The 72,089-nt window shown below is 37.8% G+C and overlaps 1 protein-coding gene across 4 annotated transcripts; it reads right to left on the reverse strand.

Annotated features, from left to right (window-relative positions):
* Positions 1-2,639: 2,639 nt before the first annotated feature.
* On the reverse strand, positions 2,640-45,072 carry GYPE (glycophorin E (MNS blood group)). Of its 4 annotated transcripts, none has more exons than XM_009448348.5 (4): positions 44,289-45,072; positions 13,087-13,185; positions 9,420-9,529; positions 2,640-6,148 (listed from the first exon to the last, which is right to left on the reverse strand). In XM_009448348.5, exons 1-3 carry the CDS (start codon positions 44,824-44,826, stop codon positions 9,429-9,431), a joined length of 738 nt encoding a protein of 245 aa, XP_009446623.2. In that variant the 5' UTR covers positions 44,827-45,072; the 3' UTR covers positions 2,640-6,148; positions 9,420-9,428. The 4 variants fall into 4 exon arrangements, with proteins under 4 accessions (XP_009446623.2, XP_063665119.1, XP_054539841.1 ...); XM_063809049.1 differs by lacking the exon at positions 44,289-45,072 and adding an exon at positions 38,247-38,335; XM_054683866.2 differs by lacking the exon at positions 2,640-6,148 and adding an exon at positions 7,985-8,179.
* Between the last annotated feature and the right edge of the window lie 27,017 nt (positions 45,073-72,089).

Genomic DNA, 72,089 nt, shown 5'->3' on the forward strand with positions numbered 1-72,089 from the left:
ATGTAAGGCACTGATCTTAAGAATAGAGTTTGATAATTTTTTTCTAATGTATACAGCCATGTACCCACCACCCAGATCAAGATAGAGAATATTGCCAGCATCAAAGGAAGTCACTAGCTTTATTTCAGTTGGTATTTTCCTCAGACATCTTTTTTTTCCATCCCTTACTTTTAACTTATCTATTTATGTTTTAAAGATTTTACTTTCAAACAGTACGTGACTTTTAGTAAAGTTACAGTACATTGATTGATTGATTGTTACCTTAAAACCCAAGCCACTAAGTATCAACAACATCCTCTGTTCCTATTCTCCCCTCAAATAAAAGTAGACTTACCATATTTGTTTAGAATTTCTGTGTCTGCCAAGGGAGTCTTTAATTGCTAAAACTAAAATACTCTATCCATATTTTCTTTTAGTGCTTTCCTGTTTTTATTTTAGTAACTTAACCTTAATTATGTGAAATATTTTATGTTGTAAAGAATGAGTAGTAGAGATTCATTTTTTTCTTCTTGAGTATCTGACAAGTTTTCTGAATACAGTGAAAATCTATCTTTTTATATTGATTTGAAAGCTGCTTTCTTCATGACACTAAATTATTACACATATTTGAATTTACAAATGAATTGTTACATTTCACTTATCTGAATATATATTTCTTTACCCAGAATGTTCTTTTAATTAATGCTTAATATAACTCTATATTATAATTCCTGGCTGAAGAAATTCCCACTCGTTGTTCTTCATTTTCATACTTTTTCTGACTATTAACACACATTTATTCTTCTATATGGAGGCTGTTTAACCTTGGCACTATTGATATTTTGGACTGGATAAATAAAAATCAGTAGTGGGATCCTTCTAATTTCCTCTACTTTCTTTTTGTAGCTCTCTTTGGTGCCCTCAGGTGGGAATGCTATGTCAACTCTCCAGTACCTTCTTTCTTTTTGGCCCAAAGCAGATATTCTGCAGAGTCTCTTGTATGACGTTGGGTTGTTTCTTAAATTTCAGAGTAGATTATTGTTTATTCTATACTTTTCTTCATTTAAGCAGATTTCTTTTTTTTTTATTATTATTATACTTTAAGTTTTAGGGTACATGTGCACATTGTGCAGGTTAGTTACATATGTATACATGTGCCATGCTGGTGTGCTGCACCCACTAACTCATCATCTAGCATTAGGTATATCTCCCAATGCTATCCCTCCCCCCTCCCCGGAATTTGTAAATATTTTCTCAAGCCTCCATCTTCTCATTTTAAATTTCTTTAAGAAATATTTAAATTACCATTTTCACTTATCTGTTTTTAATTGCTCAGCTATTGTTTGGTATTTACAAGTGATTTATTATTTTATCCTTTTTATTAGGTAAGAGATGTTAATGGTGAGTTTGAGATTGATAGGAGCTATTTTGTTAGAAATAAATGAGGAACTGTTGCAAGAATGGACTGTGATTTTTACCTTTTATTCAATTGTTTTGGCTTCTTACAGGCTCATGGCACTTTCCTTAGTGTTTAACACAAACAACTAAAGTAAAATAACTGCCATTTCTCTCCTTGCAGTTAAACTGCAAACAGCTCTTTTTATAAGAACTGTGATTGCCTCTAGCAAGCAGTCTCAAGTACTTGATATATCAACACACTATTGCCCCTTTTTTTCACACCTGAAGTTTGTAGAATAAACCACTAAAAATGTCATAGTATCTGAGGAGAATGGATCTCTCCAGATGATGTTGTCTTGCCTGGGGCCAATATGTGCACCATGGAGTCCCCTCTATCTGCCATGAAATTTTGTTTATGAAGCATTGCTTAATCAATCTTCACATGGTAGGACGATACAGGCAAAAGCTGAGGTCTTGCTATATATCTCTTTCAAAGTTTTCCTTCAAGGCCATTTTGCTTTTAGTCGCTTTTTTTTAATATTTTCGGCAGCAGTTATTTATTTCATTTCATTCTATTTGACCCATCCAAATGTTTAACATGGTTTTATAAAAGTAACTTTATTTTCAGCTTGTCTGTAGATTCAATTTTCTTGTAGTAGCTGGTATAAGTAATAGGGAAAAATGTATCAGTCTTATACAATAAAGAAGTTCACATGAGTGTGTGTGGGAGTGTGTGATATAGGAAGAAGCAATCAGTATATAACAACATATGTCTGCCTGCTACGCTTTTAATACTTGTTAGAGTTTTAGTTCCTATGAGTATCTTGGAGGTGCTGGAATATATATGCAAATTTCCTTCTAAAAGATTGCACCAAGTTACATTACCATAACAACAATAAGAATTTACTGCAGCCTTAGCACATTGGATATTATCTTAGAAATACCACTTAGTAGGTTTCATAGATAATGGATAAATTTTCTGTTGTTTTAATTTACATTTTAAAAGTAGTGAGGTTGAAAATGATGCAATTTGAAATGCATGTGCATAAGAAGTTGAATAGAAGTTTATTGGTCAGAAGGTGGAATGAGTTTTGAACAAGTTAAATGTTTTGAAAAACAGTATGAATGTACTGAATACTTTTGAGGTGTGATCTTCTAATTGCTCTCGCAATTTTCATAAGAAAACGTTTGAATTTTTCCAGTCAGTCAGTCATTGTATTAGTTCATTCCCATGCTGCTATAAAGAAGTGCCTGAGACTGGGTAATTTATAAAGGAAAGAAGTTTAATTGACTCACAATTCTGCGTGGCTGAGAAGGTTTCAGGAAACTTACAATCGTGGCAGAAGGGGAAGCAAACACATCCTTTTTCACATGATGGCAGAAGTAAATGGGGAAGCCCCTTATAAAACCATCAGATCTCATGAGAATTTGCTCACTATCATGAAAATAGCATGGGGGAAACCGCCACAATGATTCAATTACCTCCCACTACATTCCTCCCACAACACGTGGGGATTGTGGGAACTACAATTCAAGATGAGATTTGGGTGGGGACACAGCCAAACCACATCACTATGCCCCTGACCCCTCCCAAATCTCATGTCCTCACATTTCAAAACACAATCATGCCTTCCAAACAGTCCCCCAAAGTCTTAACTCATTCCAGCATTAACTCAAAAGTCCAAGTCCAAAGTCTCATCTGAGACAAGGCAAGTCCCTTCCACCTATGAGCCTGTAAAATCAAAAGCAAGTTAGTTACTTCCTAGATACAATGAGGGTATAGGCAATGGGTAAACACACCCATTCTAAATAGGAGAAATTGGCCAAAAACAGGGGCTACAGGCCCATGCAAGTCTGAAATCCAGTGGGGCAGTAATTAAATCTTAAAGCATCTTAATAATCTCTTTTGACTCCATGTCTCACATCCAGGTAATGCTGTTGCAAGAGGTGGGCTCCCACAGTCTTGGGAAGCTCCGCTCCTGTGGCTTTGCATGGTGCAACCCCCCTCTCGGCTGCTTTCACAGGCTTTCTGTTATCCAGTTCCAAAGTCACTTCTGCAATTTTAGGTAACCTTATAGCAGCACCCCACCTCTAGTCGTAACTTACTGTATTAGTCTGTTCTTATGCTGCTATAAAAAACTGCCCAAGACTGTGTAATTTATAAAGGAAAGAGGTTTTATTTATCTACAGTTTTGCATGGCTGGGAAGGTCTCAGGATACTTACAATCATGACCAAAGGGGAAACAAACACATCTTTCTTACATAGTGGCAGGAAGGAGAAGAATGAGAGCTGAGTGAAGGGGGAAGCTCCATTATAAAACTATCAGATTATGTGAGAATTTACTCACTATCATGAGAATAGCACAGGGGAAACCACCGCAATGATTCAAGTACTTCCCACTGGGTTCCTCCCATGACATGTGGGGATTATTGGAACTACAATTCAAGATGAGATTTGAGTGGAAACACAGCCAAACCATATTAGTCATTCCACATATTGAGTGATTTCTCTCTTCTATTCAGTATTCTTCCACAGAGAGGGACCCATAGTCATGACCTTCAAGGAACCTAAATCCTGGTGTCTTTATGGTTATGGGTGGCATACAATATACAGGTAAGCCAATGTTACAGGATGTTGTGAAACTATTCCTATTCTTCCATAATTAGCCACTAGGACCATGGCTGAAACCAAGAGGCACTGATTACCACCTCACTCTAAAAAGAATTACTGAGCTTGTGCTCACTGCGGGGGCCAGATCTCTTTGCAGGGCTATGTTAGGCTTTACACAATGTGACCCTCTAGTCTGTACAAGGAGAGGAATGCAGAGGGAAAGAGATTCACTGGAGTCTCTTGTCAGTGACCTGGTGGTGAATATATGGTAATGGGTAAATCCCATTCACCTGATGAAGAAAAGGAGAAGGATGCACTTCATTCTTAGAATCTAAGCAGGAACAGGAAAGGGAAAATCTAGGAGAAAAGCTTACAAAGACTGTAAATGCCTTCAAGAAGATGAGAGAAACTAACATTTGGTTTACTGTCAGCAGTCTGTTCGGGCGGCATTTTGCCAATATAGCCCTATCCCTATTTGAGTAAGGGAAAGGGAATTGTGGTTGGACAACCGAGTTCTGAGAAAGGCAGTGATTGAGCAGCTGAATTCCATCCATTTGGTGGGTAAGGACCCCAGAGTATTCAAAGGATCAAATGGAATGTGACTGAAGAGTTATCTTGCTGATTTTACCCAGGAGGACTCTCCACTAGGCAAGGGGATACCAAACACAATGAGGCATGGGATAAGGATTTCGTGATGAGAATTGGGCAGAACTGGAGTTTAATCCCCGTGTCATGGTAAGGCCCTCTGAAATTCTCTCTACGTCTTTGAGAGACTCAGCATTTGTATTCTGACTCCTAGAGTCCCTTAGTGGCCAGTCAACGTAAGCCAAGTTAGTAGCTACAGCCGTCAGGCACACAATTGCACCATGAACAGTGAAGTAAAAAAATGTCCTTTCTTTGCTTTTTTCCTCTAATCCCAATCCCAGAGGCAAGAAAACCTAGAGAAAAGAAAGTAGCTGTATAGCTTTCATTTACATATAAGATTGATGTTTTGAAATTTTAAAAACAAAAACGACCAGAAAGTTGCCTATCTCCCCAAGATGTTTCTAGGGAATAGGAATAAGAAATAGGAAAAGTATATTCCATGCAATATAAGCAAATTTAAAGAATTAATTTTTTTTACCCTACTGAATTGAGACTTGCCAATAACCAGTTATACAAATAAAGAGGCTACTCCTGGGAGCTGAGTGCTATGAAAAAAACACAGGAAGAAAATGAAAGAGAAATTAATGGGAAGGAGGGAAGAAGACTACAAGCTGCTTTGCCTTGCGTAGGCAGGGAAGACCTATTTCATTCAATGAAATTTTACTGAGTTTTCTTGTGTTCTAGCCATTATTCTGGGCTCTGAGGATACATCGTAAACAAAGCAGATAAAAAATACAGTCATCAGAATTTTCCTTGAAGGTGTGAGACAGGAATAATATGGAGGCAGTCAAGCAAAGATATGAAGCAAAAAAAGGAGAAAAAATTAGAACAAAGTTCCTAAGAAAGGAGCAAGCTTAGTATGTTGGAGTTTTGGGGAAAAGTTCAGTGGTTGCAACCTAATGACAGGAGAGAGTGGGAGAGGGTTGAGGGGGGCAGGCCAGGTGAGCTGAGCATGTGGACAGGTCAGAACTTCAGAGAGCATGCTAACAAGTGGTGATTTTATTCTGGTGCAGTGAAAAACCTACTGGAGATTTTAAGTAGGAGAAATACATGATCTAATTGATAGTTTGAAAAAATTGCTCTGTGAAGGAGGGAATACAAAAAACAAGAGTAGAGACAGGGAGACAAGCTGTGGGGCTGTTACTATATTCCATGCAATCTCATCCATTCTTTTTAGTAAGAATAAATTCTGCTGGTCACCTTTTAGTGATTTCTTTTTAAAATTTCAAAATATTCAGAGATGGGGGTACTTTAATCTGAGGACATTAAAATATACAGCATTTTTATGCTTTGTTAGGCCTAGAAAAAGTTTAATAGACTTAGGTAAGACTTACATTAAACTGATTACTTCTGATTTAAAGGTAATAGCGTTCAGCTGAGAATGGAAATAATTTTCACCTGGTTGGCAATATTTGAAATCACTTCTGCACCTTCAGTTTTATCCAGTTGAATAATACAGGTCTAAAATTTCCTTTATTTGCTATTGTCAGAGCAAATTGTTACCAATAACACCACCTACAAGAGAGAAGAGCCATGAGAAGGGTAAAGGACAATCTATGAGTAACTTAAGTGGAGGCTGATATAACATATTCTCTAATATATGATGCTCTGATAGCATTTGACAAGACCATTTGGAAGAGACCCAGATGGAGACAACAATTCTAGTTAATATGCTCCATTGAGTGATGTTCATCAGCTGATTATGTGAACTCAGGCTGAACTCTAGTCATAAAATTTGGAAAGAAGGCAGTTTGAGAAATTGTGTATTCTTCACTGTGAAATGATTGACCTGAGCATGAAATCAATTCTAAAAATAACTAAGGGGCAGATAAGTTCAGGACCAAGCTTATACAAATGAGAACCACTCAAAAGATCTCCAGTTTTATTCCTAAACCTATCTGTGCTAAAGAACTTTTTGGATGCTTCCCACAGGACTGAAATTCCTGCCTCTAATTTGGACAATGACAGTTCTCTGTAATCCACAATTGAATGGTCACTGGAACATGTTAGACATGCAACATAGTCAAAGAATGCATAGATTAGGGTAACTATGTCAATTATAAGTAAAACCCCATGTAGATTAATGTAACTCTGTTAGGGAGATGTGTACTAGCAACTGCCTTGTTGCTATATGTATATATGTATACATATGTATATATATATTTAGTTTTGAAAAAGTTAATGGCTTCTGTTATTGCCTCTTTAAAAATGTAATATAGTTTTGTTACAGAAAATTAAGAAGCTAGAAAAAAAGTATAAAGAAAAAGACAAAAATTAGCTATAATCCCACCAAGTGAAATTAAGCTCTATACATATCCTGGCATGTCCCCCATCCACAGCCCCCTCACCCACAGAAAGAACCTTTAATGTAGAACTGTCTGCAATCTTTTAAATATGCAACAAACACCATTCCTTGTCATCAGACCTACCAGATTTTATCATGGTGTGACTGTAATGTCTGAGGTTTCTGAAATACTTTAGAATTTATACATTCAAAGGAGTCACCTTGAGAGGTAATAACATTCATTTATTCAAATGCAGATGTTGAACATAGCAGATTTGTGACAATCTCTTACTGCTCACTTAGGGGAGGCATACAGCATATGGCCATGGCCTGCTCTATGTCCTGTTTTTAGGATGGGAGAAAAAGGACCTCAGACACTCCTCCTTCTGACTCCAAGGATAAGGCAGTCAGAATGTATGTGGTGTGTACTCGAAGACGAAACGTGCTGCACATTGGGACCCCAGGTCCCTTGTTTACCTGTCCTTTCTGAGGTGTGGGCATCCTGGAGTCCCTCAGAGATTTCTGACCCAGCCATCTCAGTAAGATCTGCTGTGTCCTGGAGGTGATGAGTGCTCTCCAGAGTTCATTTGAAAGTCAGGCCCTTCTCTATGTGCTCCTACCCCTGTGCCTGTCATTCTCTTTACTGTTGAGGAGGGACCTTAACTCCTGGCAGGTGAACTATAATTAAGATCAATGGATACTAAAGTAGGCCTATCAAGAATCTGGTTTTTGACAAAGATTTGAATAGAACTTGGTCCTTGCCCTCAAGGATCTCACAGTATGATAAACTTGTCTTTGCTTTTTAAATTACAGTGCCGTTTCAGCAGTCAGGCACCTTGGGTACTTGACTGAATCTTGTTCTTTTCCAATATATTTCACATGAGACTTCATGTTATCCTGGACAGCCACCTAATGAGAGTCCAGGCTGGAGTCTTCATTCCCCTTCTGCATGTTCTCTGCTGTTGGCTTTGTTCAGACCCTTCTTTCTTCTCATCTATCCTACTGTAATGGGCTTTACATTTTAAACATAGCTTGAAATAACAAATCATGACTATACTACATGCAAATAGTTTGTATTTTGTTTTATTTTTATTTAGAAGTAGAGAATACAGTAATAGGCAGGAGAACAGGGAGTTAGGATAGCCAAAGGTTGGGGCATAAGCAAAGGAATAGCAGGTGCAGCCAGTTTGCATAAGCAAGAGAACAGCAGGTGAAGCTGGTTCTAGGCAAGATCAGGCAGCATGCAGGCCACATCCTCATGCCTGTGATAAAAAGACAGAAGTTTCCACTTCAGCCTCTGCTTGACCATGAGCTACGCCTCCACTTCAGCCTCTGATTGGTCACAGGCCAATCCTTCATAGGGTGTAGCCAATTGGAGGCTTCTAAAGGGTACCTAGGGGTGTTGCCAAGTTCTTTCGGCTTTATAAAAACCCTAATTGGGGCCGGGCGCAGTGGCTCACACCTGTAATCCCAGCACTTTGGAGGTCAAGGCAGGTGGATCACTTGAGGTCAGGAGTTTGAAACCAGCCTGGCCAACACAGTGAAACCCCATCTCTGCTATTAAAAAAATACAAAAATTAGTCAGGCATGGTGGTCCGCACCTGTAGTCCCAACTACTGTGGAGGCTGAAGCACGAGAATCACTTGAACCAGGGAAGCAGAGGCTGCAGTGAGCAGAGATTGCGCCACTTTGCACTCAAGCCTGGGTGACAGAGGGAAACTCTGTCTAAAAAAAAAAAATTAAAAAAAGCATTAATGATTCAAAAAAAATCACTGATGTTAAGAATTCATGGGTGGAAATTTGAAAAATCTGTTTCAGAATATGTGAGAATTAAGAAAGGCAAAAGGTTTATTTTGTTTATTGTTATTTATTTATTTATATATTTATTAAGACAGGGTCTCACTCTGTTGCCCAGGCTGGAGTGCAGTAGCATGATCACAGTTCACTGCAGCCTTGATTTCCCAGGTTCAAGCAATCCTCCCACTTCAGCCCCCTGAGTGGCTGATACTACACGTGTGCACCACCACACCTTTCTAATTTTCATATTTTTTGTATAGACTAGGTTTCACCTTTTTGCTCAGGCTGGTCTCAAACTCCTGAGCTCAAACAATCCTCCTGCCTTGGCCTCCCCCAAAGTTTTAAACATATGTAAATATATTATTTTAAATATTTTATTCACTAATAGGGTAAATACTATAAGTAGCATCTTAATATTTCCTCAATATCCATCAAAATATGTGAAAGCAAGTTAGACAAAACTTAGGGAGAGCTTTCATTGGGCAAATGGGGGACAGATTTATATTTAGAGGTTCCCTTTAATTGGGCACATGCAAAAAAAAAATTCTGCTAGAGAAACACAGTGACTTCTATGTGTCCAGTTGAAAAAGATGTAATTTTATGCAGTTCTGTTTCTCTTTTGAGTTCAACTGAACTCAGAGGAATAAACCCTCCTAGAGCTGTTCACACTGGTATTTAGAGCAAAATTAAAAACTGAATTCTCACCTTTATCAGTCATCGAATACAGTAAGAAATTAAGATGATCATTCCAACAACAACAAGCATCACCTCAAAAATAACACGAGCCATCGCCCACCAATTAATGAGTGTTATCCCTACAGGAGATAAAGAGAGCGGCAAAATTATGAAAGTCTGAAATAAATGACCACATACAATTGAAAAATAAGATAACATCAGCGTAACATCACCTTGCCTTTTAATAGAAAGTACAATTAACATACTATTATGTGTATTTTGTCTTTTTTAAAACTGTGTGCTTTACAGTAACCTTGTGGGAAACTGGGACTGTGGGTGATCAAGTCTTTTGTCCAAGGTCGCACAAATAGTTGATGACAGAACTAAGACCTGAGGCTTCTGATTCCAGACCCAGCGTTCTTCACTAGTGTAACTGTAGATAAGAACTCAGTGGACGTTCTCCTCAGATATGGGGAAAAAACCACAAATTCTCCCATAGTTTGGAAATTATGAGAGAAAACAATGTCTTAACATATAAAAGAGCATTGAACAGATCATAGAATCATAATTTTGGAAAGAAACTGGTATAAACAGTTTACAAATGAAGAAAAGAAGCTGAATAAGGTTAACTTAGCCTTGGTCAGACAACTAGTTAAAAGTAGAATTATAACTATAATGCAGGTCATCTATATTCTAAGCTTTATTCCTTCCACAGTATTCTTATGCATAGTCTCCAATATAGTCACTAAAAATGCTTGTTAAGTCATTTATATGTTGGGAATGAAACAATTGAAATCAAGTAAGAGATATTTCCATATTTATAGCATATTTGTAGTGCTTCCAGATGAAGTAAATAGAATGGAAGGCTAGACATAAAGGTAAAATGGCTCATTTATTTGCCTAATTAATATTTAAAAGTCCTATTATTGATAAAAAGTAAAAGTAGCATTTCCTCTTGCTGGTGTTGCCCAGCCTTCTTGACCACTTAGCTTGAATGTATGCGATAGTGATGAAGTTCTATGCTGTGCTTTTTACCCTGTGAGCCATGGACACGGCCACGTGTGAAGGGAGGGTTAGAATGCAGAATAGCAAATGAGCACACACAGTGATACTCAAGTGAGGGGAAGGGATGTCCCTTCAGCAGAGGTTGTCAAGATGGTCCCTAAGTGGTTGCATTGGGCCAAAAATGAATCAAGGCTGAGATTTACCCTTGAAATACAGTACCAGTTAATTAGATGATTTTAAATGCCTTGCTTTTTACATGAGGGAAGAGGGAAGTTCACTTGTTTTATAAGCTCTTATGAGGCTTCTTTCAAGTACTCAGGGTTGGTTAGAAAGGTAAAACATCTAACTTAAGAGAAAAACTATTACCAAATTATGTATTTCTATTTCCAAAATGTTTTTATTTATTTTTATTTACTTATGTATTTGTTTTTGAGACATGGTCTTACCAAGGCTCGAGTACAGTGGCACAGTCATAGCTCACTGCAGCCTCAAACTCACAGGCTCAGGCAATCGATCCGATCCTCCCACCTCAGCCAGCCTCCCAAGTAGCTGAGACTACAGGTGCATGCCCCATCCCAGCTAATTTTTGTATTTTTTGTAGAGATAGATTTTGCCATATTGCCCAGGCTGTTCTCATATTCCTGGGCTCAAGCGATTAGCCAGGCTCGGCCTCTGAAAATTCTGGGATTATAGGCATGAGCCACTGCCCCTGGCCCCCAAAATGTTTTTAAAAATAAGAAATGCCTATTTTAATTTTAAAAAGAGAATATTTTCTTTGCCTTTACAATTTTGTGTGAATAAAGTTAACAACATATGCTCTTCTGTTTTAAGATTGACACATTTTCTTAGGCATTTGAAACAAGCAATGGGATAGTTTAAAATGGAATGACTTTTATTCTTTGTCAAATATTAACATATCTGCTTCAGGGAAACGATGGACAAGTTGTCCCCTTTCTCCTATAAAGCAAAATTTCAATGTAAGTCCAAGTAAGTAAGACATGTGCAAAGAAAAAAATCATTTTGGAATCAAACTGTTCTGTGGGTTTCCTTTTCTTAATCATATTTTGAGAGTTGTTGGTCAACTTTCAACATCTAGCTAGTAAAATTTATGAGGTAATGTGTCAGTCCTACCATTAGTAATTTCAGTATCTACTTTTAATGACCCAACAAGTATTCATGGATGAGAAATAAGCAAATTGTCTCATAACTGAGGGGAAAGGAATGAGAAAGTATTGGAAGAATCACTTATTGACTTCCACAAGAAGCAATGCATTTTTAAAAAATGTAAAAATAATGAGAAGAAAGGAGGCATATGGAGCCATTACTCCACACAGATGCCAGTCCCATGCAAAGAGGGATCATGCAGCTATCAATTTTCCACATTTATGCCACAGCCACTGTCTGAATCTAAACTGTTACTGTGTCTCATTTGAGCTTTTGCCAATAGTTTCTCTGGATTCTATGTCAGTAGCAATTGATAGTATGGTTGCCTTACTGTTCCACCTGTGCTAACCTTCCCTCTCAGTCCACATCTTACTTTTGTCTCTGTCTCCACTTGCCATTTTACATCATGAAGCTCTCTTACTACCAAAGCCACACAATTTTCTAGAGTTTAATTATTACAAATTACTTAGTATATACTACGTTGTTTGATGATTGAGGATTCAGGTATATTTTTTCATTCTTTAGGCTTTACGTACAAAGGTTAATTGGGGCTTGCCTTCTCTTTCTTGGTTACAGTTAATGGTTGTGGGTGGTATATGGGCTTTGGAGTAAAACAGATGGGTTTTCTGTCACGAAAGCTTGAGAACTGTCATGAGTTACAGCTCATGTAAATAGAGTTCAATCACAACAATGACTCCAGAGCAACTATTTAAAACTAAGAACATATCATTTTCCTCTTCTGGAGGGTAAACAGTTGTAACAGAATTTTCTGAAACTTCATTAACACTATGAGCTGGATATGTGTCCCGTTTGTGCTTATCTGAATATAAGAGAAGTTGAGAAAGGGAACAAGAATGAGGTGACTGCATGGACATAAAGCGTATCATGAAAGACAAATCTCCCACATCCCTCCCAGCTGCAGCTCCAGAATTTCTTCTTCTCCCCTGAAAACTAACAAGAGAGACTGCCACCAGATTCCTCTTATCTCAGCACCCAGCTTTGCTTATTGTTTATCAGTCACTGAGAATGTGTGAGGCTCTGAGCTAATAACTTTTAGATACATCTTCTTCTTTAGCCTTTAGAGAAATGCTGTGAGATAAGTACTGTGTTATTGGCCCCATTTTAAAATTAATGGGATAGAAACCCTGCAGGGCAACTCACCCTGGGTCAGCAGCGGGGATAGAGCTGAGCCCGGGTCTGAGCTGAACTCAGTTTGCCCACAGACCCTCCGCACCACTGCAATATTAGGTCCCCTTCATCTGGCCCACTATTTCATGGTCACGTGCATCATTTCTGTGCTTTGCCACATTGTTTTAATTTCTTTAACTCACAGTATGATTTCTGTGAGATATTTCAGAGGCAAGAATTCCTCTGTAGTAGGAATTGTGTCTACTTATTAGGCTGTGTCTACTTAGCTCGCATTTCTCAGTGTTTGTCAGTTTCTCTGCAGTGACAGGTCCCCTAAAATAGGGTTGCATCACAAAAGCGATTTCAGAGCCACAATTTAAAAATAAAAATGAAAACAAACCATTTGTCTGTGATGAGATGTAACTCTTTGTGACTGAAGAAGAGGTTGAAGTGTGCATTGCCACACCAGTGGTACTTGATGCTGATATGCTCACAATTTCTGTATAAAATAGAAGTTGAGAAAGGGATTAAGAACGAGGTGACTGAGCGGACCATAAAGCATATCGCAAAAGACAAATTCCCTCACATCCCTCCAGTCCCTGAGCTAAGCGCTTTGGTATATATCTTACATAATCTTTAGAGAATTGCTGTGTGGTAAGTATTGTATTATTGGCCTTATTTTAAAATTAAGGGGCCAGAAGCCCCTCCAGAATTTCTGCATGGCAGAGGTTTACAGATAAAGTGTGCCTTGGTTTTCTCATCTGTACAATAATAATACTTGCCTCAAAATGTCATTGTGAGAACGAAATTAGTTTAAATATGTGTATGTGGTGTGTGTGTATGTGATGTGCATGTGTTAGTATAGTACTTGGCACATAAAGAGCATTACATGTATGTTGGGTATTATTGTTATTATGCTTATAAAGGGGTAACTTGAAGTTGCATTTTGGAAACTGTCTATGCTAAGAAAGGTGGAAGCGCATAATAATTATATAGAACAAAACTTCTGTCCCATATCTCAGTGTCTCCATCTTCTAGGGACAATCTTACTTCTTCAATAAAAATGGAAACAATAATAAAACACTATTACATTGCATGAACCCAGGAGGCAGAGCTTGCAGTGAGCTGAGATCACACCACTGCACACTCCAGCCTGGGTGACAGAACGAGACTCCGTCTGAAAAAAACAAAAAACCACGCACGGAAACATGAAATCAGAATGTAGACTCACATATATCCTTTTAAAATCTCATTAAATAAATTGTGAATTATTTCTGTAATTAAACACTTTTTATTCTTAAATGCAATACATTTCAAATTTATAAGTTATTTTATAAAATTTTATAAATTAAATTCTTTAAATTGCAAAAGTAATATAGATTCAATAAAGAAAATTTGGGAACTCCAAGAAAGCACAAAGAATAATATAAAATTCATCTACAGTCAGCCGACGCAATGTTGAACATTTGACACATTTTGATATATAGCCATCTGAACTTTTAGTTGTTATATCTAAATATAGGATCATGTTGTTTAAATATATGTGAATATGTATATAATGTTTACAAGTCTGACTTTCTACTTAATATGCCACAGATATCCCTATGCTGTCAAATATTCTTCTATGAGAAGATTTTTCTGACTGCAAAGTATTCCATTATATGAATGTTCTGTGGTTTATATTTCAATCTCCTATTCTGTGCATTCATGTGTTTTTCACTCTTCTGAGAGTTATAAATCATTATAATAAACGTCAGTACCCTGAACTCTGTAGATGTACCTTTGCTCATCTCTTTGAGACATTCAAATGAGGGGAATGGCACCCAAGTGCAATGGAGTGGAGGTGGAAGGGCTTCTTCTCAGAGGTAGCCAACTTGGCCCCCCAGCTGAATGCTCAAAGTTTCCTGGAGAGCACACGAACAACAGAAAACATCTTCTCTGACACCTCTCATTAGTCTACTCAAGGGAAGAGTTCTAAAACCTTTCTCTATTTATCAGCTGATAGGTAATCAGTTTACCTCCAAATCATGGAGAAGGCATGATCTATTGTTCCTAAACTGTCTACGTTTTCTCTTCTCTTTTAAGTTCTTTTCTGGCCTTGCTCTTTAACTTGGCCTGCCACCTGATTCCATCATGTGTGTATAAACGATTGCCATATGAATTCACTAAATAGCATGCAAAACAATTACTGAATGTTTCTAAGTTGTTCAGCACTCAGGTATAATGGCTTTTAAGATAATATAAAAACCAATGCTTTTAAACAATAACGTGGTGATAGGGATTTTGAAGTTCAACAAATATTAAGATTAAAATTACAGAAAGAAACATCTTTATGAGTCAATTAAAGTATGTAAAAATTATTTACAAAGATAACTAATGAACAAAAATAATCCATCTCTCTTAATAAATGTTAGATATGAGCTTCGGCTTATTTGTAGATAATGGAATATGGACCATGTATTGTATTTTTGAAAAGGCATACAACCTGAGTAAAGTAGGTTTAGCTATGAAAGTGTTATGAAAATAGCTAGTAAAATAACAAGCCAAAAAAAATCAAAAGTGTTAATGGCCAGAAGCCTTAAATGGGCATGTAACAATAAACTTGAGATCAGCCTTTGGCTCAGCTACATGGGAATACAAATGGAAAAGGCAGCTGGAGCTCTCATCCTTCACTCAGGTGTGCTTGTCACTTCCATTTCTAACTTTCATCCTCTCCATGCTTCTCCTTTTAATCCTCCACTCCTTCTTTACACCTTTCAGTTCAGTGTAATCCACTTACATTTAGGGTGCACATTTCTTATCCCTGTGGATACAAAATGGGCTCTTCTGAAACATAAAACTTGTTCCTAAGACTTCCATATCCCATTATTTTGAATTTTCTCAGCATGAGAATAGTGCTTTATTCATAAAAGGTGTTAAATGAAATGTTAATTATTATAAATGCTTGGACAAATTCTTATGGAGAAAGAATTAGGTGAGTGGTATGGTTTGGATCTGTGTCATCATCCAAATCTCATGTGGAAATGTAATCCCCAAAGTTGGAGGTGGGGCCTGGCGGGAGGTAATTGAATCATGGGGCTGGTTTCTCATTGCTTAACATCATCCCCCTTGATGCTGACGTGGACATAGTAATTTCTCATAAGATCTGGTTGTTTAAAAGTGTGTGGCACCTCCCCACTCTCTCTTGCTCCTGCTCCAACACTCTCTCTCCCCACTCTCTCTCTTGCTCTTGTTCCAGCCATGTAAGACATGCCTACTTTCCCTTCGTCTTTTGCCATGATTGTTTCCTGAGGCCTCCCCAGAAGCAGAAGCACTATGCTTCTTGTATAGCCTGCAGAACCATGAGGCAATTAAACCTCTTTTCTTTATAAATTACCCAGTCTCAGTTATTTCTATATAGCAGTGTGAGAAGAAATGGGTTTTCAGATTGCATCTGAATGTAAACATAATAATTTAAATAATAAATTTAATTTATAATTAATACTAACATATAATTAATTATAAATTAATTTATAATTAATAATAACATGTAATTAATTATAAATTAATTTATAATTATAAATTAATTTATAATTAATAATAACATGTAATTAATTATAAATTAATTTATAATTAATAATAACATGTAATTAATTATAAATTAATTTATAATTATAAATTAATTTATAATTATTAATAACATGTAATTAATTATAAATTAATTCATAATTAATCATAACATGTAATTAATTATAAATTATTTTATAAGTATAAATTAATTTATAATTAATAATAACATGTAATTAATTATAAATTATTTTATAATTAATAAATTTAATTCAATTAATAAAATTGTTTAATAAATTAAACCAAATGACAAAATAGCACATGCAGAATGAATGCAAGCATCTGTAAAAATAAGCATCATTTTAAGACCAATGAAATATTTTCAACATTTCAATAGCAAGCATACTTTTGCTAACATAAGAAAAAAAAACAAAAAGTAAAAAATAAAAATACGCAAAACATAGTCTGTAAATGCCATCTAGTAGTTTTGACTATCAGTACAAATATACATATTCCTCCAAGTTTCCTGACTGTTCAGCAGGATGTTAGGGACTACCTGAGTCAGAATTCCAGGGGTTCCGGTAGAGAGGTGTTTTCAGTCTATGGGAGGGTGCTGCAATTTTCTTTGTGAACACCTGCAAGACTCTGAATGGTCCAGTCCTGCTTGCCTCGCATCTTCATTGCTTCACCCTTCCCTTCCCTTCTGGGGCACCAGCCATTCTGCACATCTGTTCCCTCTATGACTGCACCATACCCTTTTCCGTGTCCTAAATCTTGTGCCATCTCCTCCCTTTGTCTGAAATATTTCCCTCCCTATCTTTGCCTAACTACTGGCTTTTCAAGTCTCAGTTCAATGCCACTTCCTTTGGGAGGTCTTCGCTGGCCTCTCTAATAAGATTTAGACTAAAAGCTCTCTGAAGTCCCTGGTGCTTAACATGGTGTTGTAAAACCTTATGATTATTTAGAATCCAGATATGCATTCCTTAGGCCTTGATGTTTACTGGGGGCCTTGGGTGTTTCTTAATTTGTTCAATTATTTACAAAAGGTTTTTTTTGGGGTGGGAGGTATATGCTGTGGGCTACGTAGTAGGAATATAATGATAAATAATACATGGCCTTTCCTTTCAGGGTAATTCCAGTGCAGTAAGAGCGACAATTATTAACCTAAGTATAATAAGTATTTTAGGATGGTGGTGGAAGTGGGGACACAAAGGAGACAGTGGTCAATTCTACTTGGAGAGGTAGAAAGACCTCATGGAGGTGTTTTTGAATTTATCTTGAAAGAAGTCTAGGATTTTACCAGGCAGGCTGTGTGGTACCAGCAATGCCTTGGAATTTGAGACATCATTGCACGTTAGAAAAACTGCAGGTTATCTATGTGGCTGCAGCACAAGGTGTGAGAAGGAGAGGAATAGAGAAATGGGTGAACAGCAAATGAGAGGCTGAAGAGGTGGTGAGGCACCAAATGCTGTGGGCCATGTTCTAGAATTTGGACTTTATCTTTAAGGCAGTGGAAAGACAATGAATGGTTTGAAGCAGTTTTTTATTTAGGGAAAATCACTGTCAGTAGTATGGAGGATAACTTAGGGGAAAAAAAACATGCCAGAGCTTTGCAGTAGAGGGTCCCATCTTGTGTTCAAGAGTGGCCAAGATAAGCAGTCCCTTTGCAAACAAGCCACTTCTGCTCACAGAAGGTCCTTATCACTTCTTAACATTCCTTTGGTGGAGAAGGCCTATAGCCTGAGGCTTTAAAGGGGGCAGAAAATTACAGCAGGTTGTCAAAAGAATATGGCAAAGAACCAACAATGGGCGCTAACATCTCTTAAAATTGGCACTTTAATTATTTTAATTTTAAATGAAGTCAGAGGAGGTGAAAAGTATTTTAAATTTATAAGCAAAGTATATGTAACTGTTTTATAAAAATGAAAAGATGCTTAGGGAGAGAGAGCTTATTTAGATAAGTTTTGAGCTTTATCAAAACAATTGTAACACTCTAGCAAATAAGTAGACTTCTTTCTTCTTCAACAGTTTCTTTCTTCTTCAACAGCTACTGCTCACTGTAAAAGAGCACTTGGTGGAAATTTTGTTCTGAAGTGAAGGCTGAAACCCCAGAGATCAAACACTGTACTCAAGTATACAAAGCTGGACTCAGACCCTAACACTGGCTTTAAAATTTGTCCTAACTTAGACCATAATGCCTCTCTTTCCAGCTGGATCTACATGCCTCTACTCTGGCTTTTAACAAGCCTCTGAACTATTGTCAGAACTTGGGAATTTCTAACATTGAAGGTAACACATTGACACAATTTCCTCGATGTAAAATTGTATACACTTTATCCAAGTCCCAACTGAGCATGTTATGTCCTATTTGTATCCTTACAAAAACTGATTGGTGGCCAAATTGATTTGAGATTGAAAGTTGCCACTTATGTTCTTAGAAATACTTGCTTTAATTCTCCAGAATCAGTTGCTCTGATACAACTTCTTATAGTCACCTAAGTCAACACAGTAAGAAAATAAACATATAAATGCCCTAAAGATAATTTGATAAAAATTGTTTTTATATCATTTCCTCAACAATCTCATAATGGTAGCTGACCTATAAAATGACCTTTTTCATAGTTTATTTTCCTTCCATTTCTGGAAAAAAGATAGCATAAGCCTTTCAGTAGGAATTAATACCCATGCTTGCTTAGTGGTAAGAGGAAGGCACAGAGGCTTGTTATTGGAAGCCTATAGTTTACAAAACAGTGTCATCTTGAAGGAACAATAGTTCCCATAAAAATGAGTTTTCATATTTTCTAGTATTAATTAACTTTAAAATAATTTGTTATTCCAGAGTAGAATCACACGGGGGCAATTTAAAGAATTTCATCAATAGCTTCAAATTAAATAAACCAGCATCTGGTTGAAAAACAAAATCACTTACCTGGAAGGAGAAACCAAAGAAACATCCTCAAATGCTAAAGCTTCATTCAAAATTCAAGGTAAGGAAACCAAATTTCCACAATATGATCCCTTAAAATCACCAAGAATGTTCAAAACTACATTTGATAACAACAGCTCACACAACTACTTGGCTCCCCTAGATTCCTAAGACCCTAACCAGCTAATAGACATCTGTGGACATATTCAATTCTGCAAAGCTGCAAAATATCTGTGAGAAGATGGTTTTTGAATAGGACTTTTTACTATAGCTATATACTATTTAGTTCAGTAAACTGGGTAGAAAGCATTGAAGCAAACTCGTAACCATTAAACAACAAACTTTAGTTTGCCAAAACTGCTTAGGGACTGGATTAAGGGAAGGCTCTCCTGTTATTTTTATCTCTTTGCCTTTGGAGCTCTCAGCTTTCTGTAGCTAAATTAGCTTTCAAAAATCTACTTGTGTCATTCGTAGATTAAAGGTCAGTTTAAGTATTGCCCTGTTGAATTCAGAAGGTACATTTAAGCTAGAAAACCACTTGCAGCACATCTAATCCAAATTGCCGACTTTACAGATAGACATTTGGTCTCATAAAAATTAAATGACTAGCTCAGATTAGCATATCTGGTAAGCAGCAGAACTGAGACTTAATTCTGCTGACCCCCAATATTAGTCTCACCTTCCAGATCTCGCTGCTTGGTTGAGATGTTGTCAGCAAGATTTCTCTAATGTTTTAGTACATTAGTCAGCAAGCATTGGGGCATATTGTACATACAAAAAAGGACAACTAAATTCCTGAGCTCCCTGGACATCCTAAAAGCTAGAATTTTAATAAAAACCATGTAGTCTTCATTTTGATGATTTTTTCCACACTGATTTATTGTATTACTTAGATTATATCTCTTACCCCTCAGTGTGCTTATACTGTAGTGACTACGAGAAATTATGTTTTGCTCTAGCATTACTGAGATGAGAGTCAGTTTCTTAATCCCTTCACGTCTTCTGGCAGGAACACATCCAGTCTATACCTGCAAAATTTCACCTCTCTCTCCAAGTGAAGTATATTTACCTTGTGGTGTTATGAAAGATGTGTCCAGCATCTGGCTACCCAGGAATAGACAGACCTTGTGCCAACACTGCACATTTTCTTAGCTGCATAGGCCTCTGAGAAACATACTCTCAAGACCTTACCCCATGCCTACTTGCAAATGAATCACTGGATGAACCCTGAAGGATGGGCAGAGTTTTAAGTGAAGATGCAGAGGAGGGAGGGATAAAGAAATAGCATGGGCTAACATATGGAGAAAGGGGAGTATAACATGCATTGATGTGGAGGCTTAGGGCACCTAGCAGGCAAGTGTTGGCAAATCTCTCAGATGGATAAAAGTTTCATGTTTAAGTGGCAAATTAGTGCAAAATAAAATATAAAGGTATGTTTTGTCATTAGTGAGGCCTCAAACTCCTAGTTTAAATTTATGTTTTTCAGTTTTCAGGCACTGAAATGGCATTTGCTATGGTACTTAGTACATAGTCAATCTGTGTGACCTGAATTGAATTCTGTAATTTAGGTTTGAGAAGGGTGGAATGAATTGGTATACTTTCTAGAAAATGAAATATTCAAAATTTGTGTTTGGATCATCTCACAGCTTATACTTGTATAACATTGGATATGTTCCAGAACATTTCACCTCTCTTGTCTCTTATCCCCATGTGTTGGGGGAGAGAGCATGGACTTCTGCCACTGTTCCCATTGTACCAAGGAGGTGGGGTGACTTGGGGGCCCAAGACATGTTAGGATAACAACTGGAAATAGCCAGCCTCCTAGCTCTCTGCTATATGCTTTATCTACCAGACCACTCAGCTTTCCCAAATAATTGACATTTCTAACCTGGAATGCTATTAGAAACAATAAAAATAAAATGTGATATTGTATAAGTACCCTTCAGTTTTGCTGTATGCCAAAACTTCCAGTGGCTGAGCTCTCGTCAAGATGTGATAAGCTGCTGGTTTGAGTTTTGGTTCGCTCCTGACTTGCAGCTGAAAGAAGCCTTATCTTGCATAAGCAAACTCTTACAAGGACACACCCTTCATATGAAATGCCTTAAATAGTTTCCAAGTCTGAAAACTAAATTTTCTAAATGCTACAGTTTTTTGTCATTGCAATGACCATGAAAACTACTTGATAAATGCATCTGTGGAAGTTATGCTCAGCTAATTTGTGGTAAAACTGGGACAAAAACTCATATCCATTGACTTCCAACTCAATGCCTTTTCTGCCCAATCTCATTGTCTTGGACAGAATTAACGTATAAATGGGAATCTTGTCTGTGCTAAAAGATGTTTGAAGAAGACTGTTCCCATGAAGCAATATTTTAAGGGAACGATTTTGTTTGGCTCTTGAACCAAAGGATTGGCACGTTCAATCTTGGTCAAGTTGTGATAATATAGTTAGATACCCATACTGTCTGTGGCCATTCATTTTTCTTTTGGAAGGTTTTTATTAAGCCAAAGCAGCCAACTACAATTTAGAAAAATGGAACTTAAGGATAAAGTGCTTTGTGTGATAGCATCTGAGCCTACTGTTTTGGATAGCCTATTCTCAATACTTTTTATTTGAACTCTTCAGCCAATGGCTCTGGAGAAAACCGTGGCCTATTAACTGGTGCAGTTAGTGTGCTAGGTGCCAAATGGAATGAGCCAGTTTCTGCTCATCTTCAGACTGGCGTGCTTTGGCAGTCCCCATACAACTAATTGGTCACACTTCTTCCTTTCCTAACTTGGTAGAGAAGGGTGCTGTATTTATTGTATCTCGAAGGTGTTGTGGCCTAGGACGACTGCAGCTTCCCTTCAGGAAGCCTGAACTTTTTAGCCTGGCTCTGTACTATCCAGCTTCTGGTCATCCACACTGTCCCAAACCATTGCTGAGACAGCAGAGGTGGAGAAAAAAATCAGTCACTCTGTCATTCCAGCCAGTGCACATTCTTCAGCCTGGACAGATGGAAATCAAGATGAATTTCTGTCCACTGTCCCAGTGGGAAAGGAGAGCAGAGTTCTATTCCTGGCTTTGCCACCAAATGGTTGGGGGATCTGTGCAAGTCTCTGAAATTATCTGAGCCTCAGTTTTCTGGCCTCTAAGATGACAGTAGTGGAACAGATGTCTCTCTTTTTAAACTTTAAAAAAAGTTTTGCTTTTTTCTTGAGATAGGGTCTCACCATATTGCCCATACTAGCCTCAAACTCCTAGGCTCAAGCAATTCTCCTGCCTCATTCTACTGAGCAACTGGGACTATAGGTGCGCACCGCCATGCCTGGCCTGGAATGGATGTCTTCTAAGATGCTTCACCATTCATGAATCATGGAAATCTGTATGTCTAAGATAATAATATTTGTAGTTGACACTTACTGCACACTTACTTCATTCCACACATCTTTCTAACCATTTTTAAAACAACTAGCTGAGACCCTATTGTTATATATTAATTATTCTTTGTGGAGGAGGAAAAAAAAAACATCAGAAACGTTGCCTGACTTGCTTAAGTTCACACAGCAGCCAAGTGGCAGAGCTGGATTTTGAATTCAGACCTGTGTAACTACAGAACTGTCTGCCAAGGTCTACTGTGATCTATGTAGCAGAAAGAGAATGAGAGAATCAAGTAAGTTGTCATTGAGAGATTAAATTCTCACCAAATTATAATGCAACCAACTCTCAAGCAAGCCTTCACTTCAGCAAATCAGGGCTAAATGAAGAGATATAAAGATGATAATTCACCTTGTTTATAGCCTGAGGGTAGGAGTGTTGTACCTCTAACATAGCATTGTAGGGTGACCTGCAGTGGCAAATCCACATTACGGAAGAGCAGATGGTTCTGGTTATTAACAGTTTGTTAACTTGAATCTTAATTTTTCCAGCCAAGCATATTCCAATCTGGTCACTCCTGCCTACTAAAGAATCCTCAGAACAAAAGGGGATTTCACATATTTTACCTGTGTCCGCTTTAGTCTAAGGTTTGGTATTTCTGTAGCTGAACTTCACACACATTAAATTTGGGCTTGAGGAAGTTGGGCTGGATGAAAATAATTTCAATTGAAAACAAAAACTTTATCCCAAAGTTCTCACACCACTGGTACTTCCTTTCACTGGTTGAACAATACAAAATTGCAGAAATGAAACTAGTTTGTTCTCATCCTTGACTGCATGGTAGAATCATCTGTGATATCCAGGCATTGGATTCTGATGTGCGGCCAGCAGTGAGAACAACTGCTCCAGTTGGTAATATAGATTAATATATGTAAACTTCATCTTCCTGAGTTTCAAGGTCCATTCTTACATTGTCTATGGTTCTAGTGTCACCTTTATCTATAAAGTGAACAGCTACAGTATGGGATATTAGCCTGAACGACTTTAGAAATAACATCATTTGCCATCTTAAATGTTGGTGTTTCTTAGGGTTTTGTTTTAGGGCCACAGTCTCCCTCACTTCCTCCCTCAATTCGCATTTAATTTTACTTTAATCACTTTCCAAGGATAAGCTCATCAGTGTGTGAAACAGACAGAGTTGAACTTCTTGGTGGAAGCCGGCCTAAGTGTTTGGCCTGCAGCCTCACAACCTGTTCCCATCTCTACCTGGCAGCTTCAGAAAGCTCCACAGGAATTTAGATTGGAAATCTTTAGTCTAAAACTTAAGTTTTTCAAATTGTCTGTTGAGAGCCCTTAGTACAAGTATTAGCAAACTTCTTATGTAAAGGGAGAGAGAGTAACTACTTTAGGATTTGTGGACCGTAACTACTTTAGGCTTTGTGGACCATCTACTACAAATATTCAACTCTGTCACTGTGCAAAAGCAGCTACAGACAATATGTAAACCAAAGCATAAATAAATGAGTATGACTATGTTCCAGTAATTATTTGTGGGCAGTAGAATTTGAATTTCGTATAATATCCACATGTTATTATTATTATTTTGAATTTTTTTGTTTCTTTTTTTTTTTTTTTTGAGACAGAGGCTTGCTCTGTCGCCCAAGCTGGAGTGCAGTGGCCCGATCTCGGCTCACTGCAAGCTCCACCTCCCGGGTTCACTCCATTCTCCTGCCTCAGCCTCCCAATTAGCTGGGACTACAGGTGCCCGCCACCAAGCCTGACTAATTTTTTTGTATTTTTAGTAGAGATGGGGTTTCACTGTGTTAGCCAGGACGATCTTGATCTCCTGACCGCATGATCCACCCGCCTCAGCTTCCCAAAGTGATGGGATTACAAGCTTGAACCACTGCACCTGGCCTATTTTGATTTTTTTAAGCACTTAAAAAAGTAAAAATCATTTGTAACTTGTAAGGTATACAAAACTAGGGTGCCGGCCGTTCACAGGCTATAGTTTGCTTGGCCCCTGTATTAGCATAACTAGAATCTTTGGATGTGAAACCCAATCAACAGTGCTACAGAGATTCTCTGAGAAAATTCGAACCTGCAGTCAAGATGGTGCATTCCTCTAGTAATGGGCTATGAAATCAGTCCAGTGGGTTGTCACTGGCGCTAAAAAATTAAGTTCCTCCTTGTACCTCTGGTAGAATTCGGCTGTGAATCCATCTGGTCCTGGACTCTTTTTGGTTGGTAAGCTATTGATTATTGCCACAATTTCAGAGCCTGTTATTGGTCCATTCAGAGATTCAACTTCTTCCTGGTTTAGTCTTGGGAGAGTGTATGTGTCAAGGAATCTATCCATTTCTTCTAGATTTTCTAGTTTATTTGCGTAGAGGTGTTTGTAGTATTGTCTGAAGGTAGTTTGTATTTCTGTGGGATCGGTGGTGATATCCCCTTTATCATTTTTATTGCATCTATTTGATTCTTCTCTATTTTTTTCTTTATTAGTCTTGCTAGCGGTCTATCAATTTTGTTGATCCTTTCAAAAAACCAGCTCCTGGGTCATTAATTTTTTGAAGGGTTTTTTGTGTCTCTATTTCCTTCAGTTCTGCTCTGATTTTAGTTATTTCTTGCCTTCTGCTAGCTTTTGAATGTGTTCGCTCTTGCTTTTCTAGTTCTTTTAATTGTGATGTTAGGGTGTCAATTTTGGATCTTTCCTGCTTTCTCTTGTGGGCATTTAGTGCTATAAATTTCCCTCTACACACAGCTTTGAATGTGTACCAGAGATTCTGGTATGTTGTGTCTTTGTTCTCATTGGTTTCAAAGAACATCTTTATTTCTGCCTTCATTTCGTTATGTACCCAGTAGTCATTCAGGAGCAGGTTGTTCAGTTTCCATGTAGTTGAGCAGTTTTGAGTAAGTTTCTTAATCCTGAGTTCTAGTTTGATTGCACTGTGGTCTGAGAGACAGTTTGTTATAATTTCTGTTCTTTTACATTTTCTGAGGAGAGCTTTACTTCCAACTATGTGGTCAGTTTCGGAATAGGTGTGGTGTGGTGCTGAAAAAAATGTATATTCTGTTGATTTGGGGTGGAGAGTTCTGTAGATGTCTATTAGGTCCACTTGGTGCAGAGCTGAGTTCAATTCCTGGGTATCCTTGTTAACTTTCTGTCTCATTGATCTGTCTAATGTTGACAGTGGGGTGTTAAAGTCTCCCACTATTATTGTGTGGGAGTCTAAGTCTCTTTGTAGGTCACTCAGGACTTGCTTTATGAATCTGGGTGCTCCTGTATTGGGTGCATATATATTTAGGATAGTTAGCTCTTCTTGTTGAATTGATCCCTTTACCATTATGTAATGGCCTTCTTTGTCTCTTTTGATCTTTGTTGGTTTAAAGTCTGTTTTATCAGAGACTAGGATTGCAACCCCTGCCTTTTTTTGCTTTCCATTTGCTTGGTAGATCTTCCTCCATCCTTTTATTTTGAGCCTATGTGTGTCTCTGCACGTGAGATGGCTTTCCTGAATACAGCACACTGATGGGTCTTGACTCTTTATCCAATTTGCCAGTCTGTGTCTTTTAATTGGAGCATTTAGTCCATTTACATTTAAAGTTAATATTGTTATGTGTGAATTTGATCCTGTCATTATGATGTTAGATGGTTATTTTGCTTGTTAGTTGATGCAGTTTCTTCCTAATCTCGATGGTCTTTACATTTTGGCATGATTTTGCAGCAGCTGGTACCGGTTGTGCCTTTCCATGTTTAGTGCTTCCTTCAGGAACTCTTTTAGGGCAGGCCTGGTGGTGACAAAATCTCTCAGCATTTGCTTGTGTGTAAAGTATTTTATATCTCCTTCACTTATGAAGCTTAGTTTGGCTGTATATGAAATTCTGGATTGAAAATTCTTTTCTTTAAGAATGTTGAATATTGGCCCCCACTCTCTTCTGGCTTGTAGATTTTCTGCCGAGACATCCGCTGTTAGTCTCATGGGCTTCCCTTTGTGGGTAACCCGACCTGTCTCTCTGGCTGCCCTTAACATTTTTTCCTTCATTTCAACTTTGGTGAATCGGACAATTACGTGTCTTGGAGTTGCTCTTCTTGAGGAGTATCTCTGTGGCGTTATCTGTATTTCCTGAATCTGAATGTTGGCCTGCCTTGCTAGACTGGGGAAGTTCTCCTGGATAATATCCTGCAGAGTGTTTTCCAACTTGTTTCCATTCTCCCCGTCACTTTCAGGTACACCAATCAGATGCAGATTTGGTCTTTTCATATATCCCATATTTCTTGGAGGCTTTGTTCATTTCTTTTTATTCTTTTTTCTCTAAACTTCCCTTCTCGCTTCATTTCATTCATTTCATCTTCCATCACTGATACCCTTTCTTCCAGTTGATCACATTGGCTCCTGAGGCTTCTGCATTATTCACGTAGTTCTCGAGCCTTGGCTTTCAGCTCCATCAGCTCCTTTAAGCACTTCTCTGTATTGGTTATTCTAGTTATACATTCGTCTAATTTTTTTTCAAAGTTTTCAACTTCTGTGCCTTTGGTTTGAATTTCCTCCTGTAGCTTGGAGTAGTTTGATCGTCTGAAGCCTTCTTCTCTCAATTCGTCAAAGTCATTATTCGTCCAGCTTTGTTCCGTTGCTCGAGAGGAACTGTGTTCCTTTGGAGGAGGAGAGGCGCTCTGCTTTTTAGAGTTTCCAGTTTTTCTGCTCTGTTTTTTCCCCATCTTTGTCGTTTTATCTACTTTTGGTCTTTGATGATGGTGATGTACAGATGGGTTTTTGGTGTGGATGTCCTTTCTGTTTGTTAGTTTTCCTTCTAACAGATAGGACCCTCAGCTGCAGGTCTGTCGGAGTTTGCTAGAGGTCCACTCCAGAGGAACTGGTACCATTCCTTCTGAAACTATTCCAATCAATAGAAAAAGAGGGAATCCTCCCTAACTCATTTTATGAGGCCAGCATCATCCTGATACCAAAGCCGGGCAGAGACACAACCAAAAAAGAGAATTTTAGACCAATATGCTTGATGAACATTGATGCAAAAATCCTCAATAAAATACTGGCAAACCAAATCCAGCAGCACATCAAAAAGCTTATCCACCATGATCAAGTGGGCTTCATCCCTGTGATGCAAGGCTGGTTCAATATACGCAAATCAATAAATGTAATCCAGCATATAAACAGAACCAAAGACAAAAACCACATGATTATCTCAATAGATGCAGAAAAGGCCTTTGACAAAATTCAACAACTCCTTCATGCTAAAAACTCTCCATAAATTAGGTATTGATGGGATGTGTCTCAAAATAATAACAGCAATCTATGACAAACCCACAGCCAATATCATACTGAATGGGCAAAAACTGGAAGCATTCCCTTTGAAAACTGGCACAAGACAGGGATGCCCTCTCTCATCACTCCTATTCAACATATTGTTGGAAGTTCTGGCCAGGGCAATTAGGCAGGAGAATGAAATAAAGGATATTCAATTAGGAAAAGAGGAAGTCAAATTGTCCCTGTTTGCAGACGACATGATTTTATATCTAGAAAACCCCATTGTCTCAGCCCAAAATCTGCTTAAGCTGATAAGCAACTTCAGCAAAGTCTCAGGATAGAAAATCAAGGTACAAAAATCACAAGCATTCTTATACAACAATAACAGACAAACAGAGAGCCAAATCATGAGTGAAATCCCATTCACAATTGCTTCAAAGAGAATCAAATACCTAGGAATCCAACTTACAAGGGACGTTAAGGACCTCTTCAAACCACTGCTCAATGAAATAAAAGAGGATACAAACAAATGGAAGAACATTCCATGCTCATGGGTAGGAAGAATCAATATCATGAAAATGGCCATACTGCCCAAGGAAATTTATAGATTCAATGCCATCCCCATCAAGCTACCAATGACTTTCTTCACAGAATTCAAAAAAACTACTTTAAAGTTCATATGGAACCAAAAAAGAGCCCACATCGCCAAGTCAATCCTAAGCCAAAAGAACAAAGCTGGAGGCATCACGCTACCTGGCTTCAAACTATACTACAAGGCTACAGTAACCAAAACAGCATGGTACTGGTACCAAAACAGAGATATAGATCAATGGAACAGAACAGAGCCCTCAGAAATAATGCCGCACATCTACAACTCTCTGATCTTTGACAAACTTGAGAAAAACAAGCAATGGGGAAAGGATTCCCTATTTAATAAATGGTGCTGGGAAAACGGGCTAGCCATATGTAGAAAGCTGAAACTGGATCCCTTCCTTACACTTTATACAAAAATTAATTCAAGATGGATTAAAGACTTAAACGTTAGACCTAAAACCATAAAAACCCTAGAAGAAAACCTAGGCATTACCATTCAGGACATAGGAATGGGCAAGGACTTCATGTCTAAAACACCAAAAGCAATGGCAACAGAAGCCAAAATTGACAAATGGGATCTAATTAAACTAAAGAGCTTCTGCACAGCAAAAGAAACTACCATCAGAGTGAACAGGCAACCTACAGAATGGGAGAACATTTTTGCAAACTACTCATCTGACAAAGGGCTAATATCCAGAATCTACAATGAACTCAAACAAATTTACAAGAAAAAAACAAACAACCCCATCAAAAAGTGTGCAAAGGATATGACAGATACTTCTCAAAAGAAGACATTTATGCAGCCAAAAGACACATGAAAAAATGCTCATCATCACTGGCCATCAGAGAAATGCAAATCAAAACCACAATGAGATACCATCTCACACCAGTTAGAATGGCGATCATTAAAAGTCAGGAAACAACAGGTGCTGGAGAGGATGTGGAGAAATAGGAACACTTTTACATTGTTGGTGGGACTGTAAACTAGTTCAACCATTGTGGAAGTCAGTGTGGTGATTCCTCAGGGATCTACAACTAGAAATACCATTTGACCCAGCCATCCCATTACTGGGTATATACCCAAAGGACTATAAATCATGCTGCTATAAAGACACATGCACATGTATGTTTATTGCGGCACTATTCACAATACCAGAGACTTGGAACCAACCCAAATGTCCAACAATGATAGACTGGATTAAGAAAATGTGGCATATATACACCATGGAATAATATGCGGCCATAAAAAAGGATGAGTTCATGTCGTTTGTACGGACATGGATGAAACTGGAAATCATCATTCTCAGCAAACTATCGCAAGGACAAAAAACCAAACACCGCATGTTCTCACTCATAGATGGGAACTGAACAATGAGAACACATGGACACAGGAAGGGGAACATCACACTCTGGGGACTGTTGTGGGGTGGGGGCAGGGGGGAGGGATAGCATTAAGAGATATACCTAATGCTAAATGACGAGTTAATGGGTGCAGCACACCAGCATGGCACATGTATACATATGTAACTAACCGGCACATTGTGCACATGTACCCTAAAACTTACAGTATAATAATAATAATAAAAATTAAGTTGTATTCTAGGTGTGGTGGGTCATGCCTGTAAGCCCAGTGCTTTGGGAGGCCAAGGCAGGAGGATTGCTTGAGGCCAGGAGCTCGAGACCACCCTGGGCAACATAGGAAGACCCCGTATTTACAAATTAAATAACAAAAAAATTAGTCAGGTGTGGTTGAGCACACCTGAAGTCTCAGCTACTTGAGAGGCAGAAGCTGGAGAATCACTTGAATCCAGCAGTTCAAGACTGAAGTAAGCTATGACTGTGCCGCCGCAGTCCAGCTTAGGCCACAGAGCAAAATCTTGTCTCTAAAAAAAATTAAGTTGTATAAAATAGGAGAGAATATATCAAAGTACATCACACAGAATAAGGGAAGGTATTATTTTGTGGAATTTTATTTCAGACAAGTGTGTGTGTGAGTCTGTGTGCTGTGAGTTGTAGTGCACATTAACTGTGTCTCAATAATACTTGATTATGTTTTGAGCCTGATGAACCTGGTTATACCCTATGTGAATACCTGGCTGCCAGATCAATAGCATATGAAATACCTGAAATGCACTCACGGCCTGCACAAGCCTTTGACCAGTGGCTCATGCACACCTTTATCCAGCTTATCTAGCTCCAGAAAGCACTTAGACTTTCTGTGTGTGCTGCACCACTAAAATGGGAATTCTGAGAGAGAATGCTTTCAAAAACATAAAGTTAGCTAATGGGACAATTTCAAGTAGGCTATATACTGTAGAAACACATGAAAGGATAAGTGCAAATAAAACATAGTATATATATCAAAAGAGCAGAAACAAGGAATCATAAAATATGAAATAGGATAACAGAAATAAGATGCTAAATGTCAGTTGTGAATTAATGAATGCATATGGATTATGGTTTTGTATTAAAAGACAGAAACTTTTAGATTGAGTCAAAAGAGATAGGTTACGACTGGTGCAATGGCTCATGCCTGTAATCCCAACACTTTGGGAGGCCGAGGCAGGTGGATTGCCTGAGCTCAGGAGTTGGAGACCAGCCTGGGCAACACTGTGAAACCCCGTCTCTACTAAAATACAAAAAATTAACTGGGCGTGGTGGTGTGCGCCTGTATTCTCAGCTACTTGGGAGGCTGAGGCAGGAGAATTGCTTGAACCCGGGAGGCAGAGGTTGCAGTGAGCCGAGATCGTGCCACTGCACTCCAGCCTGGGCGACAGAACGAGACTCCATCTTCAAAATAAATCAATAAATACATATAAAACTAAACAGGAATAACCGTATTAATCTTAGGCAAAGTAGAATTAAGAGCAAAGACATTACAAACAGTGAAAAAGATTTACTTGTGTCATTAAGCAATATATTTCACAATGATTCTTAAGTAATTATGGACCATTTTAGCCCAATAATATAGCAACGAGAAACATAAAGCAGAATAAGAAATTGGCAAAAATACAAAACCATTGAGAAATTTTAAGTTTTCTCCAATTGTGATAGATCAAGAAAGCAAAAAACAAACACAGAAAGATCTGAAATATATCTGCTTGCAATCACAAGCTATGGATTTATAAGATTTTTTGCTAACGAATCAATGAAGACAGATTTTATTAGGCATTCCCACATTCCCATACACTCATTTTGAAAGAACATTTCTGTATTTCCTGATACAATGTTTTTGAGGTCTGAATCTAGCAGAATAGTTCAGGAAAGGTAGCAAGGGGAGAACTTTTGTGGTCTTTTTCCTAGCAAAATGCAATTTCAGTGCCATGATCTCTATTCTCAGTTGCCTCAAATAGCTGTACTATTCATGTTTTATGTTTTGTATTTATTTCCTTCTATTTTGGTTTTTAAAAATATAATGATGACTGGGAAATAAGTGATAACATCAAAAGGAGATGTTTTAAATCCAGAATTTAAAAACATTTTCTATAGCCCATATAAAAAGGAGCAAAAGGCTAACATAACAGCCACACAGTTAGAGTTCCTTAGCTGCACCACGTGAGGAAGACAGACCGTCAACCTTCATTAAAGTCTTCAGCTTGGTGAAAGCACAGGCAGAACACTGAGTGACAATGTTGTAAGAGTAACGGAGCCAATCCTGGAACATCATTAGGTATGGTACAGGCAACATAACATATTCTCCAAGTGCACAGATTCTGCAGTGGAACTGCCTAGGCTCAAACTGATTCCTCTAGCAACTACCTGAGACCTTGCAAAATTAACTTGATCTCTATATTTTTGTTCCATCATTATACATGGATTAGTCTCTACCTTATAGAGTTATTGAACAGATTAAGTTAAAATGCACATAATTTTTTTTGCAAGAATGGAAAACCTAATCCTAAAATTTCTATGAAATTGTTAGGGATCTAAATAGCCAAAACAATCTGGAAGAACAAAGTTTGGTGAATCACACTTCATGAATTAAAAACGTATAACCAAGTAACAGCAATAAAATCTGTGTGATTTTGCCCCAAGAACAGACATATTCTTAGGATAGAATTGAGACTCCAGAAATAAACTCGTATATCCATGGCCAATTAACTTTCAAGAAGGGTGTCAAGACCATTCAATGGGCAAAGGATAGTCTCTTCAACAAATGGTGCTGGGACAACTGCAAAATAGTAAAGGTGGACTCTTAACATACAGCATATAGAAAAATTAACTGATAATAAACCAAAGAGCTAAATGTAAGAGAAGAACTACAAAACTCTTAGAAGAAATCATAGGGAGAAGTTTTTATGACTTTAAATTTGGCAATCATTTTCAGATATGATATCAAAAGCGTAAGCAACAAAAGAAAAATAAATTGGACTTGAAAATGAAAAACATTTGTGCATCAAAGGACACTATCAAAAGTAAAAACAAAAATCTACAGAATGAAGGAAAAGATTTGCAAATAGTGTATCTGATAAGACTCTTTATCCAGAACATAGAAAGAACTCTTACAACTTAGCAACAGAAAGACAAAAATAAATTTAAAAATGGGTGAAGGACTAGAACCAACATTTCTCCAAAGATATGCAAAATGCAGTTACCAACAACTACATGAGAAGATTCTCAGCACATGAGTTATTAGGAAAATGCAAGAAACCACAGTGAAAAACCATTTCATACCCTCTGAAATGGCTATAATTAAAAAAATGAAAAAGTACAATTTCTGGCAAGATTGTGGAGAAATTGGCACCTCATACACTCTGGTGAAAAGGTGAAAAGGTAAAAAGATGCAGCTCCTGTGGAAAAGAGTTTAGCAGTTCCTTAGTAAGTTAAACATAAAATTACTATGACCCAGCAATTCTACCCCTATACATCTTTGAGTATTAAAAGTGGGTTCAAACAAAACTAGTACAGGAATATTTATAGCAGCACTATTCACAATAGCCAAAAGGTGGAAACAACACAAATTTTAATCAAATGATGGATGGATAAGCAAAATGTGATATAACAACCCAAATTTTAATCAAATGATGGATGGATAAACAAAATGTGATATACCAACACAATGGAATAACATTTATTATAAAAGGAATGAAATACTGATACACGCTACAATATGGATGAACTTTAAACACATTATTTTAAGTGAAAGAAGCCATACACAAAAGGCTATTATATGATTCCATTTATATGAAATATCTACAATGGGTAAATCTGTAGAGGTAGAAAACAAATTAGTGGTTTCCAGGGGCTGGAGGAATTGGAAGTGGCTGCTAATGGGTAAGAGGTTTCCTTTTGGAGTGATGAAAATATTCTGGAGCTACATAATGGTGATGGGTGTGCATCATTTTGAATGCATTAAATGCTACCGATTGTACACTTTAAAATGGTTCAAATGGTAAACTTATGTGTATTTTACTACAATTTTAAAAATTAAGTGTATGTAAATCGCTTAGAACAGTGCACGGCACAAAGTAAGTGCTATATCACTGTTGGTTTTTATTATTCAGAACCTGCCTCTGTATGGAACCTAACCTGCTGTATATAAATCTAGGGATGGAAATACCAAAGTTGATTAAATAGCTGTTTATAGAACTTTGTACACTACAAAGAAAGATGACATCATTTTTCCAGAGCTTACATATAATAATTTGGGTTAGACAGAAATTCTTAATAGATATCATAAATAAATTGTATAGTCATAGTCTATGACCAACGCACAAAAATGAAAGACTTCTTAGAAAGCAGAGATTGTGTTTGTTCGATTTACTTTTTAAAATATATTAAAACTTGTCCTGATTATATTATATGGTTCTCTTTGCAGAAAATTTAGAAAGTATTTAAAATGAGAAAAAAAAAATAAAATCTTACAATCCCAACACTCAGAGATACACCCGGAATTTTTTTTTTCAACATTTTTGCTTTAGTTTTAGTTTAGTTCATTTATCACAGCAAACTACACAGATAGGTACTTACTAAAGATGTGGATATGATAATAATGGCTGGAAATCTATGATGTAAAAATGTAGGTCCAGCCTGATTTTGTCAGCACCATATAAGAAGGATTGGGTTTTTTTTTTGAGCAAAAGATATTACATTTGCAGTTGGTGTCAAAATATAATCTGTAAAGATAACTTGGGGGAAATTCCTCAAAAGTATACTTCTCAAATAGTCTCATAGATGTTTTGAATAATCTTCTAGAAACCAAGGTGAAAAGAAATTTATCACAAGAATGTGAAGCTAAATTTCCTAATTTAAAATCACTACGAAGTAAGTTTGAGATACCATCCCTACTTTCCCCTCTATTCAGACCTTTTATGCAAAGGAGTTCACAGTGGGTGTCTGTTTCTCTCTAAAAACCCTATTTCACACCATGCTAAAGATATCTATAGATTTGGCAACTAGTCCAGCTCATCTCAGGCTGAATTTTGGGGATTCATTGGGGTTTACAGATGAAAAATGATTGTAGATACCATCTACTCGGCGCTTTATTGAATAGGCACAAGAAAACTGAGGCCCACGGGTGTTAAATGATTTTTCATGGCTAAACTAGTCTGCCACAAAATTCTGGTCATTTGTGATTTGTCATTTTGAGTAGTTGATACTGTCTGCCTACTATGTGGCTGACAATGTGTGGGACACATAAGCGAAGACACAGGTTTTGCTTTTAAAGAATTTATAGTCATGTATTCCCTGGCATACAGTTCCTGTAACTCTTTCCTGTGCCAATTAAATAGACAGCTAGCAAGGCTCTCTTCTTGGATCCCTGAAAAAAAAAAAAAAAAAAAAAAAAAAAAAGAGATGCCTTGTTTCTTCACTTAACATGTGCTTTTCAGACTGATGTACCTGCGTGGTATGAGTCAGATGCACAGGGCAATAATGATCTGTCTATGCGGAGCACTCACTGTGTCTAACCAGATGAAAACAAATATTTCCTCTTTCCTTTCCTCCTCCCCTTCCTCCTGTCTCTTCCCTTCCCTTCTCTCTTCTCCCTTCTTGCCTCCCTCTCTCTCTCCATCCTCTCCTTTCCTTCCTTTTTCCTTTTCCTTCTTCCTTTCTCTCCCTCTCTGCTTATCTCTCCTTCTCCCTCCCTTCACCTCCTTCCTTGCTTATTCAACTAGTATGCTACTATAAATACCAATCGGGAACTGTGCTAGATTCTGGGGATACACGGATGAATAAAGTAGGCATGATGATATCACACCAGTCCCTTTGTTTCCTCCAATTAAATTAGTATATTATGACCTAGAATGCAAATTTTGTATGAATTTTTAAGTAAACACAAAAAAGCTTTTGGAGACTCCTGGTTTATGCCATAATTTCCTAGTTGAAGTGGTATAGTACTGTATTTTCAAATTGGTTCTTAGCTTCAGAATCTGATTTTCAGATTAAAGCTCCAGCTTTTCCTTGAAAACAGTAACTTACCTCCTGTTTCAGAATTTTTGCTCTTGCTCTTCCCTCTGCGTTCTGTCCTCTTTTCCCAGAATTTTCAGGGTTGGCTCCATCTCCTTGTTCCACGTTTAGCATAAATGTCATCTACTCAGAAAATAATTCCCTGCTACCCTTTTCTTAAGCAGTTTTCGGCATTCATGTTTATCATCTTACCTGGTTTTATATGCTTTGTATTATTTTTGACTGTTTTTATCTTATTTTAATAAGATAGTTGTTGTTCCATTTATTATCTGCGTTCCCTCCCACCATCCACTGTGCCCACCCTCCGTGTATCCTCCATGGGAGCCCATTTTTCTTCCTGCTGTGGGCTCAGTGTCTGGTTCACAATCTGACATGTAATGACTGAATCATCAAATGAGTGCAGGAATTCAGGGACTGGGAATCAAGTCATATTAGAAAAAATGGTTCTCCATTTGGAAGAAGATCTCTGGTAAGTTTAGAATTAGAAATATTGGCTTTATTCTTAAGATTCCTGGAGAAAGCAAGGCAATCGTCTTTTTTTCATAGCAAAAAAAAAAAAAAAAAAAAGAAAAAGAAAAAAAAGAAAAAGACTTCACCATGTTTACTCTTCAGCTAATCAGTATGGGGGAAAAACTTGATCTTACACCTTTCTGTTATACTATAAAGTAGCCACATCAAGAGAGTTTCCTCGGAGGGTTTCTGAAGCTACGAAGATGATAACAGCTTGGGTACTGGAGACCATTGTAGCTTTCAGGGTCATCTTGCCCCAGTGACCTCTTTATTAAGTGCCATTTAAGGCTTTAATTCACTATCTGCTTGTGTAGTTGTAGAAATTTAAAAAAAAATCATTTCTTTGCCAGGAACCCTTTCCAAATTTGGGGCACTTGTAAGTCACACAGAGTTTTCCCAAATGCTGGGCACACCCCCCAGTAGAGTATGCAGTGTCTAATTTTGTTTGAGTTACACCCAGTTTGGTTTGCCCCATGGAGCAACACAAAGAATACATCTTTTTTTCTGTGTAATAGCACTTCAAATATATGAATACATATACAAATATTACACTACATCCCTTTCATTTGTTTTTTCTTCAAACTAAATGTTTTCATACTTTTCTGCTTAAAAAATTAGAGTAGCTATGTTTGTTTTCTGTTTTCTTTCTGTAATTTTCTTTTCTCTCTGACTTTTCAGAAATCACCAATCACATACGTAGGTTTGTTCCCTAGTGTGTAACTATTGATAGCTACTGCTTATTTTAATAATATATTATTAATACTTATTAATCATGATAGTTAATTCTAATCATAGAAAATGCATAGTAAGCTTAACATTTTACTTTGTTTTAGGCATCAGTAAGTGTATTCCATTAAATATTTTGTTTAATATTTACACAATTATTATGAGGCAAGTACCAACATTGCCTGCATTTTAAAGACGAGGACACATAAAAATGTGGGCACATAATTTGCCTTAATGTTCCCCAGCCTTGAGAAGTAAAACTAGATTTGAACCCAGTTCTGTCTGTTCCTCATGCCTGTGCTCTTAACTATTGCACTATTTTATCCACCCCTAGGGTATCTTAGAAAATGCTGATCTCTCTTCCCTGTATGCTACAGAGTGCTCAGTAGATCCTTGATACTTGCTCTCACTTGGGTTACAGCAATGTCTACTAGACTCAGAATGTTTCAAGCAACTGCCTGCCCCCTGTGTGCTGGGCACTAGTATTGCTAACATATAAGCACTGCACTTGAGAGGATGTTTAACTATAATATTCTCAGAAAGAGGCCAAAATCATGTTAATTTAATACACTAAATTAATAATTAAATTTAAACTAAGTTAAATTCAAATTATTGAATTAATACAACTTAATAATGACCCTATGATATTTATTTTAATGGATTTAAATTTCTCCTAAAATTCACACGACACCTAAGCCAGTAAGAGTTGTTTTTGTTTTTGTTTCTTCCTATGTGACACTTTAGTAATGGACCCACAGAGAAGCGAACAACTCCCACGGTTTCAGTGTTCATGCTTTTGGCTTCTCACCATTTGGCAGAAATAGGAAATTATACCTTTTGAAAACTAAAAGCCATATAACACCTTTGTTAATAACTCTTTAGTTTGGAAATGAATCTCCTTATAACTCAAACAAAGCAATACATTTATTCACAGAGAGCTATTTCTCATAGCATTTGATAAAATTATTTTAATTCTAGCTAGACTTAGAATTGAAGTAAGCTTCTCATACTAGAAAACTGGATTCGGCCATAAATACTGGGCTCCCTTGTGCCATTTCCCCCACATTGGTAGCTGAGTTCCAGTAAAATCCATCCACCAGACTGGAAGAGGAAATACTACTCATTTATTCATTTAAATAAGATAGAACTAAAATAGGATAGTTTATATTTTATTCTATGATCTCATACCCAATATAACAGAACCAAGATGAAATAAAATCACTTACCTGACAACAGTAATACAAAGATTATTTTTCCATACATCCTGAGATCATGAGCTGGCTCCTGAAGTTAGTGCAAAAAAACTACCAAAGACAACTGCAAGTGTCAGTGTCTGGCCTTAGCCTGCTAGCTGTTATCTTCCAGGCCCACCTTCCTGCGGCCATCATCAGCTGATAGGCAGGGGATGCATTTTAAATGATGCAAATTGTTAAGCGCCTGTTAATAAAGATACATGGATATCTTGGGGCTATGAAAGTGGTAAGTACAATTTTCACTGCAAGGAACAGGTGGCTACTTGTGATATTAACTTTGCATCAGTTAAGTGGGCATGGTAAGGTGGTAGACAGGAGCCACCCAACTGGACAAAGAACTGGACTGTGAATCTCTGAGGCCAGGGCACGTGCCAGGCTGAGGTAGCTGTTGTGGAGCCATGGACCTTCTCATTTCTAATGTCAAGACCCAGTGGTCCAAATGAAAGTGACTTCCTATATGTGAAATGAACATATTTGAGAAATTTAAATCATTTGAGTGTTCTGAGGTTCTGAAATACTCCCAAACTCATGGTGAGTCACACAGCAATGTAAGAGACATGAGATGCAACAAATCTTTCAGTGAAAATAGAGTTTGAACTGAAGAGCTAGTGCTGTGCAGCTATGAAACCAGTGAGCTGTTTCTCTCTGAAATATACCTTGCTAAGTAAGCATAAATGAATACCAAGACAATAAATGCAAACAGTCAGAAACAAAACCCAACAAACCAAAAACCTTATCATTAAAGTAGGTTAAAATGAAAGGTATGGAAATGTGAGGAAGCTCAATTTTAAAGGGAGACAGAACAAAAAATATAAATTAGGTCTGAAATGCTTCAACAGAAGGTGACTGGATACTCCATCTAAATCATCTTACTTCCTGTAAGATTTTTGTGAAAGTCTTTCCTGCCTGACCCAGAAAATCAATTTGCTATGTGAGCAATTTGCCACATATATCATACTTACATATTTACCCAAAGTGTGGTTTAAAAAAATCATTTATGAAGCTAATGTTTGCAGCTTCAGGAAACTGGACCACAGAGAAGAAAAATTATTTACTGGATAAAAGATGGAGATAAGTATCAGCAGAGCATCCCAGAGAGGGAGGAGCCTGAGATTGAGGGACTAATGGATGGAGGGAGTGGAGATGCAGACTTGGGAGAGACGGAAGAATGAATGACACAGAGGGGGTAATCTGAGCAGCAAGAAAAGAATCCAGAGTGCCTCTTAAGGCCCTGCCAATTCATGTAAAACAACTGCAGCAAATTTTATTAAAAACTTAAAATTAAACAATACATAATAATTTAATACCTTCCATAAATTCAGTGTTTGTTATGGCTGGATATCAGGTTGGGTTGCAGGAATTGTGCTCAAGAGTCAATCAAGTAAAGGAAATGTTGTTGATATTCATATAAGCAGTAAGAGTTAATTCAGATGATTTTATATTGACAAAGGGAGAGCGATTAGCATGAGTCTTAAAAATGCTATTTCTGAAAATGGGTAAATAAATGTCACTATTCTTACAATGGACTATTAGAGCAACTATTAAAATCATGTTTTCAAAAATAGTTAAAGATATGGAGACTCAGGATAAAATGGGTAAGTGGAAAACAGCAAGATCTCAAAATTGTGTGTACACAAATAAAATCCTATTTGATTCTTTTTTCCTCTGGGTTGTGCTGTCTTCACCTGGAATACACCTACTCCTTCTTAGGTGGCCTCCAATTCTGCTTGGGGTCTTCATTGAATAGTACTTCCTCCACGAAGCCTTCCCTGACTTCCTGTCTTTGTCAGGTGCCCCTGCTCTATACTTGTGTGGTTCCATCTTCTTGCCTTATCACAGGACTTATTACACTACGTTGCAATCATTGTGTCTCCACTGGACTACAGTTTTTAAGTGGACACACCCTGACTATGGCTATCTTATTTACCAATGAGTGCTTGGGGCACACTTGACAATAAATATTTCTCAAATCAATAAATGACAAATGAATATTGCAGTGCAGAGGAAAGCAATTTCTCACGGGCAGTCCTGGTGTATAGGCTGATCATTTTTTATATATCCTGCGGGTAACCTACGTCATATCCTAGCTTCAGGTTCCCTCCAGTATGGAGGTCCATTGCTAAGGCAGGAAGGGGAAAATGAAAAGGAAACTCAGCCTAAAATTCAGCTTTCATACCTTCTTCAGCCTGGACTGGTCAGAGTCTGAGAGTGCTTTCTTTTCCATGACCTCCCACTTTCCTTTCCTGCAGAATCACATCGTTAGCAATTCTCTAAACTCCTGTAGTGCTGACACATGCCTGTTTATTAACACCTGTCTCAGGTTGTTCTGAACAATCTGTTCCTTTGTATTTGTGGGTCCTGTCTCTGTTGTTCTGTTTCCAGCATCTGGCACAATGCCCTATAGAGTACCTGGCCCTATTAAAGTAAGTCAAAACCTGGAGGGTTCTCAATGAGGAAATCAGAGGTCAGATTCAGCACCTCACACAGGGTGTGAGGAAGCAGTGCCGTACAGTGCTCTCTAGTGGCCTATCTGCACAATGGAAGGAAAAAATGTGAGCCCTGTAAATGCAACAAAAAAAAAATATACATCAGATTACATTTTTCTCTTTCAGTCATTCCCTAATCTTCTTTAAATTTTTCAGAAATATTTTTACAGAAGTACACATTCAGAATTATCATAAAATTCTACCTATGAGCTATATCATGCAAATTATTAGACAAATCCACATCTTTTAAGAATTTTGAATCTTTGCATAAAATAAAACAAGTACTTTTGAGGCATTTAATCAAACATAAAAAACTTATCCAATTTTCTTGATACTACATGACTTTAAGCTATTTTTTGAATTGCCTGAGTCATTTCTATGACGTAGTTAAGAAGGATGAAGTTCAATGTTATAATCTAGAAAAGGCAAGTTGGATCGATCAACACAAACTTATACCTTGCTTGTTTCATGACAGAGAACCATTCATTTTTGTCAATTACTTACCTCTCAACTATTTCAGGCTTAGATTATTCCTGAAGATGGTTGCATGCTAGTCTGATCTGCCAGTGGAGAAGTCTGCTTTTCATGTTTTGCATGGAGGAGTGGAGAACAGGGGAGGGGCAGGAAAGTTGAGGCACTGTGGTTTATACTACTAGCCTCCTTGGTACCTCATCGCCTTAGAATTGTCCAGCCTGCTTTGCCAGAGTAGTCTAAGAACTTTCCCTGACCTTTGTTAGTTTATCATTTCAAAATTTTTTTAAAATAAAAAAACAACTACAAGTAAGATAAATCTAACACTCAAAATAACCCTGTTAGAGAGGCAGAACAGATATTAGCATTCTTAATTTAATTTAATTTTTATTTTTTATTTTTTTGCAATTAACTTGTACTTTATTTTGAAGTTGTGACCGGAAAGTTGTTTTAAAGTCTGTCTTTAAACTTACAAAAATTATGTCAAATTGCTCCTAAGAGAGGATCAGTAGAGATTTAGTTCTTATAGTATTTCCTCAATTATATTTGGCAAATTAGATTTTCAAAACAAGAGTTTAACTTGTTATTAATTCTTCATGTTTACATACTTAAACCTCAGGTAGAAAAGTATTACAAGCTATCAGTGACGTCTGCAATATAGGTGGGAAAGGTGAGTGCAAAGAATAACACATATTCTATATTAACAGTAAACATAGCCATTTCTGTTCTCCCTCGGCTACCAAAAACTGTCTTAAGCCTCCAGATTTAAAACCGCTGGGTTCATTCACTCATTCAGCCATTTATTTTTGTGAGCATCTCTTAGGCAGTCATGTGCTATGCTAATCCTATCTGACTCTTCCCTCTCCTTTGTCCTTCAAACCCCGTTAGTGGCCAAGTCCCATTAATTTGGGCATGTCCCACTTCTCCTCTTTCCAAATTTCTGAAGTATAGGTCAAGTCCTCATTAACCACTGAATATGCACCAAATGGAAGATTATGCAGTCATTAAAACCACTCATAAAAAGTATACAACATGAAGAAAATCATTCAAGTAAAAAGAACAGAAAACTGTACAAAATATTATATAATCACATCCATGTAAAAAAAGAATTTGGCATGGAAAAAGATGAAGAAAATAACATACTAAGAGGATCTCTGGTGGACAGGTACTTTGCCTTTACATTACTGCATTTTGCAAATTTCCCGTAATAAGCAGTTATTATTCTAGAAGAAAATATAAATGAGCTTTATTTTTAAAACTTACTATTTTAGTTAGATAACAAATTATTCCTGAGGTTCAGAACTGTATATCAGAAATAACCAAAATAAACACAAGCATGCAGCTAATTCTTTAACCTAATTCCTTAAAAACTAAAAGGTGCTTTTACCCATGCCTCTTACTGCATTTCCACATGCCTAGAAAACCTCTCCTCTACAATGTTCCAGTGAGACTCTGATGTCAGCTTTCATAAAATAAGTTGTTCTTACCAACTATTCCACATTATTTTTAAAACTTCAGTGATCTGCTTTCTCCTAAACTCTAATTCTCATTTTTCCTTCCAACGCATCCTAGATTTGCCTTTTCCTATTACCACTGGTACCCACTGGTACCTGCAATCCTCTCTTCTCTTGGAATCTACCCTTAATTCTAGTACAAAACTAATCTTTAAACACTGCTTTCATAAAATCACTTGTCTTTCCGAAATGTGCAAGAGCTTCCACTTGACTCAAATCTAAGCCTATTGTTGAACCACAAATCTCCACTCGACCTTACATCTTATTTCTTCAAACCAGGCAGAACTACACTGTTCCTTATATTTAAACCATGCCTAGTCTGTTTTCATTGTGCTATTCCCAATTTTCCATGTAAAATGTCCTTCTTCTGGCCCCTGTTAATCTAAAGGCCAAGCTCAAGGCCCACTCCAAGTCCTCCAATCATCTCTTTAAGTATTCCAGCCTATACTCATCTCTCTTCTGATTCCCTGTTGCACTTACAGTTAGTATCACAAAATGTAACAATTGTTCTGTGACTATTGTGTATAGATTGGTTTTGTTTCCACAAATAAGGTACTAGACAAATAAAGTACCAGAAAGCAGAGACCAACAGACCCAAGGAAAACGCTAGACACATAAACAGTTAATACTAAATGAATAATTTTTTTCTACAGTCAAAATACTAATGCTCCAAACCATTTTTAAGTCGTCTTATTTGAAGTTATGTGAGCCAAAAAGTAAATCTGTCTCACATTTTATTTTTATCCTGCCAAAATTTAAAGCCTATAACTTGGTAGAAAAAAACAATCGGACAAGAAAGTTTAATTTTCCTCTCACTTAATTTTATCTGGTAAAACCAGGACTTCAGGAATAAAGTAGAACTGTACATTTCTCCCATCTCTTCTGCTCCTTTCAGAAGTATCTCCAACTCAGGAGATATGGAAAGTACCTTCTTTTCTTAAATTATATGGTAATATTTTTTGTCTGTTACAAAAATAATAAAAAGACATGCTCAACACATAATTAACCATATGACTATAAGTCTTTTTGATCAACTCAGGAAATAATTCTTGAACTACTTTTTGTTCAGAGAAAAAGTGCAGGATCTAGCGAAGTAATGTGGTTGCGCAGGGTATCACTGACCATGCCCAGTTGTTCCTATTCTTTCCTTTCCCAAGTTTGTCAAGTGTCTCTGAGGACTCAGTCAAGTGTCTCTGAAGATTTACCCTTCCCATTATTCTACCAAACCTAAACCTAAATTCAGCCCAACTGGAGACATTAAATTCTCTAGGTTTTCAAGGGTCACAGCATTAAGAGTCTAGACAGCTTTGAGATAAGTACCAAGTTTATATAACATGAGTTAATAAAATAAATGGTCACAAGGACTCTTCCATTCAGTGTAGATTAACAACTATTTGCACACAGGCTTAAGCAGGACGAGCAAAGTGGAAAAATATTTCGCTAGTAGTATTTGTTCGTGTCCCAAGAAAATCTAGAAAAGAACATCTTTTTAATTGACATGTCAATAAATATAAACTACTATATTATTTATAATGTTAAGCTACCTGAAGCATGCCTCCCCTGATTCTGTGGCATTCTTTGGAAGAGATCATGGTTGTATTCATAATATCTGTAGTCTTCATGTGCACGATCTCCAAGTGGCCGCTTTCTCTGACCATCAACAAAATTGTCTGAATAATAATATCGGGAACCAGAGTCTCCATTTTCAACAGCAAAACTAACTTCCGTTACAAATGACTGAGAAGAACCATACTCTCTAGGGACATCTGCTAGACTTCTGGCAAGATAAGAAGGTGCAGATAATCTGTTGCTTTCTCTTCTCATTATTTCATGAGGTGTTCTTTGAATTGGAGTTCTAAGGAAACTCTGGTTTCTTGAAACTACTCCATCTCCAGAAGTTGAAAAGGCATTAGGGCTTGAATCTGGAAGACAGATATCAGTTCGTCCTGGAATTTTTGGACCATGCTGGATGAATGAAGGCATAAGATTCCGAAGCAGAGGCGACATCTCCTTCTTCACGTACTTCCCCTGCACCTCGGCCGGCTTGGACACTTCGTTTTTGGTTTTCTGTCGGGACAGCATCCCTCTCGACCAGGCCCGAGGCCGCGCTGAACAGCCTCCCTAGGGCTCCGCGCCAGGCGCCGGCCGTTTCCGCCGCCACCTCCGCCGGCGCCGCCGCCTCCTTCCCTCCGGAGCCGCCGCCTCCGCCGCTGCCTGTCCGGAGCCTGGGGTCGCCCGCAGGGACTGACGCATGTTCAGGGCGCTAAACGCGCCGGCTGCCGCTCAGTCGCTGGTCACTTCCTTCCCGGAAGTCGGCCCGCTCTGCGACGCTGCTCCGGGACGCCTTGAGGAAAGCCCAGCGACGCCGGGCCAGCGCATTCTTATTTTATGTATGAGCAAACTATGGAATGGAAAAGAGATTATGAGTGTATTACTTGATTTGATTTGCCCTAAGTGTTTTTTAAACGTATGGATTTAGCGCCAACATTTAAAAAGAAGGTGTATTTTAATTAAAAATCAGGAATTGATTTAATTAAAAATTTGGCTCCTCTTACAGGAAGATCTGGCAAGAGTTAGCGTGCAGTTCTACATTGTGACAATCCATGAGAGCTAAGGACTGGCTGTCTCTTGGGACAAATAGGCTTTCTTGAGTCTGGTTAAGTGCTCCACTTGATGCTTGCTTCCATTTCTTAGATTAGGTTCTACTGTGGTAAGGCCTCAAAATCTCAGTGTCTTGCAGCAACACTGGTTCATTTCCTGCTCACATTACATTTGGTCTATGATGGTGACAAGTTCCAGGATCCAGACTGAAGGAGCCACCCCCATTTGGAATATGCTGTTCTTGTTGCAAACTGGGGGAAAAAGGCCAGATAAGGAATGGCTTTTAATGCTTCCTCTCAGACATGGTATGTGTTTTTTTTTTTTTCTCACATTCTATTAGCCAAAGTAAATCAGTGGCCAAGCTGACCTCAATGGGACAAGTAAATATAATTCTTCCAAATGGAAGTCCTGCAAGTCATAGGTCAATGGTGAGGATATATCAAACACTTACAGGAAGGGCCCTAATAATTGGGAGCAAAACCACAATCCATCACATTCATTTATACTCTTTCTAAGCTTTTGGCATTTGGGTTTGGAAATCTAATTTATTTAGGAGTCTTCTTCAACACCTTCTTGTGATGACATTTCTTTAACCCAGTTTTCAGTTTCCTTTCTTTACAATTATAATGAGATGTGATGTGTGTTGAAGAAACCCAAGAAGTGAGAAACTCTCATCACTACAATGGTGACGTAGACAGTGAAAAGCTGTTCCCAGTTGCCTCTAAGTCCATTGTGCTATACTGCTGGGAACAGGTATCATACATAATCTTTCTGCTGAGAATTGATAGGTCCAGCTTGTACTACATCCAAATAATAATTCAACAAATGATTTGTGAGCACCTACCGGGCACTGTGCCAAGTGTGGAAGACACAACCTTCAGTAACTCAAGTTTCCCTTCAGGAACTGACAGCTTAATTGGGAAACAAATAAATTAAGAAGGCAATTGCATTATGGAGTGTCAAGTGGATGATAGTAGTAAGCAAAGGGTGTTATAAGAGTACATAAGAGGGGTACCTAACTCAGACTTGGGGTTCTGGAAAGGTTTTCCAGAGCAAGCAATGAGACCTAAAGGATGAGTAGACAAGTCACGGGAGAAGTAAGAACATTTTAAGCAGAGAGAACAGCATGAGCAATGGTCTGATATCAAGAAAGAGAGAGATAGTGCAAGAGTACACAATGTAGTAGTTTTCAAAACTGTTTGAAATTTTAATCTCACATTTGTTCTTTTCAATGTCTAGGATATCAATTCATTCTGCGATTTACCTTTGTAAAGATGAATTTAGCCCTGGTTCTCTATATGAATACTAGAGGAAGTATATTGATAAAAGAAAAGGAACAAATATGTAGTCATTTCTAAGATTTATTTTTATTAAAATGTAACACTCACAAACTATAAGTGTGTAACTCATATATATATACACACATATACACACACATACATGAGTATATGTGTGAAACTGTCACTCAAATCAAGACAGAACATTTCAGATGTATTCCAGAGATCATGGTGGATGGGAGGCAGGACTGGATTGCAGCTCCCACTTGGACAGACAAAGCAGCGTGTGGAGGCTTGTATCATGAACTTTGACTGCAGGAATAAATCAGGAAAGCTGAGAGAACCCACAGACCCTCTGAAGGAAGCGGATTGCTCCTGCAGGTCTCAGGAAACACCCCAAATGCTGTGGGAGCCCAAACTGCAAACTGTGGAAGTGGGAAAGGGGAATAGTCAGCTCCTGAACACACATCCTCACTGGGGAACCTAAAGGTCTAGATCACAGGAGAAGATTTTGACCTTACTTGGAGCTGAGTCAATTTAGAGAGCCAAGTGACATACCCTGCTAGAGAAAGCAGCGTGAAAAGGCCTGTGGGCTCACTGGGTTCCCTAGCCATCCATTTCTGCCTTGCCTCACGGGGGTCCTTGAGGAGGGCTACCAGAGGCACTGGGAAATGGTCACAAAGAGAAGGAAACCTCCAGCTGAACTTTAAAACAATTTGAACAGATTGAGAAGTCTCCTGGCCAGATCTTGGGGGAGGGCATGAATCCAGTGTGCAGACTCTACAGGTGGGGAAGTACCAAAGCCCTGCTTGCATTTGCAGCTGGGAGGCAGGTAGCCTGGGGCAAATTCTCAGCCCTGCTCACCCACTGCCTGGAAACAGACTTGGTGCTGTTGTAGGGGCTATGGTGGGAGTGAGACCAGCCCTTTGGGTTATGTGGGAGCTGGGTGAGGCCTATGACTTCAACTTCCCTGACAACCTGCATGGGATAAAAATCAGGGATAAAAATCACTACAGCTCTGCTCTCAGGAAGCCACATCCCTAGGAAAAGTGGGAGAGTACTACATCAAGGGAACACCCTGTGGGACAAAAGAATCTGAACAACAGCCTTGAGCCCTAGACTTTCCCTCTGACAGAGCCTACCCAAAGGAGAAGGAACCAGAAAGCCAACTCTGGTAATATGACAAAACAAGGTTTTTTAACACCCCCCCAAAATCTCACTAGCTCACCAGCAATGGATCCAAATGAAGAAGAAATCCCTGATTTACCTGGAAAAGAATTCAGAAGGTTAGTTATTAAGCTAATCAAGGAGGTACCAGAAAAGGCAAAGCCCAATTTAAGGAAGTGAAAAAAAATGATAGAAAAAATGAGGGGAGAAAGTTTCAATTAAATAGATAGCATAAATAACAAACAATCAAAACTTCAGGAAAAAAATGGATGCACTTATAGAAATGCAAAATGCTCTGGAAAGTCTCAGCAATAGATTCCAACAAGCAAAAGAAAGAACTTCAGAGCTCGAAGACGAGGTGTTCAAATTAACCCAAACCAACAAAGACAAAGAAAAAAGAATAAGAAAATACAAGCAAAGCCTGCAAGAAATCTGGGATTATGTTAAACAACCAAACTAAGAATTATCAGCCTTCTTGAGGAAGAAGAGAAATCTAAGTTTGGAAAACATATTTTGGGGAATAATCAAGGAAAACTTCCTAGCCTTGCTAGAGACCTAAACATCCAAATACAAGTTCAGAGAACACCTGGGAAATACACTGCAAAAAATCATTGCCTAGGCACATTGTCATCAGGTTATCTAAAGTTAGGATGAGGAAAAGAATCTTAAGAGCTGTGAGGTAAAAGGACCAGGTAACCTATAAAGGAAAACCTATCAGATTAACAGCAGATTTCTCAGCAGAAACTCTATAGACTAGAAGGGATTTCGGCCCTATCTTCAGCCTCATTAAACAAAATAATTATCAGCCAAGTATTTGTATCCACTGAAACTAAGCTTCATAAATGGAGGAAAGATACAGTCTTTTTCAGACAAACAAATGCTGAGAGAATTTGGCACTACCAAGCCAGCACTACAGGAAATGCTAAAAGGAGCTATAAATGTTGAAACAAATTCTGGAACAACATTAAAACAGAGCCTCTTTAAAGCGTAAATATTACAGGACCTATACAACAACAACAATAACAAGCAAACAACAACAACAACAACAACAACACAAGGTATACAGGCAAGAAATAGCACAATGAATGGAATGGTACCTCACATCTCGATACTAACATTGAATATAAATGGCCTAAATGCTCCACTGAAAAGATACACAATTAAAGAATGGATAAGAATTCATAAACCAACTATCTGCTCCCTCCATAAGACTCACCTGACACATAAGGACTCACATAAACTTAAGGTAAAGGGGTAGAAAAAGACATTCCATGCAAATGCAACCAGAAGCAAGCAGGAGTAGCTTTTTTTTTTTTTTTAAATTTTATTATTATTATTATACTTTAAGTTTTAGGGTACATGTGCACAATGTGCAGGTTTGTTGCATATGTATACATGTGCCATGTTGATGTGCTGCACCCATTTACTCATCGTTTAGCATGAGGTATATCTCCTAATGCTATCCCTCCCCGCTCCCCCCACACCACAACAGTCCCCGGTGTGTGATGTTCCCCTTCCTGTGTCCATGTGTTCTCATTGTTCAATTCCCACGTATGAGTGAGAACATGTGGTGTTTGGTTTTTTGTCCTTGTGATAGTTTGCTGAGAATGATGGTTTCCAGTTTCATCCATGTCTCTACAAAGGACATGAACTCATCATTTTTTATGGCTGCATAGTATTCCATGGTGTATATGTGCCATATTTTCTTAATCTAGTCCATCGTTGTTGGACATTTAGGTTGGTTCCAAGTCTTTGCTATTGTGAATAGTGCCGCTATAAACATATGTGTGCGTGTGTCTTTATAGCAGCGTGATTTATAATCCTTTGGGTATATACCCAGTAATGGGATGGCTGGGTCAAATGGTATTTCTAGTTCTAGATCCCTGAGGAATCGCCACACTGACTTCCACAATGGTTGAACTAGTTTACAGTCCCACCAACAGTGTAAAAATGTTCCTATTTCTCCACATCCTCTCCAGCACCTGTTGTTTCCTGACTTTTTAATGATTGCCATTCTAACTGGTGTGAGATGGTATCTCACTGTGGTTTTGATTTGCATTTCTCTGATGGTCAGTGATCATGAGCATTTTTTCATGTGTTTTTTGGCTGCATAAATGTCTTCTTGTGAGAAGTGTCTGTTCATATCCTTTGCCCACTTTTTGATGGGGTTGTTTATTTTTTTCTTGTAAATTTGTTGGAGTTCATTGTAGATTCTGGATATTAGCCCTTTGTCAGATGAGTAGGTTGCAAAAACGTTCTCCCATTCTGTAGGTTGCCTGTTCACTCTGATGGTAGTTTCTTTTGCTGTGCCGAAGCTCTTGAGTTTAATTAGATCCCATTTGTCAATTTTGGCTTTTGTTGCCATTGCTTTTGGTGTTTTAGACATGAAGTCCTTGCCCATGCCTATGTCCTGAATGCTATTGCCTAGGTTTTCTTCCAGGGTTTTTATGGTTTTAGGTCTAACATTTAAGTCTTTAATCCATCTTGAATTAATTTTTGTATAAGGTGTAAGGAAGGGATCCAGTTTCAGCTTTCTACATATGGCTAGCCAGTTTTCCCAGCACCATTTATTAAATAGGGAATCATTTCCCCATGTGTTTAAAAGAATGTGATGCCTCCTCCCCAGCCACTTGCTCCCTCTTGCTATGTGATACACCAGCTATCCCTTTGCCTTCTACCATGATTGGGAAGCTTTGTGAGGCTCTCACCAGAAGCAGATGTCAGCACCATGTTCCCTGTACAGCGTGTAGAAACATAAGTCAAACTAAACCTCTTTTCTTTATAAATTACCCAGCCTCAGGTATTCCTTTATAGTAATGTAAAATAGACTAACATACTGGGGGAGCCACATTATCTTCTTCCAAAAGCTGTTTCAAGACCTGTCCTCAATCACCTGTTTTATCAGAGCCCTGGCCCAGGGTGAGCACTGCCCACCCCTTTGCCCTACATGGGATTCATGGACAGAGCCTCTTCTCATTCCTTCCCAGGGAAAGCTAACACAAGACTATCATATATGAAATAATTTTACTAAGGTTTTAGAGACAATAGAGAGGAATTCCAGCAGAGAGGAGAAAACAACACTGTGTCTGAAGCCTGCAAGCCATCTTCATAGGGAATCCCCTCTCGGTCAGCTCTCTTCTTGGTCCTGGCATGTCACTGTATTGCTATGATTCATTCCTCAGAATTGAATTGCTTCTCCTTTTTTTCTTACTTCCTCAGGACTCCATACTCCTGGCTTTTCCTGTATTCTTCCTCAGTTGTTGAGGAAAAGCAGAATATTCCTTAGTTTTTCTTTTTAAACCCAAATTTCTGATTCAGAAAGGTACTCTCCTACTTTATTAAGCAGGGTAATACATCTCTTTATTGACTATGTTTTATAACAAAAGTCTTTTTTAATGAAAAATCAGTTGTCTCTGTACTCCGGATAAATTCTACAGCCCGATCACATAGTTTTTAAAATATAATATTTTTTCACCTACTCAAATAATTGCCTCTCAGTGTAACAAATACTATGGTGGAGGTAAGTGCAAAGTGAAAGCTGTTAGAGCTGGAATATAGGGTCTGAGACCAGGCTGTAAACAGCTGGAGATGAGCCCCCAGCAAAGAGTTTCTGGATAATGTAATATGAATTTTGAAGGATAAGTAAGAGTCAACAAATAAAAAGAGAAGGGAATAGTGGAAGGGGTAAATATGGTGACTAAATGTGGAATATGCTGGCTTTGAAAGACTATGGGATATTCAAGTGGAGTAAATGTCCAAATATCTATGATAATTGAAATCACGGGAAAGAGTAAGTTTAGCAAGAGTGAGAGGAAATAGGGCTAAACTGTACACTGGAGAACTGAACAAAGCATAGGAAGAAGAGTGGCCATAACGGGTCCAGAGAAGGAATGGTGCTGGAGAAATGAGAAATACCAGAGAAGGGAGGTGTTCCTAAAATCACAGAAGGACAAGGAAAGAGGATTTTAAGAATGGAAAAACAGTCTTCAATACTGCAGAGAGATCAAGTAAGAATGATTAAGATCATCCATAGGGTTTAACACCAGCGATGTCATCCAGGCTCTTACATGATGAAGTTCTCCTAAGATGCGTCAGAGCTCGGCAGCCAGGTGCTCAAACTGAGATTTTTCTTCTCTTGAGACTCAGATTTCTGCTTACAATGTTGTATACTCAGACATTCATTCTGAAGTTCCATACCTGGTCATGGAAGAGCAATACATTTCTCTTTGAAGTTTCTTTCTTGAGCAATAGGACATCTATAGCACTGACTCCTGTTGCCTTTGTTATCTTACAACAATATGAGTGTCTCTCCACCTAATAACTCCTTCCTGGTAGTCTAGTCCTCAGTTGTTTTCCCCTTTACCTTTATGAGGAACTTAACGGGAATAGGCAAGTCATAAATGAAAATGCGTGTCCATTCCAGATCTATTAAAAATATAAGTCAAGTCACAATAGTTATTTGCTCAGAATCCTCTAATAGTTCCCCATTGTACTAAGAAAATCAGCCAAGGGCCTACATGTTCAGTCCTTCCTACCTCTTTGACCTTGTCTCCTTCAACTCTCCCCTTTAGTAATTCTGTCTTTTGGGCTGCTACTTCAACAAGTCAGACCTCAGGACCTTTTTGCTTTGATGCATCCTTCTGGAATACTCCTTTGCTATATAATTTCTTGGCTCATGTCTCTTTTAAGATCTTTACTCAAAAGTCACCCTTTAAAGATAGCTCCCTTGACTAACCTAAATTGCAACCAGTCCGTAACAATCTTTTTCTTACTTCCCAGCTTTAATTTTTTCTGTAGTACTCATGACCTCATGACCATTTAACATACTATATACTCTTTATCTTACTAGGTGTAAGCTCCAGGAGAGAAGGATTTTTGATTATCTTTTTATTTCTGGATCTTCAGAATCTATAATAATTCCTGGCAGAAAATAGACTCTAAATAAATATTTGTTGAATAAATGAACGAATGAATAATAAGCTGGTCACTCCTCTCCACCTGCTCGGTCATCCCTGCAGGTCTCCCAACCTGCTAATAACCCCTCTCCACCTAACTAGGGGCCTCTGTGGCCCTGGGGACCTACAGTCGTCCTAAGACCATCTGACTAGTAGGGGATGGGAGAGTGGTAGTGGGGCATGAAAGGTGGGATGTAGGAGAGAACACAGAGGAAGATTTCAAAGTGGGAAGAGTTGGGGAGAGCTCAGGCAGGTTCTATTGGCTGCAAAATTGGAGATTAAAGCAAGTAAACAAATATTTATTCATAGGTGTAAGCATTTGTTTCAAGAAGGGCAATTTGAAAGGTACCGAGGGCTCCGGTCCAGTAGAGTTGATACTGCAACTTTTCCCTCAGTTCCTTTGGCTCTGCTTTTACGCTTCACTTATCCTATTTTTCTTTCAAATTTCAAACTTTTCTTTAAAAAAATGCTACTGCCCTGTGTTGCCACTTTCTGCTGTCAGCTTGGTTGTTGAAGTAGAACATGCAGACAAACCACAGGAAGCTTTTCTTTTGTGCAAGTCAGAAGCTGAGATGAGTTTCTTTTTTTATTATTTTACTTTACATTCTGGGATACATGAGCAGAACATGCAGGTTTGTTACCTAGGTATACACATGCCATGGTGGTTTGCTGCACCCATCAACCCATCATCTACATTAGATATTTCTCCTAATGCTATCCCTCCCCTAGACCCCCACCCTCGACAGGCCCCAGTGTATGATGTTCCCCTCCCTGTGTCCATGTGTTCTCATTGTTCAAGTCACACTTATGAGTGAGAACATGCGGTGTTTGATTTTCTGTTCCTGTGTTAGTTTGCTAAGAATGATGGTTTCCAGCTTCATTCATGTCCCTGCAAAGGACATGAACTGAGATGAGTTTATCTATCTATACTTTACATATGAGAGATCAGCAGGACATGGGTTTGAATGCAGTGTTTTGAGTAAGAGTATTTTTGAATTTTGTTACAAGGGCAACTGTTTCTAAAACAACATTTTGACCCAACTGAGCTGTGTTTTTTAAATCCCTTCAGTGGAGTCTCTGTCTCTCTTTTTTTTTTCTCTGAAAGCAGATATTGACTTTAGACAAAGACTCAGTCTTCCCGAATACACACCAAAAAGGTGATCTGGCTGTTAAAACAGAACCGACAATTCTTCAGGCAGGTATTTCAAGGCTAAGTGTTTTTCCCATGCCTGAGTATTTGATTTAAAGCAACAAAAGAAGCTGGCAGTTACAGGCTGGACTTGAAACATTCTCAGTATCAATGATGAAGTGCATCATGCGCCCTTGGGTTTTCTTCCCAAGGCATCTAAGAAGCAGCCAGATTTCCAGTTTGTGTGAACCAAATGGCAGCCTAAGGAAGTGACGGCACTTACCCTCTTTTGCATCAGCAGTGGTCAGTGAGTAAAATGAAATGAACCCCAAACTTCCTCTTAATGTTACCTTATCAACCAAATTGTTCTACCACGATACACTTAATTTCCTATTTTTCCTTTAAGAAAGGTGAAAAAAAAAAACAAAGTAGATATATTGCTAGATACATGAGCTTTGCTTTAAATTAAAACCCACTTCCTTCCCAGAGACATCAGAGATGAAATCTGAGTTTATGTTCCCCCAACAAATTGGAGGACACATTTATTTCAGAATTCAACAGAAGATAGGGAAAGACTAATAGGAAGAAAAAAAAGAAAGACTATTATAAATAATTTTACAGCAGAACAAGAGATTTATGTCTTTTTCCATTGTACACAAGGTTGTTTCATAATCTCTTGTGAAAGATTAAAAACTACTGAGCATACTAAGACACTTCTCTGTATTTATAACCCATTCTGAAATTGTGATTTAGAACCCTGGGCCCTAATTAGTTAAGTGATATTGACAGCAGATGTGATACTTATGGAAAAATGTAACCTTGTGTGAAAGGCTCTCTCTCTCTCTTTCTGTGTGGGGTGTGTGTGTGTGTGTGTGCGTGCATGCGCGTGTATGTAGACCAAATAATTACAATATTTTACTACCTAGACTCTTATTCAATTATGCCAGGTGTCATGCTTTCACATACATGGCTTACTGAAGGCAAGCCTCACAATAAGCCTATGAGGATGAGGGTGTTATTGTTTCTCTTTTGAAGAGAAGAGAGCTGAGTTTCTGAGAGGCTGAGAGTCACACAATTAGTAGGATAGGACAAGGTCACCTGAATGCAATGACCTTTTCACTGCCCCATAAGATTTCACCTACCCATCCATCCACTCAGCATTAAATCAGAACTTCCTACATGTTATGAGTTTTTAAAAATGGTGACAAAATATACATAACAAAATTAACCATCTTAACCATTTTTATATGTATAGTTCAGTACTGTTAAGTATACTTACATCATTATTCAACCAATCTCCAGAACTTTTTCATCTTCCTAAAATAAAACTCTATAGCCATTAAACAACTTCCCATTTCTCCCTCCCCAAGCCCCTGGCAACCACCATTTTACTTTCTGTTTCTGTGAATTTGACTGTTGTAGATACCTCATAGAGTGGAATCATACAGAATTTGTCTTTCTGTGACTATTTCATTTAGCATAATGACCTCAAGATTCATCCACGTTGTAGTGTATGTTAGAATTTCTTTCCTTTATAAAGAAGAATTTACAACATTTTGTTTATTCATTCTTCCATTAATGGACAGGTGGGCTGCTTCCACTTTTTGGCTATTGTGAATAATGCTATAATGAACATGGATGTGCAATACCTCCTTGAAACCCTGCTTTTAATTCTTTTGGATATATACCAGAAGTGGAAAAGCTGGATTGCATGGTAATTCTATACTTAATCTTTATGAAACTGCCATACTGTTCCACAGTGGCTGCATCATTTTATGTTCCCACTAGCAGGACACAACGGTTTGAATTTCCTTACATCTTTGCCAATATTTATTTTCTGGTTTGTGTGTAGTTTTTATTTTTATATATATATTTTTTCTGATAGTATCTGCTCTTATTTGAATGTGTCCCTTCCAAAATTAAGGTTAAAACTTAATCCCCAGTGTGATGATATTAAGAGGTGGGGCCTTTTGGAAAGTGATTAAGTCATGAGGGCTTCACCTTCATGGATGGATTAGTGCCTTATAAAGGGTAGGAGAAAACTACTTAGGCCCTGTTGCCCTTCCTCCTTCTGCCATGTGAGGACACAATGTTCATCCCCTCTGGAAGATGCAGCACCAAGGGGTCATCTTAGCAGCATAGAGAATGAGCACTCACCAGACACTGAGTATCGGTGCCTTGATGTTGGAATTTCCAGCCTCCAGAACTGTAAGAAATAAATATGTTCTTCATAAATTATCCTATTTGTGGTATTTTGTTATAGCAGCACTAATGGATTAATATAGTAGACATCCCCCCCGCCTTGTTTTTTTTGTTTTTTTTTTTTTTTTTTTTTTTTTTTTGTGCAGTGGCACTATCTCTAGCTCACTGTAACCTCTGCATCCCAGGTTCCAGCAATTCTCCTGCCTCAGCCTCCTGAGTAGCTGGGATTACACACAGATGCCACCACACCCCGCCAATTTTTGTATTATTAGTAGAGACGGGGGTTCCACCATTTTGGCCAGGCTGGTCTTGAACTCTTGACCTCAAGTGATCCGCTCTCCTCAGCCTCCCAAAGTGCTGGGATTACAGGCGTGAGCCACCATACCTGGCCCAGTAGCCACCCTAATGTGGTTTGGATTTGCATTTCCTAATGACTAGTGATGTTGAGCATCTTTTCTTCTTTCTTGACTACCTGTATTTCATTTTTGGAGAAGGTTTATGCAAGTTCTTTGACCATCTTTTGACTGGATGTGTTGCTGAGTTGTAGGAATTCTTTATATATTCTGATATATAACCCCTTAGCAGACATGATTAGTAAATATCTTCTCCAATTGGACATGGGTATTTATATATTTCATATAGTTTTTAGGATAACCCTGCAAAGTGCCCACTTTATGGGGGAAATAATTGAGGTAGAAATCATTTCATGAACTTGTCTAGGGTTTCTCAGTCAGTGCCAGGTGTCATATTGTCACTGTGGATTTCTGGTTCCAAAGCAAGTGTTCTTTCTACTACATCCTGCTATCTGAACACATTTCTTAAAATATTTCTATCCTTTAAAAATGAAAGCAAAAAAAAAAAAAGGGAAAAACAATACAAGAAAAAAAAAAACCAAAAACCGTGATGAAGTTTTAGACAAACACAATTATAAGTAAAGGTACATTAAGCCATGTTTATAGTAGGACATCATAAAAATAAAGCTTATGGGAAAATTTGACTGTTACATGATGAGTATAAGGTAGTTTTCACCTTTATTGTGCTACATTTAATGGTTCGTAAGATCCTCTTTCAGTGAGCTTCCCAATAATGTAGTCATTACTGCAAGTTAATATTTTCCTTGACTAAGAGGCAGAGGACTCCTTATGCACTGGAGTACCTGTGAGCTGTTTGGTGGAGAGGAGGTTATCTCATATTTCCAGGTCACACAGTAAAAAAAAAGCGGGATGATTGAAATTCTATGGAGCATACTTTATCTGATTCTTCAAAGTAAAATAAATGCTTTTGAATGATACAAAATCAGTTTTATATTCATTTAAAAGATGCAAAAGAACAAAAGACCAAGTCTAATTACTTAGATACCTAAAGTTCCATATTTTTAACTTCATTTACTTCTGTAAAGACAAGTATTTGCATAGAAAAATTTCTCTACAGAAAATGCCAGTTTCCTGAAGGAGGAAAGTGATTCCTGAAAGCATTAAAAAGGTGAATAGAGATGAGAAGGATTTTAAGGACAGTAGGCCATAGAACTACATGGCATCTCCAAGAGACCTCAAATTTCTTTTTGGGCTCCACAGCCTTTTCTTAGAGATCAGATCCTGCTCTCAAAGTTTTTTCTGAAACCCAAAGGAACCCCATCTCCTTGGGTCCAGAGTAGATAGGGTGAGTATACTTAACAATAATTTATTTTGTATATTTCAAAATAAATAACTATAAAAGTAGATTTGGAATGTTCTCAACACAAAGAAATGATCATAAATGTTTGAGGTGATGAAAATCCTAATTACCAAGATTTGATCCTTACACATGGCATGCTTGATCAAAATATCACAGGTATCCCATAAATATGTACAACTGTCATGTACCTATGAAGATTAAAAACAAAAACAATGAATTGACTGTATTAGTTTTTTTTGTTGTTGCTATAACAAATTACCATGAACTTAGTGGAATAAAACAAGAATTTATCTTAAATTTCTGGAGGTCAGGAGTCCAAAATGGGTCTCACTGGGCAAAAATAAAAGTGTTGGTATGGCTGGGTTATTTCTGGAGACTCCAGGGGAGGTTCTGTTTCTTGCCTTTTCCAAATTCTATAGGTCACTCACATTTCTTGGTTTATGGCCTCTTTCTCCATCTTCACAGTCACAACATCAGACTAAGTCTTTTCATGCTGTCATCTCTATAATTCTCTCCTTTGGCCTCCCTCTTCCACATTAGGGACCCTGTGGTTACATTGGGCCCACCTAGATAATCCAGGATAATCCCCCCTTCTCAAGGTCAGCTGATTAGCAACCTCAATTTCATCTTCAGCCTTACTTGCCCTCTGCCACGTAACAACATATTCACAGGTTCTGGGGGTTGGAATGCAGACCTCTTGGGGTGGGGCATTACTCTGCCTATCATATTGACTGAATGAACAAAATGGAAAAAATAAGCTTTACCTAATCATCTATGTTTTTTTGATTCAAACAATGATTTTGAATTTGATAATGTGCAAAGACCTAAAATTTCAAAATAAACCAATGTACTGGAAGATTGTATCCATCACTTTAAAAAGTTGATTAAATATCTCAAGGCTTTAAAAATAATAAATTACAATGATAATGGAAGATCAAAAACAATTGATTTCATAGAGTATTTAGATCTTTATTCTGTAGAAATAGAACCAAGTACTTTTACCAGAAGAAAGAAACCCAGCTATGCAAAGGCTTGAAACCATTGTTTTTATTTTATAACTGGCCTGCTGATCATCATAAAATAATTAATATGGACTGAGGGAATGCCCCAAATCTCAAACATGTTATTTCCTATCAACTTTGGATAGAGATCCTCTGCCGGAGCAAGCCAAATGAACTACAGTATTTCATCATTATTCTGCTGGGAATCATGCTTAAAGATCTATGCTAAAAGTTCATTTAAAAAAATTTCTGTGACATGCAACAATGAACTCTGTTCTTTCTACCAATAACCTCGTTGACTGACACTTTCATAATCAATATAAGCACTTAATTGATTATCCACCCCCATCCACCTAGAATCCATTTCACCCCACAAAGTAATCCAGTTTTTATACCTTTTTCCCATCAAATAAATAAAACTCTACAGAAACACAAACTGTTTGACTCCAGTCTGAAGGGCATGTACAGTTACATACTGAGATTTCAAAAGAGTTACTAATAGCATCTAGAATATGACATTCTCTCATGTCAAAATGCACTTTGGACCAGTTTTCCCAAATCACACCCACAAGACAGTTTTGCATCCTGATGCCTGCTACATCTACATGACAAAAATGACCAAATCAGGAAAAGTAATAATCTCATTTGGAATTTATAATTTCACATTTCTTCTTCATTATAATCTCAGTCATGAGAGTTCTTATTTGTCAAGTTTCCTTTTGAGATAGCACTATTGTGGATGGCTTCCAAGTTTTAAGGCATAGTTGAAAGCCATGCCCCTGAAAATAGATTTCTAATTCACATCATACTGCTGTATTTGTGGACACTTGTCATCTCATGTTCATGCAAGTATACATCAGAAAGCTGTCAATTCTGGCCAGTAATTTCTTATTTTCCACATTACTCTTTTTAGTCTAAATTAGAGCTTCCCATACCTCATCTTACTTCAATATTGAGAACCTATCCCCATTTTACAGGTAATGAAAATGAGGCTAAGCAAAGTGAATACACCCAAAGTCATACTGCTAGAAATGGCAGAGTGGGGATTCTCACAGGCTCTGAGCATGCGTCCAAGCTACACCCACCACATGTGCTGTGTCCTAGTGCATCTCTCAGGGAGGCTGGGACCAGGGGAAGTGAGGAAATAAGGTGATAGTTTTCCCAGGACCCCTGGCCTCTACTTGCTCTTTAAATCCTTCTTTAGAGGGTCACATTCTACACTTGGGAAAATGGTCTGAAGAATAAGTATTCATCTAGTAAGATTTATGCCCTGAAGTCTTCTCTGTATTTTATTAGTAGGAGAGCAAATAGGAGGCCTCTGATTAAGAGTTGGTCACACACAGTGCTCACTCTGTCACAATATGGTGGAGTCCCCCTCTCTGAAACATCTAAGCACTGGTCTTGACTAAATGCAAACAGTTGTTCAACATTCTATTATTTATATGTTTTTAAAACTTTTAATTGTGGTAAAGAACATATAAAATTTGCCTCATTAACCATTCTTAAGTGTACAGTAATCTCCATTTCTTCCTTCTCCCACACCCCCGCAACAACCATTCTACATTCTATTTCTATGAAGGGGACAATTTTAGATCCCTCATATCAGTGGAATCATACAAATTCATTTCTTTTGTGATGGACTTACTTCACTTAGCACAAGATCCTCAAGGTTCATTCATGCTGTAGCCTGAATGGTATCTCATATATACCACCTTTTATCCATTTATCTATTGATGGGCACTTGGGTTGTTTCCGCCTCTTGGTTTTTGTGAATAATGCTGTTATGAACATGGGTGTACAATATCTTCTTGACACTCATATATCTAATAAGTAGTTAATACCCAGATTAGATGAAAAACTCCAGTAACTCATAACAGCAAAAAAAAAAAAAAAAGCAATTAAATAATGGGAAAAGAACTTGAATAGAGATTTCTCCAAAAATGATATACATATGGCCAAAAGTATATAAGAAGATGCTCAATATTGTTAATCATTAAGAAAATGCTGAGCAAAACCACAATGAGCTATCACCTCACACCCATTAGAATTTCTATTAACATAAAAAAATCAGAAAATAACATGTGTGCTTATATATTTTAACATTCATTAGTTTTTCATTGGTTTGATACACTAAAATAAAGCATTCTATGAATTTATAATGCCATGCAAATAAAAATGTGCTCCAGTTATTGTTTAATGACCTCTGGTCATGGCTTCTCATTCACTGGGCAAGAGGAAGCCCAGAACCAATAACGGAAGCTCAACATAGTTCTGCAGCACCTTCACAAATTCTGCACTCAGCATGCCTGTCTTATTACTTTTCTGGTCTTTAGGATGGAACCAGAAAGTAGTCTCACCCCTGGATTCTTTATGTCCTTGAAAGAGTTATTGACATATATTGTTTTCCTTTTTGGATTAGCATCATGGTTCATAGAATCTTCTAGGCTTGTAGGATCTGTTTCTTAGTTTATAATAAACAAAGGTCTACCTAGCTCATATTGTTCTTTTGTGAAAAGTAGAAAAAGATGGCCTATTTGGAAAAACTCACCCTCATGGGCCATGTCTTAGTAAGCAGAATGTGGGAATGAACTCAGCATCCACATACCCATTCACTCAGATGCTCTTTTGCAATGGCCAAGGAGAGTAATTTTAGACATTAATTCCTCTTAGAAGATTTAAACAATGTAGTAGTTTGTAACATCACATAATTAGATCTCAAAACAAGCCTTCTGTATTAGTCCGTTCTCACATTGCTATAAATATCTACCTGAGACTGGGTAATTTATGAAGAAAAGAGGTTTAATTGACTCACAGTTCCACAGGCTGTACAGGAAGCATGGCTGAGAGGCCTCAGGAAACTTACGATCATGGCAGAAGGTGAAGGGGAAGCAAATACATCTTACCATAGTGGAGCAGGAGAGAGAGAGAGTGAAGGGGAAAGTGCTACACACTTGTAAGCAACCAGATCTCATGAGAACTCACTCACCATCATGAGAACCGCATGGGGAAAATCCACTCCCATGATCCAATCACATCCCACCATATCCCTCCCCCAAAACTGGGAACTACAAATTGTTTTGAGATTTGGGTAAGGACATAGAACCAAACTGTATAATTCTGTTCCTGGCCCCACCTAAATCTCATGTTCTTCTCACATTTCAAAACAAAAGCAGCATGACTTCTCAACAGTCCCCCAAGTCTTAGCTCATTTGAGTGTTAACTCAAAAGACTAAGTCCAAAGGTTATGTTAGACAAGGCAAATCCCTTCTGCCTATGAGCTTGTAAAATAAAAACAAGTTAGATACTTCCAAAATACAATGGGAGTACAGGCATTGGGTAAATGCTCCCATTCCAAAAGGGAGAAATTGGACAAAACAAAGGGGTTACAGACCCCACGCAAGTCCCAAACCCAGCAGGGCAGTCATAAATCTTAAAGCTCCAAAATAATCTCCTTTAACTCCATGTCTCACATCAAGGGCACACTCATGCAAGGGGTAGACTCCCAAAGCCTTGGGAAGCTCTGCCTTTATGGCAGGGTACAGCCCCTGTGGCTGCTTTCACAGGCTGATGTTGAGTGCCTGTAGCTTTTCCAGGAGCATGGTATAAGCCGTCAGTGGACCTACTATTCTGGGGTCTGGAGGACGGTGGCCTTCTTCTTACAGCTGCACTAGGGAGTGCCCCACTGGGGACTCTGTGTGGTGGCTCCAACCCCACATTTCTCCTCTGCACTGCCCCAGTAGAGGTTCTCCATGAGGAGAAGTCTGCCTGCAATAGGCATTTTAATACATCCTCTGAAATCTAGACTGAGGCTCCCAAACCTCAACTCTTCCCTTCTGTGCACCTGCAGGTTCAACACCATGTGGAATCTGCCAAGGCTTGAGGCTTGCACCCTCTGAAGCAATGGCCCAAACTGTACCTTGGCCCCTTTTAGCCACAGCTGGAGCTGGAGTGACTGGGATGCAGGGTGCCATAACCTGAGGCTGCACAGAGCAGCAGTACCCTGAGCCCTGCCCACGAAAGCATTTTTCCCTCCTAGGCCTCCAGGCCTGTGATGGGAGGGCTGCTGTGAAAGTCTCTGAACTGTCCTGGAGTGATTTTCCCCATTGTCTGGTCAATTAACATTCAGCTCCTCTTTATTTATGCAAATTTCTAAAGCCAGCTTGAATTTCTCCCCAGGATGGGTTTTTCTTTTCTACTACATATTCAGGCTACACATTTTTCAAACTTTTACCATTTGCTTCCCTTTTAAACATTTGCTATGCAAATGAGTGTAAGTTTTTAAAAGCAGCCGGGCCACATCTTGAATGCTCTGCTGCTTAGAAATTTCTTCCACCAGATACACTAAATCATCTTTCTCAAATTCAAAGTTCCACAGATTTCTAGAGCAGGAACACAATACCACAAGTCTTTTTGCTAAAGCATAGCAAGACTGACCTTTACTCCAGTTCCCAATCAGTTCCTCATCTCCATCTGAGACTACCTCAGCCTGGACTTCACTGTCCATATCACTATCAGCATTTTGGTCACAACCATTCAACAAGTCTCTAGGAAGTTCCAAACTTTTTATCACCTTCCTGTCTTCTTCTGGTCCTTCCAATCTGTTCCAGCCTCTTCCCATTACCCAGTTGCAAAGTCATTTCCACAGTTTCAGGTATCTTTATAGCAATGCCTCACTTCTCTGGTAACAATTGTCTTTATTAGTTTATTCTCACACTGCTATAAAGAACTACCTGAGACTGAGTAATTCCACAGGCTGTATAGGAAGCACAGCTGGGAGGCCTCAGGAAACTTAAAATCACGGTAGAAGATAAAGGAGAAGCAAGCACATCTTACCATGGCAGAGCAGGAGAGAGAGAGTGATGGGGAAAGTGCCACGTATTTTTAAAAAAACAGATCTTGTGAGAGCTCATTCACTATCACAAGAACAGCAAGGAGAAAATCCACCCCCATGCCCCGATCACCTTCCACCAGGTCCGTCCACCATCATGGGGTACAATTTGACATGAGAATTGGGTGGGAGACATAGAGCCAAAGCATATTACCTTCTTTTATGACTTGATTTTTATAAGTTTTTAACCCCTCATTTTCTTTTATGACTAGACTCCCTATGTGACTAATCTGAGCTACTTTTGTGCTGTGATGCCAGGAGGTGAATTTCTCAAAAGAAGCTGGCATCTCTGATTCAAAGAGCAACATGAGTGAGGAGGATTCCCAAAAGGCTAATTACATAGCATAGCATTTTAACTAATGGGGGCAACTGTTCATTTGCTATGGCCAGATTACAATCTTTAGCAATCCTCTACTTGTTCAGAAAGCTTTTTCTTTCTCTGTATTTAATTTTTGTGTGTATCCAAGATCTTTCTATTATTTATTCCTGTGTCCTTGGAGGACATGATGTAGACTCCTTCCCTGCTGAGAGAATTAAATATTTGAAAGAACAAGTTAATGAACACATTCTTACATTGTGTTCAAGATGTTACATGAAATGTAGGCCAAATAGATCTTGTTGACCATCTGACTCAATTTTATAAATGAAAGAAGTGTAGCCCTTGATATGAATGGATGGAATTGAATCTTTATGCTTTGGTTATTTTTAATCAACATTTTATTCTAAAAGGCCATTTCAGACCATATGTAAATGGATTAAAGAAATTAAAGTTCAAGATCTTGATTTCTTTCGAATAAATTGTCAAATATACTATAATACTCAAGTATTGGGTGTATTTGAAATTAATTCGAAGATTCTAGGTCACTCACTAAGAAAAAATAAAATGGTAACTTAAAATAGAAACTTTGAATCGGCAAATTTTATTTTATTTTTCTCTTCATATTTGCTATTTTAATCATTATTAAGATTTTACTTATATCTAAAGATTTCTTTGTTTACAGTAATAATATCACATTAAGGAATATAGACCAAATAATAAAGCACATTCTTTAAATAACTCTATTGATTCCTACAACATACACTTTCAGTCTTTAAAGTATTGTTTCATGCAATGAAATCATTTAATAGCTTCAGAGAATGAGATAAAGAAGTGCAGTTGTTTCTCTAAGGTAATTCAAGGTTGACTGTATAAAACAAGCAACTGTAGGTATAACAAATCTGTTTCTTTGAAGCAAGAGATGGTGTTAATGTTAAGACAGTCTAGGAAACAGACAGACTCCTAGGTAGCATGGTAATTATGAGTTCTTAATATCACCTAAGATGCATAAGATCTCACCATCCCAAACAAAAAATAGGTATCGTTTCTAACGTGTATTTTCTTCTCTTTATGCTACTTATCTTTTTACCCAATCAACAGTCTTATTTCATCATATATGAAATATAATTTTCCCATATTGTTGATTGCAGACTACAAGTCAGATATTACTTTGAGGCTTTGGTTTTTACATCTTTGATAGAAGATATAATTTAGCCTCAGTTTTACCTACTGGCTGGTGCCTGTCAATGTATTGCTTAAAGAACATCCAACTTACAAGGGCTGTGAAGGACCTCTTCAAGGAGACCTACAAACCACTGCTCAATGAAGTAAAAGAGGACACAAACAAATGGAAGAACATTCCATGCTCATGGATAGGAAGAATCAATATTATGAAAATGGCCATACTGCCCAAGGTAATTTATAGATTCAATGCCATCCCCATCAAGCTACCAATGACTTTCTTCACAGAATTCGAAAAAAAAAACTTTAAAGTTCATATAGAACCAAAAAAGAGCTCGCATTGCCAAGTCAATCCTAAGCCAAAAGAACAAAGCTGGAGGCATCATGCTACCTGACTTCAAACTATACTACAAGTCTACAGTAACTGAAACAGCATGGTACTGGGACCTAAACAGAGATATAGACCAATAGAACAGAACAGGGCCCTCAGAAATAATACCACACATCTACAACCATCTGATCTTTGACAAACCTGACAAAACAAGAAATCTGGAAAGGATTCCCTATTTAACAAAAGGTGCTGGGAAAACTGGCTTGCCATATGTAGAAAGCTGAAACTGGATCCCTTCCTTACACCTTATACAAAAATTAATTCAAGATGGATTAAAGACTTAAATGTTAGACCTGAAAGCATAAAAACCCTAGAAGAAAACCTAGGCATTACCATTCAGGACATAGGCATGGGCAAGGACTTCATGTCTAAAACACCAAAAGCAATGGCAACAAAAGCCGAAATTGACAAATGGGATCTAATTAAAGAGCTTCTGCACAGCCAAAGAAACTACCATCAGAGTGAACAGGCAACCTAAAGAATGGGAGAAAATTTTTGCAACCTACTCATCTGACAAAGGGCTAATATCCAGAATCTACAATGAACTCAAACAAATTTACAAGAAAAAAACAAACATCCCCATCAAAAAGTGGGCAAAGGATATGAACAGACACCTCTGAAAAGAAGACATTTATGCAGCCAACAGACACATGAAAAAATGCTCATCATCACTGACCATCAGAGAAATGCAAATCAAAACCACAATGAGATACCATCTCACACCAGTTAGAATGGCAATCATTAAAAAGTCAGGAAACACCAGGTGCTGGAGAGGATGTGGAGAAATAGGAACACTTTTCCACTGTTGGTGGGACTGTAAACTAGTTCAACCATTGTGGAAGACAGTGTAGCGATTCCTCAGGGGTCTAGAACTAGAAATACCATATGACCCAGCCATCCCATTACTGGGTATATACCCAAAGGACTATAAATCATGCTGCTATAAAGACACATGCACACGTATGTTTATTGCAGCACTGCTCACAATAGCAAAGACTTGGAACCAACCCAAATGTCCATCAATGATAGACTGGATTAAGAAAATGTGGCACATATACACCATGGAATACTATGCAGCCATAAAAAATGATGAGTTCATGTCCTTTGTAGGTACATGGATGAAGCTGGAAACCATCATTCTCAGCAAACTATAACAAGGACAAAAAACCAAACACCGCATGTTCTCACTCATAGGTGGGAATTGGACAATGAGAACACATGGACACAGGACGGTGAACATTACACACCGAGGTCTTTTGTGGTGTGGGGGAGGGGGGAGGGATAGCATTAGGAGATATGCCTAATTTAAATGATGAGTTAATGAGTGTAGCACACCAACATGGCACATGTATACATACGTAACAAACCTGCACGTTGTGTACATGTACCCTATAACTTTAAGTATAATAAAAAACTAAAAAAAAGAATAACTCAAAAAGAAAAGAACATTTAGAAGTATAGGCTGGGTGATTATTGATCATACTCAGCAAAGCACTGGCCTGAGGTACACCTAAATCAATCTTCACACTTTCCTGCTTAAATTGACTAACAACTCCACAAAAAACAGACTTATTTACAAAGGAAATGAGATCTCTTGCTCTAAAGTTTTAGATTAACCTTGAAATAGCTGCGCCTTTTTGGGTTAGAGCACAATTATTTTATAAAGATCATGAAATCGCTACAATATGTGCTCTGAGAACTCAGCATTCGGAGATGGTACTGTGTGCTGATTTGTGTAGGAGATATATGCTTCTAAAAACTCATAATGAGATAATATATTCATTGTAGGCATCACTTTTTCATAATTGATGTGGGTAGAGATGAGATTAATAAAAGAATAAAGGCTCCTAGAAATTTAACAGAGCTTGAATAATATTTAAAACATTAAATTATTTTTATTTACAGCAGATCCATAAATTCTAACATTTTGGAATGGTATTTTAAAGCTGAAAGAAACCATATAGTCTATTTTCCTTAGTTTACAAATGAGAAAAGGAAAGGTCAGAAAAATAAAATAATCAACAACCAAGTAAGCATTGGAACTTGGGTCTCTGGCAGTGGAAATACTTATATTTCAACCACAAAATTCAAAAATAGCAACTTGATACTGATATTGCTGTGAGGTCCTTTCTGAAATCCCTCAAATATTACATGCTTTAGTCACTCCGCCAGAACAATCTGATCATAAATGCTTCAGTCTCTGAGTTCTGTTGTCCAGTGGTCTATACAAAACATTCATGATGAGGCAGGGGATACTAGTTCATTTGGACTTTTGAAGGATATTCAAATGCAAGAGCAAAGGAAGCCAAAGGGAGCGGGCAGCAGATGACAAAATGAGAGAGGGACTAGGAAAGTAGGTGTTGGAGAAATTATGTGGAGAAAACCCAAGGCCATCAGGTTGAATAGGGGATTGAGGTTAATTTGAGGGCCTGAATCAATTATGGGATTCAATGTGAGTTACCTTGTTAATTGGGTAAATGGGGGACCAATCAAATGACACTGGAGTGAAGAGTAAAATGAGTGCACTCATCTAGAACCTCTTTAAAATCATCAATGTCAGTTAATGCAATATTTGTGGTTTGAAGCTGAGCTGAGTCAACTCTTGTATAGTTTGGCTATTGATATGGCTTTTCTTTAAAAGCACAAGTTCGGGAACATAAACATCATTTATTCCCAATTAAAGCTGAGTAGTTATTGTAAACTGTTGTAATTATTGTTTGTGTTGAGTTAGAGTATTTTGTAGCATCAATAATTGCAAAAATGTGAATATAATAATTGTCAAGTAATATGTAAATTAAGCAGCAAAGAGGTTTAATTGCCACTTTATTAAATTTTACTTACTCTTATAGAATGAGGTAAACTGTTTGATTGTCTAAAAGTTCACTTTATTAACAGCATGAAAAATTTAAGAGAATGTTTACAGTTAAAAAATTCAGGTTGAAAGGAAAAGGGAAAGAAAAATTCTAGCTATTTATCTTGAACTATTCATTAGTGACCCTGTAGCCCTTTTTCCACAATTACTCTGACCATTGCAACACTTACTTTCCTAAAGTTTTCAAAGTATTTTGAATTCTCTAGAGAATTCAAAAGAGAATGGTAATATAATAAAGGGCATACTAATTGGCAGTGTCATGAGGAGTCATTGACAATAAATTCCAAAGTGTGAGAATTGTGGTCTCTCAGGGAAATTGTTTTTAATTCTTCAAACATTTACTTTATTGAACTACAGGAGACAAATAGGTGCAACAACCAATATAGCTGTGTCCTTAAAATATAAAATAGTGTGGATATTACATACATAAGAGAGAAAAATCTTCCTAAGTAGATCCCCATTAATTATAATAAGAGCTAATATATAAATTGAATATTTACTATACTTTATGCTTAGTATTTTTTATGCATTATCACCTTCAATCTTCCAGCTCTATGAAATATGTATCATTTTCCTTATTTTTCAGAAGGAAACTTAAGCTTAGGGATGTTAAGCAATTCTTCCAAAGCCACATGAGCTGGGTTTCATGTGTAAACATAGTAATAAACTCTTATTACCAAGATAATATCTGTGGTTATCATGAACTTCAACAGATGTGACACCTAGGCAACTTGAAATAATTGGAGGAGAATTATGTGACAGGTGCTGTCACAGAGAAGTCTTAGATTCAAGGGCAAATTTGGGGGCACAATCTTCAAAGGATAAAGAGATGAATATGGGCCATTGTATAAATGTTACCGTCTTTACTATTAGAGCTTCTCTGAAGTTCTTGGGGGAAAAAAAGACCCCAGAAAGGATTACTGTCCCTAGAGTACTGCTTCTTGCAAGATTTATGTAAAGTTGAAGGCTCTTTTGAGGGAAGACGACAGGGAGAAGTCAAAGAGACCTTTCTCTCATTCATGTCAGGGAGACATCCATGTTGCTACTCTCTCAGCTTTACTCTGTTATAATTATAATAGTGGAAGGAATGAAATTTGTTATACACTTCTGACACAGAATTGACTTACGTTGCCAAAAAATTCTGGTTGACTATGGTAATCATGTTCAATGTATCAACTGAAAAGACCATACATCATTATGTGTTTTAGCTCTAGAGGACTCCTGTGAGTGAGGGTACATTTAAATAATATGCCAAAAAAACCTAGTAAAGTAGAAACCTAACAGATTTTTGTGTACAAGCATAAGGGAAATACATTTACTATGCTGTTAGTTGATTTTGTCATATCTGATTTTGCAATTGCTAAACAAATAATAGAAAATGAATATTACAATCTGTTTAATTTAAAAATGAATGAAAAGAAAAGTAGATATAAAATAAAGCTATGAGAAGACATGGTTATTTTTGTCTTTGTGTTTTTTTTTTCCACCAAGAATTCATCCATGTTTGCTCTAGGAAATAATTTAGAATTTATGTAGATTTGTCACTCAAACTTAAAAAGAATCCTTCATGGCTTAGAAAATTTACGCACAGTGTCTTTCCAAAATTTTTTTGAAAAAATTTACTTTTGCTATTATTTAATATGCTTCATCCACACCAAAATTCATATTGAGGCTTGATCCCCAATGTAATAGTGTTGAGAGGTGGTGGGATCCTTAAGAGGTGTTTGGGTCATAAGAGATCTGCCATTATGAAGAGATTAATCCCCTCTCTTTTGAGTGAGTGTAGGTCTGGAATAGCAACCCAAAAGTGAGTTGTTATAAATCAAGGTCATCCTTCATGTTTTGTCTTCATTGCATGTGCCTGCTTGCTGTTCTTGCATGTGTTCCTGTCGTGTGATGCCATCACTATGTTGTGATGCAGCGTGAGGCCCTCACCAGATACAGCCACCTGATCTTGGACTTCACAGCCTCCAGAAATGTGAGCTAAATAAATCTCTATTCTTTATAAATTACTCAGTCTCAGGTATTCTCTTGTAGCCACAGAAAATGGACTAACATAACTTCGTTAATATTGGCTCGTTTTTTCAAAAAACTATATATTTCTGTAGCACATTTTTTAAAAAGAATATAATTGAATGCAAAATGTAAATGAATGTAATTACCATTATTGACCATTATCACAATGGGCAGCATCTTCTTATCATCACTAGAGCAGTGGTCCCCAAGCTTTTTGGCATCAGAGACTGGTTTCGTTGGAAGACAATTCTTCTATGGACCGGGGTAGGGGGAAGATGATTTGGGGATGAGACTGTTCTACCTCAGATCATCATCAGATCATCAATTTCTTTTTCTTTCTTTTTTTTTTTTTTTGAGACAGAGTCTCGCTCTGTCGCCCAGGCTAGAGTGCAGTGGTGCAATCTCGGCTCACTGCAAGCTCTGCCTCCTGGGTTCATGCCATTCTCCTGCCTCAGCCTCCTGTGTAGCTGGGACTACAGGCACCTGCCACCATGCCCGGCTAATTATTTGTATTTTTAGTAGAGATGGGGTTTCACCGTGTTGGCCAGGATGGTCTCGATCTCCTGACCTCATGATCCACCCTCCTCGGCCTCCCAAAGTGCTGGGATTACAGGCGTGAGCCACCGCGCCTGGCCCAGATCATCATTCTCCTAAGGAGCATGAAACCTAGATCCCTCGCATGGACATTTCACAATAGGGTTCACACTCCTATGAGAATCTGATGCCACCACTGATCTGACAGGAGATGGAGCTCGGGCGGTAATGCTCACTCGCCTGCCACTCACTTCCTGCTGTGCAGCCCAGTTTCTAAGAGGGCACAGATAACACCTTGAGGTTTAAGCCCTGTAGATTAGTTTTGACTCTGCTTGTACATTGTATAAATATATAAACGGAATCTTACAGTACATATTCCTTTGTGTCTGGCTTCTTTCACTCAATAGTGTTGAGAGATTCATCCACGTGGTGTGTTGCTACACATGTTTATTTCATGGCTACATAGTGTTACATTGAATAAATATACTAGAATATATTTGTTCTACTGTTGATAGACACTTGAATTTTCTCCAATTTGAGGCTATTAAGAATAACGGTGCCATAAGCACTTTGTAAATGTCTTTCAGTTCACATTTGTACATACTTCTGTCAGGTGCAGATCTACAAATGGAATTGCTGGGTGATATGATATGCATACATACGGCTTAATAGATACTGGCAAACAGTTTTCCAAAGGGATTATACCAATTTACACTCCCATTAGCAGTGACTTCGAGTTCCAGTTGCTCTGTCCATATCCTTTACAATACTTGACATATGAGTCCTTTTGTACTTTGACCATTTTGTTTGATATGCAGTGGTATGTCATTTTAGCTTTAATTTGTGTCTCCCTGAAAGTTAGCAAGACTAAATTTGCGTATCTTAAAATCAAGTTTTCTGTCTTTTTGAAAAAAATTGATTTTTCTAAGTTCTTGTTATACTCTCAATATGAATTCTTTCTTTGTTATATTTATTGCAAATAATAACTCTGAGACTTGCCTTTCACTTTCTTGTGTCTTGTGATAAACAGGAGTTCTTAATTTTAACGTGGTCTAATTTCTCAATTTCTCAGTCTTTTCTTTTATGGCTAGTGCTATTTGTGCTCTGCTTAAGAAACTTTTGCCTACCCAAAAGTCATAA

This window comes from Pan troglodytes, chromosome 3, assembly GCF_028858775.2.
Source record: "Pan troglodytes isolate AG18354 chromosome 3, NHGRI_mPanTro3-v2.0_pri, whole genome shotgun sequence".
Lineage (NCBI taxonomy): Eukaryota > Metazoa > Chordata > Mammalia > Primates > Hominidae > Pan > Pan troglodytes.

Coding starts and splice junctions, on each gene's coding strand:
- GYPE (XM_009448348.5), bottom strand. CDS start 44,826: ATGCTGTCCCGACAGAAAACCAAAAACGAAGTGTCCAAGCCGGCCGAG. Junction 13,186..44,288: donor TCAGGGGAGGCATGCTTCAG/GTAGCTTAACAT, acceptor TATTTTATACAG/AAATTGTGAGCATATCAGCA. Junction 9,530..13,086: donor CATCTCATCACAGACAAATG/GTTTGTTTTCAT, acceptor TATCTCCTGTAG/GGATAACACTCATTAATTGG.